At 49.1% G+C, this 58,968-nt stretch overlaps 2 protein-coding genes and 1 long non-coding RNA gene across 8 annotated transcripts; 1 reads left to right on the top strand and 2 right to left on the bottom strand.

Annotated features, from left to right (window-relative positions):
• On the top strand, positions 7,451–11,860 carry LOC110257859. Its single transcript, XR_002340887.1, has 2 exons — positions 7,451–7,626; positions 11,672–11,860. It is a non-coding gene; the product is annotated as an uncharacterized LOC110257859 (long non-coding RNA).
• Positions 11,618–14,966, bottom strand: LOC100519939 (small integral membrane protein 10-like protein 2A). 3 transcript variants are annotated; one of them, XR_002340883.1, is made up of 4 exons: positions 14,276–14,593; positions 13,375–13,502; positions 12,222–12,762; positions 11,618–11,813 (listed from the first exon to the last, which is right to left on the bottom strand). XR_002340883.1 is itself a non-coding variant. In XM_021080822.1 (3 exons), the coding sequence occupies exon 1, from the start codon at positions 14,834–14,836 to the stop codon at positions 14,600–14,602; it is 237 nt and encodes a 78-aa protein (XP_020936481.1). In that variant the 5' UTR covers positions 14,837–14,966; the 3' UTR covers positions 11,618–11,813; positions 12,222–13,502; positions 14,276–14,599. The 3 variants fall into 3 exon arrangements, 1 of the variants encoding a protein (XP_020936481.1); XR_002340884.1 differs by having other exon boundaries at positions 11,618–11,825; positions 12,222–13,502; XM_021080822.1 differs by having other exon boundaries at positions 12,222–13,502; positions 14,276–14,966.
• On the bottom strand, positions 26,090–46,529 carry ZNF449 (zinc finger protein 449). Of its 4 annotated transcripts, none has more exons than XM_021080814.1 (5): positions 46,434–46,529; positions 43,350–43,798; positions 41,031–41,238; positions 29,534–29,647; positions 26,090–29,338 (listed from the first exon to the last, which is right to left on the bottom strand). In XM_021080814.1, exons 2-5 carry the CDS (start codon positions 43,701–43,703, stop codon positions 28,452–28,454), a joined length of 1,563 nt encoding a protein of 520 aa, XP_020936473.1. In that variant the 5' UTR covers positions 43,704–43,798; positions 46,434–46,529; the 3' UTR covers positions 26,090–28,451. The 4 variants fall into 4 exon arrangements, with proteins under 4 accessions (XP_020936473.1, XP_020936471.1, XP_020936474.1 ...); XM_021080812.1 differs by having other exon boundaries at positions 45,946–46,511; XM_021080815.1 differs by lacking the exon at positions 46,434–46,529 and adding an exon at positions 45,946–46,004 and having other exon boundaries at positions 43,350–43,792.

Genomic DNA, 58,968 nt, shown 5'->3' with positions numbered 1-58,968 from the left:
TTTCATGGCAGATCTTTTTCCCAGGCTCCTTCACCTAGAGGGCCTCCTGAGGAATTGCGGGGATGTTGTCATGGCAGGCAGCTACCTAAAGGGTTCCTGCTAATGTGCTTCTTGGGTACAGGATGTATTATCCTGCACGGTCAAAACCACTTTCAGGCCACAGGTCGGACTTTAACTTGGGGACAAAAAGCTGCTTGTGATGGCTTTGGGTTAGCTTTCTAGATTATAGCTGAGTTAACTCATAGTTATTTTAACAAAGAGTAGTCAATAGTAAACTAAGCTTGCAAGATAAAGCCCTGGGCCATTGTTTCTCCCCATTGCTATGGTGACATCTTTAAAAAACCATCATGGTCAGAGAATTTACAGTTGATGAACTTAGAACCTTATGGGGAAAGTAGAAACAGGAACCAAAGGTCAAATGCAGGTCTATAAAAGCCCTTAGAAACATTCTTTGGCTTTCATGAAAATGAAATGTTAAAGATGGCACATCAGGAGTTCCCGTTGTGGCGCAGTGGTTAACAAATCCGACTAGAAACCATGAGGTTGCGGGTTTGATCCCTGCCCTTGCTTAGTGGGTTGACGATCCGGCGTTGCCCTGAGCTGTGGTGTAGGTCGCAGACGCGGCTCGGATCCCACGTTACTGTGGCTGTGGTGTAGGCCGGTGGCTACAGCTCCGGTTAGACCCCTAGCCTGGGAACCTCCTTATGCTGCAGGTGTGGCCCTAGAAAAGGCAAAAAGACAAAAAAAAAAAAAGATGGCACATCAGATAAAAAGAACATAAATGTTTTATATAGGTTTTAAATTAGACATAGCCAGAGTTCCTGTCGTGGCTCAGTGGTTAACGAATCCGACCAGGAACCATGAGGTCTTGTGTTTGATCCCTGGCCTTGCTCAGGGGGTTAAGGATCCAGCGTTGCCGTGAGCTGTGAGGTAGGTCGCAGACGCGGCTCGGATCCCACGTTACTGTGGCTGGGGTGTAGGCCGACAGCTATAGCTCTGATTGGACCCCTAGCCTGGGAACCTCCACATGCTGTGGGTGCAGCCCAGGAAATGGCAAAAAGACAAAAAAAAAAATCTAGATACTCATGTTGCAACAGAACAAAGGGTGGGGGAAAAAATGTAATTGTGATGTATACATGTAAAGATAACTTGATCCCCTTGCTGTACAGTGGGGAAAAAAAAAAGACATAGCAATGAATAGTTCTGTACGATTTCCAGCTATCGTCCCTCCATCATTAGAGCATTGTCAGGAACTCTTCCTCTGGTTTGTCTTTATTACTCTTATTTATTTTTCAAGTAACACTCTTGTAACAATGCAATCGTATAGAAGTGCTCTAAAGTAAAAAGCAAAAGTTTCTCAAATTTCACTCCGCACTCAGCTAATCGCCATTCATGGAAGGACATCTGGGCTGTTTCCATTGGGGCTCTTTTTCCTTTTGGGTCCATCTTTCAGGTTGGTGGTTTTCAGAGCTCTTGCCGTTTCGAGGCTGCTGGATTTTTTTTTTTTTTTTTTTTTTTTGTCTTTTGTCTTTTTTGTTGTTGTTGTTGCTATTTCTTGGGCCGCTCCCGCGGCATATGGAGGTTCCCAGGCTAGGGGTTGAATCTAGCTGTAGCCACCGGCCTACGCCAGAGCCACAGCAACGCGGGATCCGAGCCGCGTCTGCAACCTACACCACAGCTCACGGCAACGCCGGATCGTTAACCCACTGAGCAAGGGCAGGGACCGAACCCGCAACCTCATGGTTCCTAGTCGGATTCGTTAACCACTGCGCCACGACGGGAACTCCGAGGCTGCTGGATTTTAAGGCTCCCATGAAGCTGGAGAGAAGGGGATGGGAATAATCCAAGTTAAAAAACCATCAACCCTGCTGTTCTTACTGTTCTTCTGAGATTCAGCAGTTTTGCTAGAATAAAAGCATCTCAGAATGTTGCAATCCTTTGGTTACTTTCCAGACCTCTGAACAACTGGACTTTGACGATTTCTGCCAGCGATCCGTTGCTTTTATGGAGAAGCAGGTTTATGGAGGTCCTCGCCCTACCATTCTGGACTTCCCATCACCGTCCCAGCCTTGTGTATTTCTCTGTTTTTTAAAAAAATAGGCCACTTGGCAAGGAAACCGTGGACAGCCTCTAGGAGCTGAGAGTCACCCCCAGCTGACAGCCAGCAAGAAGGCCATAAAACCACAAGGAAAGGAATTCTCTTAACCACCCGAGATCTTGGAAGAGGATCCTGAGCCTCAGATGAAACCCGCAGCCTGGGATGGAACCAGAGCTCAGGACCCAGCTAACCTGTTCCCAGACTCCTGATTCTTGCTCTACTTCTCCTGGGCCTGCCCTTTTTCCTGCCAAGGCCCCGGTTCAGAACCAACACCCTTAATCCTGGACAATTAAGGGGCTTTGTGCTAATGGAGTTACTTTTCACAAATATCTTCTGGCATCCACAGAAACCAGAAGTCTTCCGTTCTTGGTAGTTGTTGGAGAGTGGCCAGCTGGTGAGGAAAGCGTTTCTTTTTCAGCCTAGTGCTTATTACCTTCCCCCCTCCCCGATTAAGTGACCCCACGTAATTGACCAAGTCCTGGAGAAATTACTCGAGTTAAGCAAGCATTGTTCCTCAGCTTCACCCAGGGACCGTGGAGATTCCAGCAGGCGCTTCCCTGTTATTCCAATAACCTGACAGACTTCAAGGGACACAAAGAATTCTGAACACTTCGTGTCCCCAGTCCCATGCTGCTGCGTGTGCGGAAATCCAGCAGGACGCCCTAAGATATCCTAGGCTTTAGCTTCAATACTTTTTCATTTGTTTGTCTTCTGTTTTTGGCTGCACCCACGGCATGTGAAAGTTCCCTGGGCCAGAGATCAAACTCGCATCACAGCAGTGACCCGAGCTGCTGCAGTGACAACACCGGATCCTTAATCTGCTGAGCCACCAGAGAAGTCCTCCATTTCTTAAAACCTCCCTGGACAGATGAAGGCTTCTTATGCTGATCAGCAGGCGTAGGTGGCTAGTAACAAACCACCCTGGCTAATCTCACAAGTATAAGGCCCGTTGCCTTCCTTCCCAGCAGAGTAACACATCTTTACATGCATGGATACTGTACATGAGACATCTTATTACGGCCAGGAAAGGTATAGGAAAAAAATCACGAACATTCCAATTTTGCCAGCCATCTTTCTTACTGCCACGACTGGACCCATGCATGGACTTGAACTTTGGAAATGTTCTCAGCAGTGCTTTAACATAAATCATTCCTCTTCAGCAAGTCTTGTCCAGAAAAGCTTTAAGCCATTTCAAAACATAGGGTGCTCCTCCCCTGATCCATACCCACGTCACGCTGAGAAAAAATATACATACCTTACACCAGGCAGAAGGCTCCCCCACCGGCCCTAGCCGCCCCTTCAGGACTCAAGATATTCAGATTTCATTGGCTAAAATCCCGGAAGAGGGCGTGGGATTTGTTTTCTTTGCTCCTCATCGCCATCTGCTGGTAGAGCGTTGCATTGCAAATGTGAATGGAGACTCCAGGTAAGTGTACAGGGCCAGCCCTCGCCGGGACTTTGCAGAGGAATCCATTCCTGCAGTCCTGGGTCAGGACACACCACAACCACCATGAAACCCTACTCCTTGTTTTACCCAGGCCGGCGCGGCCCAGGACAAGAGCTACTTCAAGCGCTCCCAGCCTCGGTGGGAGTGGTTCTGGGATCAGGAATCAAGAAACGAAGGCTTCCTATGTAAGAGCGTTTTTGTAGATTTTGAAACCAAACTTAGGATTACCAAAGGGGGAATGTCGGAAGGAGGGATAAATTAGGGGATTGACATATACACACGCCTATACATAAAATAAATGGGTAACAAGGACCTACTGTACACCACAGGGAAATCTGCTCAATACGGTGTAATAACCTGAGTGGGAAAAGAATCTGAAAAGGAACAGATATATGTATGTGTATAACATTTACTTTGCTATATGCCTGAAATTAGCATGCCTTTGAAAGTCAACTAGACTGCAATAAAATTTAAAAAAAAAAGAAATACGGAAGAAAAAAAGAGAATGTCCCTGTGTGTGCAGACATAGAGACCAAACTAGTGTTTCCCAGTGGGGAGGGGGAAGGCGGAAGGTGGGCGTAGAGATTGAGATCCAAACTATTATGCATAAGATAAACAAGCAGCAAGGATATATTGTATGGCACAAGGAATATAGCCAATATTTTATAATAACTCTAACTGGAGTATAATCTTTAAAAATATTGAAGCAGTAGATTGCACATCTAAAATGAATGTTGTAAATCAATAATACTTCAATTTAAAAATTAAAAATAAAATCGTTTTATTGGGCGTAATTTTAAAAAAGTATTTTGGTGTGTCCATTATATTTTAACATGGTCTTTAGAAGGAACAAAGCTGAAATGTTTATTGCATGCAGCAGTTGCCCTGCCTGACAGCTTTGGCAGAAGCAGAAGTAATTGGTGCTCACATGTCCAAAAACTTGGGTAGCAGTCCCCACACTGCTCACCTTAGTCTTTGCCAGAAACTGGTTTCCTAGCCTTGAACTCCCACCAGCTTAGGACATCACCATGCCAAATGCCTACCCTTCTAACTTTTCCCCATTAGGCTGCAAAGACGGTTTCTAGCAAGGATGGCAGTGAGGATGGAGTTCCTGTCATGGCTCAGTGGTTAACGAATGTGACTAGGAATCAAGAGGTTGCAGGTTCGATCCCTGGCCTCGCTCAGTGGGTTAAGAATCTGGTGTTGCCATGAGCTGTGGTGTAGGTCGCAGACACGGCTTGGATCCCGCGTTGCTGTGGCTTTGATATAGGCCAGCAGCTACAGGCTACAGCTCCGATTAGTCCCCTAGCCTGGGAACCTCTGTATGCCGCTCAGCCCTAAAAAGACAAAAAAAAAAAGACGGTGGTGAGGAATAGTGCAGAGGAGAGGGTAAGAATGGGGACCCGGAATGACCCCAGTTCTGGAGGACCTTGGTAAGGAAGCACGTCATGGGTTTAGAGGCAAGGACCTGAGACAGGGGCTTGGTCCCGGAGCCCTGCCTCTGGGGGTAGAGGGGGTGCAACTGACAAGAACGGTGCAGAAATGCCTGGCACCTTACTACCTCTCCGTGTCTTCCTTTGTTGTTGTTTGGTTAGAGCTTTTGTTTGTTTTTTAGGGCCGCACCCACGACATATGGAGGTTCCCAGGCTAGGGAGCTAATCGGAGCTGCAGCCGCCAGCCTACACAACAGCCACAGCCACAGCAACGTGGGATCTGAGCTGTATCTGCGACCTACAACACAGCTCATGGCAACACCGGATCCTTAACCCGCTGAGCAAGGCCAGGGATGGAACGCACATCCTCATGGTTCCTAGTCAGATCCGTTTTCCCTGTGCCATGACGGGAACTCTTGGTTGGAGATTTGAGTTTGGGGTTGTTGCTGGGTTTCATTTGCTTTTGTTGTCTTTATTTGTTTTTGTTCTTTTATCAGTGATGCAGTAACAGATGTCATTGTGGATAAATGCTGTGGCGCAGTCATGATCAATTGCATACCTTAGCCTCCTGCAAGTGGGCCAAAGTGTATGCATGCCCTAGGGGTTTGACCCCCTCCAGAAAGGTAGTGCCAAGTTACTCTGCTCACTCTGCTCAGGAATGAGAGTGTTTTGTGACAAAGGTGGCATAGCAGGGTCGCAACACGTTTTAAAATTTGTTACTGCCTTTCCTGTCTCAAGCTGGGTGAATTTCTCACTTCTCAAGATCAGTATAACCTTTCATTTAACCCATCACGTTCCTAAAACTCTTTCTTTCCCATCATCCCCCATTCACGGCTAGAGTTAAATCCAGCCTCCAGGAGTTCCCATTGTGTACAGCAGAAATGCAACAGACTAGTATCCATGATGATGTGGGTTTGATCCTTGGCCTCACTCACTGGGTTAAGGATCCAGCATTGCCACAAGCTGCAGCATAAGTTGCAGGTGTGGCTCAGATCCTCTGTGGCTGTGGTGTAGGCTGGCTGCACCCATTCAACCCTTAGCCCGGGAACCTCCATATGCCTTGGGTGTGGCCCTAAAAAGAAAATAGAACAAAGTTGCAGGACTTACTCTCATTTTAAGACTTAGTAGAGGAGTTCCCGTCGTGGCGCAGTGGTTAACGAATCCGACTAGGAACCATGAGGTTGCGGGTTCGGTCCCTGCCCTTGCTCAGTGGGTTAACGATCCGGCGTTGCCATGAGCTGTGGTGTAGGTTTCAGACGCGGCTCGGATCCCACGTTGCTGTGGCTCTGGCGTAGGCCAGTGGCTGTGGCTCCTATTCGACCCCTAGCCTGGGAACCTCCATATGCCGCGGGAGCGGCCCAAAGAAATAGCAAAAAGACCAAAAAAAAAAAAAAACAAAAAACAAAAAAAAAAGACTTAGTAGAGCATCATAATAATCCAGGCAGGGTGGTATTGGCATAAAGGTAGATTTAGAGAGCAATGGACCAGAACAGATTTGAGAATATACTCACAACTATATGGACGTGTTTTTTAACAAGCTGACATTTTACTTTAAAACATGGAGTGGGATGTGGCATGCAAGTCCTACATGCAATGTGATTCCAGAAATGAAAACATGTTTCTAATAAAGATTTGAAAGAAAGCCACAGAAATAATATCCTTAAAAAGCCACAGAGAGTAGTTCCCATCATGGCTCAGTGGCTAGCGAATCCAGCTAGGAACCATGAGGTTGCGGGTTCGATCCCTGGCCTTGATCAGTGGGTTAAGGATCCGGCGTTGCCATGAACTGTGGTGTAGGTTGCAGACACGGCTCGGACCCCGAGTCACTGTGGCTCTGGTATAGGCTGGAGGCTACAGCTCGGATTCGACCCCTAGCCTGGGAACCTCCATATGCCACAGGTGAGGCCCTAGAAAAGACAAAAAAAAAAAAAAAAAGACCACAGAGATAGTTTCAGATTGGACAAGTGACTTTTTACCAAGGTGTCAAAGCAATACAATGAAGAAAATATTTTCAACAAATAGTACTGGAAACAGTGGGAAAGCACACCTTTAAAAACAAAACTCACATCCTATGCAAAAATTAACTCAAACAATTATGACATCCATGCCAGAGACAAAACCGTAATACAAGCCCCCTGGGGATCCCTGCCGGTCAGCGTTGCACCGCTGGGGGCCCTCGCCCCAGGGCCAAATTTAATACAAGTCAAAGCCTATCAACCTGGGAATCACAGCGCAATGGCTAAAGCAGGGGCTCCCTCCGCCGTCTCACACGGACGCCCACTCCTCCCGCTCCCTCTGTGCCTCAAGACCGCCCTTCTCTTTCTTCTCTTCCCTTTGTCAAACGGGTGACCCTGTCTGTCCCCCAAGGCCTTAGCAACCCACCAGGCCCCAGGGCTGTCTGATGTAGTTCAAGGAAGCCGCCAGCAGATGGCGCCAGGAGCGCCGGCCAGCCTCGGGCTGGAGCGTTGGGGCAGTCGCCCAGCTTTGGCCCAATCCGCTTCCTGTCGAGGAATAAACCATGAGGATGCGCCATGGAGGTTTTCGAGTTCTGCGAGGTGCAAGATCTTGAGAATAAGAACCTATGAACTGATTGTGTGCTTCCGATTTCTATGCACGCTACAAGATGTGCAGATGCGTCCGGGGAGCAGGTAAGTCAGCAGGTACTTTCCAGAACCCCTGCAGTACTGGAGAGGGCCCCTCCTATCTCTAGACCAGGCGCAGGGCCGTTGCTGCAAGCTTGGGAGGGGTAACCAGCTGAGTTGGCCTCGGGCTCTTCAGCGTTCGAGGCCAGAGGCCAAGTCCCTGACGTTCTCTGCGCTTCACTTCCTTCATCTGCGCGATGATCAGTAATTCTGAGGCTCTGCGAGGAATCAGTGAGATAACGCACATCAGTCAGGGAACACTGGACTTCCAGCTGGTGGCTCAGAGGAAACGAATCTGACTAGTATCCATGAGGACGCCCGTTCGATCCCTGGCCTCGCTCAGTGGGTTCAGGATTGAGCATTGCCATGAGCTGTGGTGTAGGTCACAGACGCGGCTCGGATCCCAAGTTGCTGTGGCTGTGGTGTAGGCCAGCGTCTGTTAGCTCAGATTCAGCCCTTAGCCTGGGAACCTCCATATGCTGCAGGTGCAGCCCTAAAAATACACACACACACACACACACACAAATCAGTGAACACTGAGCACAGTGGCTGACATGTGGAAGCATTCAGGCCCCTGAGAACGGACCTTTATTACTCATGAGCCCGATAAGAAGCTGGTCAGATGAGCTGTTCAGTCTCAGGACCACAAAAGGCAGCACCGTGTCAGGGTCAAGGGCACAAGATCTGTTGTTAGACACAGCAGCTCTACCACGTAATGAGGAGGGCTGGACCTCTGGGCCTCTCTGAGCCACAGCTTTGTGACTGGTCAAGTTAGCGGGTGCAACATCTTCCTGGAGGGCTGTCGGGGGTCAAATGCAGCGAAGCCTAGGGAAGGGCCTGGCTCATGGGACGGGCTCCCTGGGTGGTGCCTGTTGTGGGAACCCAGCTGCAGGGCTGCTTCCACCGCACGCCACCCTGACTCAACACACTCCTTCCACCTTGTCTAGGCCTCCGACACCTATTTCTCATCTGCTCACCCTCAGCTGCACAAAGTGTAGCTGAGATCCAAAGGGAGGCAAAAACAAACCAACAGCAAGTGGAGAGGCCCCCGCATGACTCTGGCGGCTGTACTACAGCCGAAGTCGGGGTGAGCCTCCCAGGAGCTCATGGCCTTCCTCTGCTGGCTCCCAGTTTGCTGGAATGGTCCAGAGGCCTAGGCACCTGAACCTCTGGCCTCTCGCTGCCCCCTGGCACTGTTTCTGCTTGCCAGCGCCTCTGGGAGGACAACCGAAGGACAAGAGCCCGGCCACAGGCCTGTCTCTGCTCTGTCCTTCGGGTGGCTTTGCCTTGTCCCCTGCCAAGGAGAAGCAGGCCAGTTTCCTGCCCCCGATGCCTGGGAACGCTTGAATCCAGGCCCCCGTGTTCGTTCAGTCCAGCCGGTGAGACTCTGGAACGTGTTTGTAGTGGGAAGAATTTTGAAGTCCAGCATTTCAGAAACCCAAGATAATCTTCCCTGTGTTGTTGCTTTGGACAAAAAGAAACAAACAAACAAGCAACCAACAACTCAAAACAAACGCTAAGGTTGGGTTTGGCTTCATCATCATCACTGATGATACTTACTGGACCCTGAAGAGAAGCGAGGCTCTGGACTAGGATTAGTAGTAAGAGTACCAGATTCTAGAAAGCTCTTTGTACACAATATAGATGGAACACTTGCTTGGGTCAGAAAAACATAAGGCTTTCAAGAACAACCTAGCTTGTTGTTTTTAATCTTGAAAGCTCTCCCCCTCTCCCACCAAATCTTTTAAATCTGGCTTTGAGCAGAGCAATAGAAAAGATAGTTAAAATTATGCCCGAAAGATGGTACCACGGCAGAGTCGGAGGGGAGGACACAGGTTGGACAAGGAGAGGCGTTTTCTAGTGACCTCTTCAACCACTTCCTGGGTCCAAGTTGTCCCCGCATCTGGCCTGGATGGGGCAGACTGCTCCCCACCTGGAGCCTTCTTGACTCTCCTCTTGCTTCTCAGTTCCATACACAACAGCAAGGTTGAGGATTTTGTTTTTCGTTTTGATTTTGTCTTCTCAGGGCCACACCTGCGGCATGTGGAGGTTCCCAGGCTAGGGGCCGAATCCGAGCCGCAGCTGCCAGCCCACACCACAGCCACAGCAACACAGGATCCGAGCCACATCTGAGACCTACACCATAGCTCACACCAGATCCTTAACCCAATGAGTGAGGCCATGGATCGAACCCACGTCCTCATGGATCCTAGTTCGATTCGTTAACTGCTGGGCCACGGTGGGAACTCCTTTTGATTTTGATAGCTGCACCTGTGGCATATGGAAGTTTCCAGACTAGGGGGTTGAATCAGAGCTACAGCTGCCGGCCTACACCACAGTCACAGCAACATAGGATCCAAGCTGCATCTGCGACCTACACCAGAACACATGGAAACGCTGGAACCTTAACCCACTGAGCGAAGCCAGGGATCGAACCCTCATCCTTCATGGTTCCTAGTTGGATTCATTTCCTCTGCGCCACGATGGTAACGCCCCTGCCTGCCAGAATCTTAGCATTTTGTACAGTGGCTTAATGGGATTCAGTTACATATTCAGACCAGATGAGCTCAGAAACACCTTATGAGCTTAGGGCCACGTCCTCAAAAGGGCTCCAACTGTGGGAACCATGGGCTGAGCAGCATTCCAAGGACAGGGGAAGGATGGAAAGCCTCCTACTGCCCAGGTTAGCTCACAGGTCAACCTGAGGTGACATCCGCTTGGTGACCTCCTCCAAGAGGTGCCTGTGGGGACAGTGAGGTTGGGGAAGCAAAGCGCCCAGCACAGTGCCTAGAGCTTGGCAGCCTCTTGGCACCGATCAGCCTGTTTGCTTTCGTCAAGGTGACAGGGCTGCTTCTGCTGAGGCTTGAGGTCACCTGTCAAAGAGACACCATCACACGGAAGGTCCCCAGCACCCTATAGGCTCCTTCCTGAGAATGCACGAGTACGCTTGGCTGGCCTGGAGACATGCGGTGGCCAGCCGAGGAGCTGGATCAGAGCGCAGGTCTTTGGTCTCTCAGGCGCCGCTCTTCACCAGAGGGCAACGTGCCAGCCTGCCTTCCTCCCTGGCGGGCAGTGTGGCCCTTCCTCACCAGGGGGCCTCGGCCCCGATCGCTGGTTCATCCGCCCCCATCCTGGCAGGGCCAGGCCACCTGGTTGCTGCGGTGGGTGCGGGACCATCGGGGACAGAACACGACCATCTGGACAAAGGGGCGGGAAGCTCGGGGCTCTGGCAGGGACTGGGGTCCACCCCTCCCTCCTGTGGTGGCGGATGTTGGAAGGGGCACCCTGATCAAGGTACTTTGACCTCTGGGGTGCTCTTGGTGACAGGTGAGGCGTGCCCCCACCCCCGGCCCTTTACCCCAGGCGGTGACCACCCCCTGTCTCCTTGGGTCGCCTCTCTCCTGGGTCCTGCGGGCCTTCCTTCCTCTGAGGCGGTGCTGTGCTCCTCCACAGGCCTCGCTCCCCTGGCCCCCTGTCCAGGGCCCGCCTGCCCCCGCAGCAGCCTCAGAGCCCCCAGCCTGTCCTCTCTGAGGGCAGAGCCTGCATCTAAGGTGGGGAAGGGAAGCAGGCTTCCCGTGTGGAGGTTGAGCTTCTCCAAAAGTCAGCACCACGGGGCCGGCAGGGGGGTGATGGGGACATTGCCACCTGCTGCTGCAGGGACACAGCATGATCTGCACACAGTCCATTCCGCCTCATCTCCCCAGCCTGCCCTCCGACTTCTAATGAATTAAGTGCTTTCTCACATCAGGCCCTGAAATGAAGAAAAGACTTGGGTCATTCAAAGAAAGGTCGTGAAGGGGTCAAGTTGGCAGGTCCTGGGCCAGGCCTGTGCTGCTGCCTTCTCCTCATGGTCCAGGGCAGGTCGGTCCCAGAGCATCTTCTGACCAGGCCACAGTCCCCTGGCCCGGCCCCGCCCCCTTACGGCCCTCCCCCTGCTCCTGGCCACCAGTGGGGTGACCTCCCCACTGGCCCCCCGACCCCCCCGAGAAACAGGAGGCCTCCAGATTTCTTTTCATTTTATTGAACTCATGGGGCTTTTTTCGTATCTTAGACAGACGCCAAAATTTGACGACACCAGACACAAGAACGTTGCTCTGACCAGACTGTGCTGACCGGTGCAGAGTTCGGCACACACAGAAAAGTGAAAGTCGTCTTACTCAAGTCGATGCCCGACTTTCTAGACGCTCCGCTGCCTGAAAAACAGACTGCAAATAAATAAAGTGCATTGGGAGCCCTCGAAGCAGCAAGAGCCCCGTGCGGGTGACAAGGCAGAAGTGGGAGGGCAGAAGCGGCTAACGACGCAAGGCCAGGCTGGTAAGAAAAGCGGGGGCAGGAACACAAGCTAAGGACGTGCCCCCGGGCCCCATCCACGGCCAATCCCTTTGCGCCCAGAAGCCCCAGCCGGAGCCACCCTCCAACTCCCAGCCTCGTTCAGGGAAGAGCCTGCCCCAGGCCCTTCTCAGGCCCTCTGTCCGCCCCGCCTGGCTGGCCTGGGAAGAGGCTGGAGCTGGGGATCGAACCCCCAGAGGGTGAGACCTGGGCTTGAAAGGGCCACATCCGCGTCATCAGCCCCAAGGGGCCCCTCATCCTCGGCTCCTCACCTCCCATGCAGCCCTGTGGCACCGTCTCTCGGAGGCTGCCCCAGAGATCCACGCACGCAGTCCTCAGGCTCCCAGAAGTGGCCCCGGGTGGGCGAGCTTGGGGTGGAGGAGTGGCCACCAGGACCAGGGGCTCCCAGGCGACATGGAACAAGGCAGGAACCATCGGGCCCGCTCTGTGACAGTCTGCGGGAGGTGTGGGGGCTACAGGTGGCCTCAGGCCTCAGGCCAGCAGAGATCTTCACTTGGGACCCAGGCACCAGCTGGGTGGCTGAGGAGGGCAGATGGCGTGAGGCTCGGCCACCCCGTCCCTGGGGCAACCAGGCTGAGGTTTTCAGTCCCAGGAACTCTGAGGACGTGGGCCACGAGCAACCGTTGCGGGGACAGGTGTGGGACTGGGGGGTGGGGGGAGGACCAGGGGCTCTCCCGGCTCCCCCTCTGCGCCGCTCCCGGGGTGCCAGTCAACAGCACGGCCGGGCCTCCACGACCACGGGAGCCCCGCTAGTGGAGATTCTCCCAGGCGATCCTGGGCAGGTGGGCCAGCCTGGGGACAGGGAGGTGGGGTCTCGCGTGGCTCTCGGCCCATCCCACCCAGGCTCAGCCTTCCCCCCCTGGTCACATCATGTCTCCGGAGCCACCCAACACCCCCAGCCTCCCCACCCCATCCCCCAAATGGACAGGCTTGTCCTCATCACCTGAGCGGCCCTGGGTCAAGCCTGGGGAGGGGGGGGAGGCCCAGCTCTGTGGGAGAGGCCCTCGGCCCCCAGGGGCTTCTGGGACCCGTCTCTCCCGGGCCCCTCTCAGCTCAGTCCCCTGGTCTTCCCTGTGACCTCCCACACACCCCAAGGAGAGCTAGTTTCCCACCTTCCCATGCCCTCCCCCCGAGTCCCCAGGGAGCCTGGGCTCCCCTCCCCCATCCCACAGTGCCAGGTCTTCCGGAAGACTCGGGGGTGGGGTGGGGGTGCAGGCCAAAGGCAGATTCAGCTCCATTGCTTCTTATCTGTGTGACAAGGGCCAATCCCCCCCCTCCGGGAGCCCCAGTGTCCCCAGTCAGTGGCTGAGGAGGACAGAGCTCCCCCACAGCGTCCTAGGTCCGTCCTTCCTTCCTCTCGCCAGAACCAGACCACTGGGCCAGCCCGGCTCTCAGGGTCTCTACCTGGAAGGCCCTTCCTCTCCTCCTGGGTCGGGCCCTTCTCTTGGCTGCTCCCCAGGCAGCTCTGGGCCCACCTTGCCTCCCTGGAGGAGACCAGAGAAGGAGCGGGTCACCTCCTGTAACACCAGGGCCTGAAAGAAAGAAACGCTGACTTGAGAGCTGCCTCCCCATTCAGAGAGGTCCCTGTGTCCCCAAGTGTCGCCTCCTCTACAAGCCTCTTCCCCACCTGCTCTCCCACCCCAGCCCGAGAGCTGCCCTCCGCTCAAATCCTTCGGGACACGGGGGCTGCCAGAGGCCATGCAGGGAAGGAGGAAGCGTCTTTCCCACTCCTCCCTGTCCCCGGATGCCCGCTTTGCAGGACGCCCTCGGGGAGCAGGGAGGCGAGCGACAGGGACAGCAGGAGCAGGCAGAGGGCAGTCCTCTGGCCCCAGAGGCCAGGCAGGAGGCAGCTTTGTGAAAAGCTGAGAAGGAGACAGACTTGGGGTTTGGCCAAGAACACAGCCATCCTTCCAGGCGGCCTCCCAGGGGGTGGAGGAGACGGGTGGCAGCATCTTCCTTCTCTCCGCGGGGGGCCTTCTGCCTGCCTCCCCACCCCCTCCCTCCACTCCCCCATGTTCAGGGACACCACCCGGGCTGTGGGCGCGAGAGACGGCCAGCGCCTCCGTGGGTGATGAGCTGACCCTCCGAGATGCCCAGGCCGCCCTCATCCCCATCTTGGGGTCATGACAAGGGAGGCTGGAGAGCCTCCGTCCGTCCTGCCTGCACTTGCTTCGGCAGCTTTCCTAGCTGGCTTCCTGGGGACCCTTCCACGTGGCCGTCAAACTACCGAGGTGCCTGGACCTCTAGATGTCATGGCAACCGCCTCCCTCCCTCCAGCCCACAAGTCCAACCTCTGGCCTCCTACCTTTTGGGTCCGGGCCAGTCTTTCACTTTCCGGCTGAAGAATGTCTTCCTTCTGCTTTCCTCTTCGGCCAAGGGGAGGCAACAGGTCGAGGCCAATGCAAAGGGCCCGTTTCGCGGGTTTCTGTGCGCCGCGGCTCCAGCCGCGACGTGGGTGGGCGGGTCGCGGCCAGGTCCGAGCTCGGTGGCCGTGTCCTCCGCGGAGCTCTAAGGCCCGGGGGCCCGAGCGGTCTCGATTCCTTCCCGCCCGTCTAGGTGGCCCCTGGCCCCGCCGTCCCTCATGCCCGCGCCCCTGCTGTCGTGGCCCGGCGGCGGTGGCGGCGGGCGCTCACTCGATCCGCACCTGCAGGCGCACGTTGAGCATCACCGAGGCCAAGACGTAGACGTAGGGGAAGTTCATGCGCAGCCGCCAGGCCAGGTCGAAGAAGGTGAGCAGTGTGCGCGTGAGCCCCTTGCAGAAGGCGCTGTAGGAGCCGCGCGCCGCGGCCGAGCGCGACAGTCGCACGGCCAGGCCGGACAGGGCTGCCGCCGCCGCCGCCGCAGACAGGGCCGAGGACGCTGCCATGGGCCGAGGCGGGCGCGGGCCCAGCTAGTGGACCGCAGCGCGAGCAGGTGGACGCGAGGCCTGGAGCCGCCTGGCCCCCGTGCTCCCGCCCCTCCCTGCCGGGCCCTCGGTCGCCCCTTCCAGGCTGGGCTCAGGCAGCAGCCGCCCACAGAGAGCCCCGCCCCCTCGCTCGCTCCCCAATCGGGGCCCCCGGCGTAACCACGCCCCTCGCCCCCGAAGCTCTCGCCGCGGACTCGGCCCCACCCACGGGACCCGCCCCGCGGGCCAGCTCCGCCTTCCCCCGGACATCCTAGAAGAGACCTGAGGGTGCTGCTCCCCAGAGATCCTTTTGCAAAATGCCCTAGAGCAGGAGGAGTGGAGGCCGGAGGCCTTGGAGGGGGGGGTCTGGACCACTATGCTGATTCTGCACCGAAGACCCACCTGGAACCTTCTGCCCCTTTCCCCCCTGTCTCCACCGACAACCCAGCCAGTCTACCCACTGTACCTTTCTTGAATTCGAATTTCTTTGAAAACTCTGCACTATGGATTTCGACCAAATCCACATGCTCTTTTTTTTTTTTTTTTTCCTTTCTGGTATATTCGCTGGTCGAGCGTATTTCATTATTCTTGAATTGCTCCGTTGCCCCATTGTCCTTACCTCTCACCCCAGAGTGATTTCTTTTTTCTTTTTTTTTTTTTTTTTTTTGGTCTTTTTGCCTTTTCTAGGGCCGCTCCCGCGGCATACGGAGGTTCCCAGGCTAGGGGTCGAATTGGAGCTGTAGCCACCAGCCTATGCTAGAGCCACAGCAACGTGGGATCCAAGCCACGTCTGCAACCTACACCACAGCTCATGGCATCGCCGGATCCTTAACCCACTGAGCAAGGCCAGGGATCGAACCCGCAACTTCATGGTTCCTAGTCGGATTGGTTAACCACTGAGCCACGATGGGAACTCCCCCAGAGTGATTTCTAAGCCGTCTTCTGCCTATCTTTGCCCTGGGTACTGCGCCACGTCTTCTCGCGTATTCATTTGCCCTCATTCACAGCCCCCCCCCTTTTTTTTGCTGTTGTACTTAAATGCCCTTTTCGTGATCTCATCTAATTTTTTTCTCAACCAAATCCAACCCAAACTCCATCACATTTTCAAGACTATTGAAATGCACATGCTCATCTCAATCATGACCTTTTAAAAGCTGTCTGCAAAGGGAGTTCCTGTTGTGGTGCAGTGGAAACGAATCTGACTAGATCCGTGGGCTTGCTCAGTAGGTTGGGGATCTGGTGTTGCTATGAGCTGTGGTATGTGTCGCAGACACGGCTCAGATCTCGCGTTGCATAGGCTGGAGGCTACAGCTCCAATTCCACCCCAAGCCTGGGAACCTCCATATGCTGTGGGTGCACTTTAAAAGACACACACACAAAAAAGCTGTCTACAAGGAACTGATTCAGGATGACCTCATCCCAATTTTCACAAGGAGGGCTGGCCCAAGTTAATACCTTAATAGTCCCTCCCCAAATGCCTGCTCACTATCACACTGAACATCTCTGTGACCTCTGTGTAATTGTTTAAGGAACCCGGCATACTCATATACACTGATTGAGCAATTGTCCTACCTACATGATCAAGGAAGAAAAATAGGTTTGAGAGACATGAAGTTATTGTATCACATCATGACTGCATCAATAATAGAACCATGCAGGGAGTTCCCTGGTGGCTCAGGGAGTTAAGGATTGAGTGTTGTTACTGCTGTGGTGCAGGTTGGATCCCTGGCCCCGGAATTTCCGCTGTCACAGGTGCAGCCAAAAAAACCACACATAATATAACCATGCATGGATATAAAATTTTTTTTTAAAAGCCAGGCCAGATATATATCAAATTACTGAGCATTGTTTACTTTGGTTAAGGCAGTAGAAAGGAAGGCATGCTTTTTATACTCTACGGATATTTATGTATATCTATAATTATTAACTGTAGAATACAATGACAAAATTATTTGAAAAAGAACTGGCCACAGAAATATAGACATAAGCTACATAGAAACCTTTTTGTTCCAGACTGAATCCAGCCTCTTTCCTTTGCAGAGCCTGATCCCTCCAATCATTTTTCTGTTTGTTTTTTTAGGGCTGCACCTTTGGCATATGGAGGTTCCCAAGCTAGGGGCTGAATCAGAGCTGTAGCTGCCAGCCACTGCCACAGTCATAGCAACGCCAAATCTGAGCCGCATCTGTGACCTACACCACTGCTCATGACAACACTGGATCCTTAAGCCACTGAGCAAGTCCAGGGATTGAACCTTCGTCCTCATGGATGCTAGTCAGATTAGTTTCCACTGAGCCACGACGGGAACACCCACTCCAGCCATTTCTGAAACCTCTCTTTGGCCTCATCTCGTTTATTTTTAACATTTTATTTTGAAATAATTACAGACTCTCACAGGCAGTTGCAAAAATAGCACAAAGAAGACTTTGTGCCTTTCACCCAGCTTCCCCAGTGGTGACATTTTCTATAGCTACAGCATAATATCAAAACCAGGAAGTTAACATTGGTCTGCTACCCTTAACTAGACTACAGGCTTTCATCATTTTTCTAATCTGCATTAACGTGTGTGTGTGTGCGCTCTAGTCATTATTATCCCACGTCAGGATTCATGTAAACACCACTACAATCAAGATACAAAAATATCATCAAAAAAAGATAAAAAATATTTCATCAAGATAGTGGGTCTTGATTACTGTAGCTGTACAGTATGTATTAATATCAGGTAAAGTGATGCCTTCTTTTTCAACATTTCTTTAGCTATTATAGGGCTTGTGTTTGTATACATTTTAGAATAAGGAGTTCCCATTGTGGCCCAGTGGTAATGAACCCGACTAGTATCCATGAGGATGCAGGTTCGATCCCTGCTCAGTAGGTTAAGGATCCAGTGTCTACATGAGCTGCCTTGTAGTTCCCAGACACAGCTTGGATCCTGTGGTGCTGTGGCTGTGGCTGTGGCATAGGCTGGCAGCTGCAGCTCCGACTTGACCCCTAGCCTGGGAACCTCCATATGCCACAGGTGCGGCCCTAAAAAGACAAAAAAACAGTAATGAACTATTACTGTACTATCGAATGATTTAGAATCTAGACCAATAGGCTGAAACTGTCTTTGTTCAACATAAGGAATGAAGAGTCTCGACAAGGAATGAGGCTAGCAACATCTGGAAATTAATTATTGGTCTAGGATATTAAATATTGTTTTAAATATTGTTAAATATTGTTTCCATGATGAGGCCATTAAGCAAGATGGCCTGAAAGATCCTTCACAATTCCTGACTCACTAATGTTTATGGTCATTATAAAATTATTTTATTTTGTAATTTATTTGGAAAACTTTTTTGTATAAGAAGCATAAAATTATGCTTAAAAGTAATAAATCTTTTACATAGCATAAAAATTTGAAGTGAGGTTCTTGTAGACAGCATAGAGTTGGGTGATTTTTTAGAAAAAAATCTACTCTGCTAATTTCTGTCTTTTTTTTTTTTTTTTTTTTTGTCTTTTGTCTTTTGTCTCTTGTCTCTTTAGGGCCGCACCCACAGCATATGGAGGTTCCCCGGCTAGGGGTCGAATTGGAGCTGTAGCCCCTGGCCTACACCACAGCCACAGCAACGTAGGATCTGAGCCACGTCTTCGACCTACACCACAGCTCATGGCAATGCCAGATCCTTAGCCCACTGAACCAGGGCAGGGAGCAAACCCTCAACCTCATGGTTCCTCGTTGGATTCATTTCCACTGCACCATGATGGGAACTCCAATTTCTTTTTTTATTCTTACACATGTAATTGTTGTAATTGTTGACATATTAGAGCTTAAGTTTGCTGCTTTATAATTTGTTTTCTGTTTGTTCATTTTTTTCTTATTCCTGTTTCCCTTTTCTTGACTTCCTGTAGGACACGTGAGCATTTTTTTAGAAATTTCATTTTATTTGTAGTATTTTTGAATATAGCTGTTCACATAGCTTTTATGGTTTTATTTTATTTTCTAGTTTTATTATTTACTTTCTAGTTTTTAATGCAGTATCCATATGTGCATATCACAGTTTACTGGTATCAGCACTTCAACAGCTTCAAGTCAAGTTCACTTCCCTTTAGGTGCCTTTATTCCCCCACTTTTAAATGTAAATCGCTTAAGTATTTTCTCTATGTCCGTCAAACTCCCACTAAACGATGTTCTAGTTATGCTTCGATCATCAAACAGGATCTGAAAACTCAGGAGGAGGCATATTATCTTTTCCCCAACTTTTATTCACTCCGTCTGTCTTCGTCCCTTGAAGACCCATCCTCTCTTTCTGGCTAAAGAATTTCCCTCAGCCATTTTTAAGGGTAGGTCTGTTGGCCACCGCTTCTCTTAGGTGTCGGTCATCTGAGAATATCATTATTTCACCTGCACTCCTGAAGGTTGTAGTTGCTGGAACTGGGGGTTGATGGTGGGTGGAGGATCCTTAGTCCTGCCTGCCTATTTCCACAAGGGCATTGAAGGGGGGATTGGAGATCAGCGCCCCACTAAGCCCTGTTGAAAATGCAGAGAGGAGGTCCCGTCGCGGCGCAGCGGAAAGGAATCTGATTGGGAACCATGAGGTTGCGGGTTCGATCCCTGGGCTTGCTCAGTGGGTTAAGGATCCCGCATTGCCGTGAGCTGTCGTGTAGGTCACAGAAGCAGCTGGGATCCCGCATTGCTGTGGCTGTGGTGTGGGCCGGCGGCTGTAGCTCCGATTCAACCCCTAGTCTGGGAACCTCCTTATGCCACGGGCGCAGCCCTAAAAAGACAAAAAAAAAAAAAAAAAGAAAGAAAGAAAGAAAGAAAGAAAGAAAGAAAGAAAGAAAGAAAGAAAGAAAGAAAGAAAGAAAGAAAGAAAGAAGGAAAGAAAGAAAGAAAAGAAAAAATCGAGAGAAAGTGCAGAGAAAAGTAACTGGAGGAAGGTGGCAGTTGTCAAAAGAGTGCCCTGTTCTCTTGGCCACCCCCGCCCCAGCCCTCTGGCTCGGGGAACAGCTTTTCTTAGAGCTTTTCTTCATTGGTGACTCTGGGCTGCGGGCTCCTCCAGCGCGCTGCCGGAGATGCGTGGGAGGCAAAAAGAACACCCGGGAACTCCCTGCCAGATCTCCTGAAGCCCCAAGGTCCCCAGGGAGTCCTTCCTTCCACCTTTCAGAGTTTTCCTGTGTGGGAGGCATAATTAACATACAATGAGACACGACACTCTTAAACATTTTGATGAGTTCCGTTAAACGTAGACATCGGAGGCATAGCCATCACCACAATCGGATAGAGAATATTTCCATCACAACAAAAAGTTCCTTTGCGCCCCTTCCAGCTGATGCCTTCCCTCCACGCCCACATCCAGGCCGCCCCTGACCTGTTTTCTCTCACTTGTTTTTGTCATTATAGATTTGTTTTGGTAACTGTCTCACATAAATGGAATCCTACACTATGAAATCATTCAAGTCTGGTCTCTTCCCCCAAGCATAGCATTTTTGAGATTAGTCCATGTTGTTGCAAGTGACTATTTAATTCCTTTTTTTTTTTTTTGCTAAGTAGTTTCCGGTTGTGTGATTATACCACAAATCATTATGTGTTAAGCCGCCTTTAAGGGCACCCAGCGATCCCCACTCCCTGGTATTGTCTCCCTTAGGCAATTTCTGTCTTGAATGTGGGCTGGACTTACTGACTTACATTTAAGAGGAACACTTGGTAGGGATAATCTCTCTCTCTCTCTCTTTTTTTTTTTTTTTTTTTTTTTTTCTGGCCATGCTGCCTGCAGCACGTGGAAGTTCCTGGGTCAGGGATCGAACTTGAGCCACAGTAGCAACCCAGCACTGACAATGCCCTTAACCTGCCACACCACAAGGGAACTCCCAAGAGTCTTTTTAGTTTTAGCCTTCCTAATGGGTGTGGACTGATAGTTCATTGTGGTACCTTTTGCATTTCCCTTTCGTTTAATGATCCTGAGTAGCTTTTCATATGCTTGTTTGCTGCTCAATATATATTTTCTTGTAGAGTGTCTGTTCAAATCTTTTTTTCCCTTGTAAAAATGAGGTTGACAGTTACAAGAGACCTTTATATATTTTTGATACCAAGCCTTTTGGGGATATGTTTTTCAAGTATTTTCTCCCAGTCTGTGGCTTGCATTTTAATTTTCACCAAGTATTTCAAAGACTAGAATTTAAAATTTTTTTGTTTTTGTCATTTTGCCATTTCTAGGGCCGCACCTGCGGCATATGGAGGTTTCCAGGCTAGGGGTCAAATCGGAGCTGTAGCCATCGGCCTACACCAGAGCCACAGCAACGCGGGATCCGAGCCATGTCTGAGACCTACACCACAGCTCACTGCAACGCCGGATCCTTAACCCACTCAGCAAGGCCAGGGACTGAACCCACAACCTCATGGTTCCTAGTCGGATTCGCTAACCACTGCGCCACGACAGGAACTCCAAGGTTCATGATTTTTGAACCTGCGTCAGTAAACTGTGTCTATCACAAAGTTGCCATGACCTCTTAAACTTTATTTTAGAGGTCTTAGAGTTTTAATTTTGCATTTTGATCTGTCATCCATTTCACAACAATGTTTGGTGTTCCTCTGCTTCTTGTCGGAACTTGGTCTCTGCTCGCTGGGACTGAATAGAAACGTGGAGACAGTACTGGGCGAAGGAAAAAAAAATAGCTTTATGGCTAATGCCTCAAAGACTGTGTCCCCCTCAGGAGAGGTTGGGAGGTGGTTTTATAGTTTGGGGAGTGAAAAATAGAGCCACAGATAAGGATCCGGGCAGAGTCAAGCTTGCATTGTTTTCAAAGCTGGTGTTCAGTGGTCTGGTGGTCTTCTTTCCAGAATAAAGAATGCTTCATTAGGAGTTCCCGTCGTGGCTCAGTGGTTAATGAATCTGACTAGGAACCATGAGGTTGCTGGTTCGATCCCTGGCCTTGCTCAGTGGGTTAAGGATCTGGCGTTGCCGTGAACCGTGGTGTAGGTTGCAGACACGGCATCAGATACCCTGTTGCTAGGTCTGTGGTGTAGACGGCAGCTACAGCTCAGATGAGACCCCCTAGCCAGGGAACCTCCTTATGCCACGGGTTAGGCCCTAGAAAAGACAAAAAAAAAGAATCTTCATTAACATCTTCCATTTGTTGGGGGTTTTAGTTCTGCAAAAGAACTCAAAGATATTGTTATCTACATTCCTTGAGGAGGCACCAGGACTCTGCCCTGAGTCTGCACTATTGTTTCTTGACGGCTCCTCCCTGGTCTCTGCATTCCCTCCCTTCCCTGATTAGCAACTGTTTGAACTTGCCCTTTGGAACTCAGGGAAGGTCCTGGAGGCTGAAATTTATTCCCTAAAAACAAAAAATGGGGGACACAGAACGCCTTTTGTGCCCAGGGGCCCACACGGTCCTGCTTGGTTTCACGCCTGGCTGGAGTGGTGGCTGGGCACTTCTGGCTCACAGCGCGAAGGACTTTCGAGGGAGTAGGAGAGCAGGGCTTGCTCTCACCAAAACACTTTCTATGTGTCCATGGCATGAGATAAGAGGCAACGTTCATTTTATTTTCTAGACATCTTCACTGAAGTCTAATTGACTCACATTATATGGAGCTAAGCTATATAATTAAATAAGTTTTGGCATTCCCTGGTGGCCTCGCGGTTAAGGATTCGGTATTGTCACTGCTGTGGCTCAGGTTCGATCGCTGCCCCGGAACTTCTGCATGCTGCGGCCACGCCCAGAAAATTAAGAATACATAACACAATACAATGTTGGCCTATGAATACCCACTTGAAACCATCAGTGCAATCAAATGAATACATCTCTCGCCCCTCAGGTCTCCTCTTGCCCCTTTGTAACTTCTTCCTTTCCCGCCTCCCACTCCTGAGCAACTGATCGACCTTGTCATTAAAGATTCATAGCGGGAGGGCCGCTCTCCAGAAGCGACGATTGTGGAGGGACATTGCCACCGCCAGAGACACAAGGACAAGTCAGAGTTGTGGTAGGGAGTACATACCTTTCTGCCTCCACCCTTGGATTTCAAGAAGTTGCTAACCATTGGCCAAACCCAACTACCAGCCAGAGGGCAAGGGAGCCCAGGTCATACAGCACGTGCGTTGCAGCCTTTTGGGACACACGGCACGGAGAGATAGTCATAGAGACAGGGCATGCACGGTTGTCATTTTCTCAGGACCCGCTGGTGGAATAGGTTCAGCCCCGGTCAGCCTATGGACTTGTGAGGAAAGTGGACCCAGAACTACTGGTCCAGACCACCCAGACAGGTGGTGCCTGTCTATGCAGTGGCAGGTGAGAGGTACCGGGCAAAGGCCCACCCCTCGCTCTGGTTCCCTGTGCCATCATTAAGATGCTGGTGAAACCCTTTCTCTGGGTCTCTAGAGACAGGAACAACCAGCGGTGGTGGGGTCACTCCTGGGTGCGGCTGACCTGCTCTGCGGTAGAGACTCTGTTTCTACGACCTGTTCTTTTCACTGGTCAGGGACCCCTTTTCTAGTCCCTATTTGTGTCCCTCTATCCACTGTGGGTGCCACTGTAACACACTGGCTTTACAAGATGCTTTTCTTTCATTTATTTATTTATTTTTGTCTCTTGTCCTTTTAGGGCCACATCCACGGCCTATGGAGGTTCCCAGGCTAGGGGTTCAATGGGAGCTACAACTGCCAGCCTACACCACAGCCACACACAGGATCCGAGCTGCGTCTTTGACCTACACCACAGCTCATGGCAACGCTGGATCCTCAACCTACTGAGGGAGTCCAGGGATCGAACCCGAAACCTCATGGTTCCTAGTTGGATTCACTTCCACTGTGCCACAGTGGGAACTCCTTTTTATCCATTTTTAAAGCACGCCTTGCCATAGCAGGGAACAGCAGGAAGATGGACTAGTTGGGATTGTAGGAAAGCTGCTCAGGTTGCTCACCCTTTGTTTCAGGGGTGAAAGGTGGATCTAAATGGTATTTAAAGCCAGCTGGGAGTTCCTGTCGTGGCTCGGTGGTAATGAATCCAACTAGTGTCCATGAGGATGTGGGTTCCATCCGTGGCCTCGCTTGGTGGGTTAAGGATCTGACTTTGCCGTGAGCTGTGGTGTAGGCTGACAGCTACAGCTCTGATTCCACCCCTAGCCTGGAAACTTCCATATGCTGTGCCTGCAGCCCTAAAAAAAATAAAATTAATTAGAGCCAAGTCTATCCAGGCAAAAGGGGCAAGATGGGACCCAGGGACCTAGTGGGGAGTAGGGACTGGTAGTTGGCCAGTCACTCCATCCAATGGAGCAGTAGGAACATGGCAGGGTCCTGAAGTAATACATATCCATAGCAGTATTACTCTGCATCTTTACTTTTTTCCTTTTTTTCTTTTTTTTTTTGGTCTTTTTGCCTTTTCTAGGGCTGCTCCCATGGCATATGGAGGTTCCCAGGCTAGGGGTCTAATCGGAGCTGTAGCTGCCAGCCTACACCACAGCCACAGCCACGCCAGATCCGAGCCGCATCTGCGACCTACACCACAGCCCACGGCAATGCTGGATCTTCAACCCACTGAGCAAGGCCAGGGATCGAACCTGCAACCTCATGGTTCCCAGTCGGATTCATTAACCACTGCGCCACGACGGGAACCCCACACAGCTTTACTTTTGATACAACGTTATCCATTCTTGCTTTGCAGACGCTGCGGAGACCACAACCTACGTCACTCACAAGCCCCCATTCTCTGAGTCGGGAAGACATTTGGCTTGTCCTCCCTAAATCTCATCCTGAAGCCTGAGTTTCCTCAGCCATCGGATGGGGATCATACTTCGCTATCAGTGATGTCGTGAGAGAATGTGGTTATCTTTGGAAAGTGCCCAGCACACAGAGGATGCTCAGGAAATTAGTATGCCATGTCCTCATTCCATTTTGGGGGCAGTAGAACCTGATGGCTGGTTTAGCATTTCTTCTGACCCGACTGCCCTCCCGCCCCTCTTCCCCCTCCCTCCTTCCTTCCAAGCCTCCTAGACTCTGTCATCATTTCCTTTCATTGTTTGTTTCCTTTCCCAGGGCAGCAAGTTTCCTCACAGATAATATGGGCTTCTCTTTGGAAACCAGACTTCCACAATCTTGCTCGGAAGCAAGAGGCAGCCCAGGACCCCAGGCTTCTCCTTGCTCTGAACTACGTTCTGCCTGTTAGCTGCCAGTGCCAGAAAGGTCTCCACTCATTTTTTATATAAATAACTTCTTTTCTGGGCAGTGATTAATTCACTGAAGATCAAGTAAAGACTTTGGACAATCTGGGGCAAGGCCATGGACCTAAACTCCATGGATTAGCTACATAGGAGCCAATCTTGCTAGTAGTTGATGAAAAAAAACACAACGTGGAGCTCCTGTTGTGACTCAGTGGATTAAAAACCTGGCTGGTATCCATGAGGATGCAGGATCAATCCCTGGCCTCGCTCAGTGGGTTAAGGATCTGGTGTTGCTGTGAGCTGTGGTGTGGGTCACATACACAGCTCAGATCCTGTGTTGCTGTGGCTGTGGCACAGGCTGGCAGCTATAGCTCTGATTTGACCCCTAGCCTGGGAAAGTCCATGTGCCGTGGGCGTGGCTCTAAAAAGAAAAAAAAAGCATATGGAATGAGACTAAAGCCAAATTTAGAGGAAAATTCACAGCCTTTAACGCTTTCACCACTAAATGACAAGTACTCGAGATGCACTATGCTGGATATTGATTGAAAGGTTACACTGTGTAGGGCCTGAACAAAATATATTTCCTTTACTCTTCCTAATACTTATGCTGTGGGTACCATGTTTTACCTTCCATAACACTTGGGAGGTAGGTACTGTATCTTGCCCTTATCTTTTTGAAATGGTCAGAAGTATAATTAGGCACAGCCACACAATGTTCTAAGTATGATATGATTCCAAGAACTATTTCACATAATTCTTGATTCAATGCCACAAATACTTATTAGTGCTTATTATAAAGAGGACAGTATGACAAAGAAATGAGTAACAGATGTTCTCTCCCCTGTAAAATCCAGTCCTGTGCGTTGATGATATAGATGCGGGGAGGATACAGTTCAGATGATGATTGCAACTAACCCTACTAGCTAAAATTGACTGTATTCAGTGCTAAAAGTGATGCATAAACCCAGCACCACGGCTGCTGAGAGTAAAGTGATTCCCCCTTAGGCTGGGGGCAGGGGAGCGTTGTGGGCGTGTTGGCACTGCTAGATGAAGCATCTCTAGGTGGTTCAAACAACTCGTTAATATGACTGAAGCAGGAAGAGCACATTCATTTCCACTTTATTAAAACATTGCATAGATACAGAGCAGTTGGGCACATCCAGACTAAGGCACTGTCCTGGTTTGAATGCGATTCCACAAGAGAGAAAAGAGAAGCCGTTACATTCGGTATCAGTCACCTCTACATTCAGACTCCTCCCACGTTCCATGTTTATTGCTCCTGGGATCCCAATTTTAACCCCACCCTTACAGCAGCATCATACTGGGGCCTGGATGACAAAAACGAAAGACACATCCTGGCTCTAGCACTTGATAGGATTTGGCACTTAATGACAAACTCTCTTGCATTGCTCTCCATTTGTTTCCCAACTCTTGTTTGACTAAAGATATTATAAACTCTTTATGAATTAATTTCTTTACTAGTTTCCATTAAGCCTAGAAGAGGACTAAATTAGGCACATAGTAGATACCCCGAAAATACTTACATTAAATATCACTTCCAAGAACTTGAATGGAATAGAAAATAATATATACTTTCCCTAATTCTAGTTTAAGGAAAGGATGACTGGTAGCTTCAGAATGGGAAAAATACTTGAATGTCCTATTTCATGTATTTTATAACAAGGAACTAGGCTGAATGAATTTTTCATGTATTAACAGCTTTAACTGAGAACGAGAGTTCTCTTGCTACAGGAACTTGAGTCATTACCACTATTATATGAGAACATATATATAAGTAGCAACGTGTGTGTGTGTGTGTGTGTGTGTGTGTGTGTGTGAGTGATTACAAGTAAAATTCAAAGAGGCTGAGAATCACTGAGCAACTTATAAATATCTGAATTAGTGACCTTCACCTCCTTAAATGGCATGTGTACGTTACATAAAAAACATATACGTGTAAAAAGTTTTTTAAACACCTTTGAAACAACTGGAGATAATTAGGCTTGGGAACAACCAGACTGTACAGACAGCTATAGGGATATGTGTTAAAGGCGGCGTATTCCTAAGACCATTTGTAGAATACTAAGCTCTGTGGGTTATTACTGGTTATACAAGAAACAGGGTTCTGGGGTCAAAGAGGCTTGTAAGACACGGAGCCAAAAGGAATGCTTTTCCGCCTTGACCAGAGGCCCGCTCAGAATTCTCCCGTGCGGATGTGCGCGGGGAATCTAGGAGGCGGCGGCAGCGGGAAGGGATTCCCCAACGTCTTTGCAGACGAGCTTGGGGAACTAGATGTTCTGTGACACATGCTTAGGGAGACATCGAGTCAAATTTGGGAGTTCCCGTCGTGGCTCAGCAGAAGCGAGTCTGACTAGCATCCATGAGGACGCAGGTTCAACCCCTGGCCTCGCTCGGTGGGTTAAGGATCCGGCGTTGCCGTGAGCTGGGGTGTAGGTTGCAAATGCAGCTTGGATCCCGCGTGGCTGTGGCGGAGGCGGAGGCCGGCGGCTACAGTTCCGATTGGACCCCTGGCATGGGAACCTCCATATGCCGCGGGGGCGGCCCTAAAAAACAAATAAACAAATGAAAAAGGAATGGGTAAAATTTTAAAGCACCGAGAGACACATAGTTGAACAGCAAAGGAAAGGGAAAAGCAATGGACACTGGTTCCTCCACCTCAATGAAATCAGATTCTACTTGTATGACTTCACCTGTCAAATGGGGTCCCCACAAAAGGCTGAATTATTCTGGGAACAAAATAAATCATTAAATCAATACTCAGCTGTAAGTGGCGTCACCTCAGACTGCCGACTAAGCAGAGTAGCAAACTGCGAAATTCCAAAGGTTAAAATTCGAGTTCCCTCAAAAACGAAATTTTCAATGGAAAGAAGCCAGTTCATAGCAGGTAAATGAAATGCTCCTCGTCCATGTGTTCCTAACGCATTTTTATTGTTTGACAAAATACACTGTCTCCTTTCTTGCCACTCGGGACGCATGTAAGGCTTTAAACTAATATAAATCACCTTTAATAACGACAGCAGAATGCTCTGGCGCTGCTAGAATAGACATGTCAGGTAGATACGAGTTTCTGTTATGTCACCCCACCCTGCCACTTGGGATGCATATAAGGCTTTAAACTAATATAAATCACCTTTTATGCTTACATCTATGATACGGTTGGCTTGGTTCACCAAAAAAAAAAAAAAAAAATTTCAACGTAATAAAAAATAAAGAGGTGTCGAGACATAATAAGTCAAATCTAGGAAAATTCTAAGAGTAGATGGATACTCTAGAATGCATATGCCTTGGAAGATGGGTTTTTAAAGCAGAAAAAACACTGTTCTTATAAGCACAAACCAAAAAAAAAATCTTCCAAGACACACAGGCTGTGGCAGGGTTAAGTTTGTTGTTTTTGTTTTTGAGTTAGTGTCAATTTCTGTCGGATCTGCTTCCTTTAGGAATTCTTAGAGAAGTCCTCTAAAGTGAGTGACTTGGTGCATAATGAGGCCTGCTCTCTGTCTGAAGCTTTTAGAGCAATGACTACACTTGTATGGCTTCTCCCCGGTGTGAATTCTTAAATGAATGACAAGGCTTGGTCTCTGTCTAAAGCTTTTCCCACAATAGTTACATTTGAAGGGTCTCTCTTCAGTGTGAGTTCTCTGGTGCAAAGTAAGAGCTGTCAGCCTGCTGAAGCTCTTGCCGCAGTTATGACACCTGTGAGGCTTCTCGCCCGAATGCGTTTTCAGGTGTCTTTTAAGACTTGATCCATGGCAGAAGCTTTTCCCACACTCGAGGCATTTGTATGTCTCTTCTTCGGAATGGGTCCTCTGGTGCCCTATCAGGTGTGACCGCCGAGTGAACCGCTTTTTGCACACGGTGCATTCGTAGGGTCTCTCCCCCGTGTGAAGTCGCTGGTGTCTGTAAAGGTCGGAACTACGCAGGAATCTCTTCCCACACTCAGGGCACTTGTGAGGTTCTTCTCCTGAATGAATCCTCTGGTGCCCCGTCAGTTGAGACTTCCGTGCAAAACACTTCCCGCACTGAGAACATCGGTGAGGTTTGTCTCCTGGACTCTTCTTCTTGTGGGGTCTGGGGTTGAGCGGTTCTTCCGCGTTGGAGCCCTCAGCCTTCTCTCCTGCAGGGGGGTTCTGCCGATCGACAAGTTTTGTCAGGTCGGCCTGTAAGTCCTCCGAAGGGCCTTCCCAGTGGTTCTCTAACTGTACGTAGTCTTTTTGCAAAATGGGGCCGTGAAGAGCATTCCCCTCTAAAGGAACTAGAAACGGATACAGGTTGTCCAGTTTTTTCTGTTTTTCCGAAGTATCTTCTTCATTTTCTATCCCGATCTCGAAACCTGAGAGAAGACACAGAGGGCAGAGGTCACTGGGCTCCACGTTGAAAAGAACGCAAGGGAAAAAGAAGAGTTAGGTCAAACCCCTGGTAGGAATAGAGACATTCCTAAGGAGAATCCCAAACTCTTTACTCTGATCAAGGTTGATTTTTTTTCCCCTTTTTCTTTCTTCTGTGATAGCAGTGAACAATTACTTACCTAACTTGGAATCGAGTAATTGTTTAATTTCTTTGGAATCTTGGAGTTCCTTCACCCATGCCTCTTCTCTATGCTCCAAAGGAAAGCTCACGTCCAGTTTGGGTATTGGATATCCTGGCCATAAGAAAGATGAGACGCATAATAGTTTGGGTCATCAAAGGTGTTTTCCAGATTTCATGCTGAAATTTGGGGCACATGATCGCTTAATATCTACTTCCTCCTCCATTACTCTTATGTCAGCTGGAATCTCTTACAAGAGTCTTTTCTTTTTAAAGATAAGATCAAAACAAAAATGAGAAGGCATCCTTTTGGGCTCAATTCAAGGCTATTCTCCTCTTCCATAGAATAGAGGAATCAAATTTTTCTGTGCTGAAAGCAATACCCTAAATTGCTACTGTATCTTTTCTTTTTTTTCTTTTTAGGGCCACACCTGCGGCATATGGAAGTTCCCCGGCTAGGGTCGAATCAGAGCTGCTGGCCTACACCACAGCCACAGCAACTTGAACTGCGTCTGCGACCTACATCACAGCTCACAGCAACACCAGATCCTTAACCCACTAAGCGAGGCCAGGGATCGAACCTCTGTCCTCATGGATACTAGTCAGGTTCATTGCCACTGAGCCACAACAGGAACTTCTACTGTATCTATTTTTGTGTGTGTGTTTCTTTTCAGGGCTGCACCTGCGGCATATGGAGGTTCCCAGGCTAGGGGTCGAATCCGAGCTACAGCCCCGGCCTACACCAGAGCCACAGCAATGCAGGATCCGAGATGCATCTGCGACCTACACCACAGCTCACAACAATGCAGGACCCTTAACACCCTGAGCGAGGCCAGGGATCAAACCCACGACCTCAGGGCTCCTAGTTGGATTCATTTCTGCTGCGCCTCAATGGGAACTCCTACTACTGCATTTATTTTGATAACTGGTTTTTTTAGTTAGAGCCAAAATATGAAGTAAATCTCCACAAAGTGTTGGCATGTTAAGAGGGGGAAAGGCTGATGTCGAGCACCACGTGAAGAGGGAGAGGTAAAGCTGGAAGTTATGAAACTGCCTTCTGGAATAATTCCAGTTGAGATTTTCAAATTATACTGGAAACTGACCAGCTTGGCCAAGAGCAGAAGGGGTCTTTCTGTTTGTTTCAGCTGAAGACTAGAAGTGGATTCTCTTGAAATTAACCCAAAGAGCCATCAAAGAGCGTTCCTCACTGTCAAGCTAAGGACGACCAGGGAAGTTTTCTACACTCAGGGCCCGCCTGTGTCCTACCGTGTGTCCTACCGCCCTCGCCTCGCTGACAGCTGCTCTGGCTCCCATCCTCCCTCCCTCTCCGCCTGAGCCTCGCCTTCCTCCGCTCTGGCCAAGTGAACTGGGCTGCAATAAAGTATGGGTTGCAAAGTGGCTCATTGGAGATGGAAATGCAGCACGCTGTTTAAATATTAGCATCGTTACAATAATATTAGCATGTTCGTTTGATGAACATTTAAATCTTAAGGCATTACATCAAAATACAGGAAGTGGAGGGAAACACCTTCTTTTATATTTTCATGGGGAAAAGACCTTTAAAGATGTAGCAACAAAAATGCATTTCAAAGGAAATTCTGTTTAAATTCACTACATTGTCTTTGGGTTTCAAAGCTAAGAACAGGACGAGAGGGTAAGGAGACGGAGGTCAAAGAAAACTGGGAGTCGGGGATGAAAGGAAACCTGTCATTAATAAAAGTGGGAGCAAAATGAAACTTGAAATGAGCCAAGAGAGTAGCAAAGGCCTAGGTGTGAAATACTGATTTATCATTTAAAGGCAGGAGGGAGACACTTCTAGCATGATACTATGTGGAGCTCTGCAGACCTGCTTCCCAGAGAAGTGGGTGAAAATTATTTAAAATAATAAAAGAAATATTTAAAGTCTCTCAAAACGGTCATAAAGGCACACAGAAAATTAGGAAACATCCATTTTTTAAAAATATGCTAAAATTCACAGAGAGCAAGAGTCTTGAGCATTAAAACCCAGACTGTGCTCTTTCGCCCCCTCCCAGCTGCACCCCAGACTGGTTTAGCCAAGGGCCTGGAGCCCCCTTTGCCCCAGCTCCCATCTGAAACCGAGCAGGGCCCTGTGGGGCTCCTGGCACAAAAGCCTTTCTGTGTCCCCCGTTTCTTGTCAGGAAATGGGCCTCATTCAGCCTCCATGACCTTCCCTGAGATCCTAGGGACACGCTGAGACAGCCGCTAATCAGGGAAGGGAGGGGATGCAGAGACCAGGAGGACCAGCCAAGACACAATAGCGCAGCCGTGGGCAGGGCCCTGGTCCCTCTCAATGGATACACATAATATTACTGGCATCTTACACACCTGAGAAAAAAGTTCTATTCCTTATGCTCCTCTTAGAAACAAATACTTTAAAACTGAGCAGCTCAGAGTCCTTCCTTGTCCTTCTCCCTGCCTTAACTGCACTCTAAGCACAATCACCCTTAAGCTAAAGACTGAGCTAAAGACAGCACAATTGCCTGTGGGTTAAACATTATTAGCACATGATGTTTTTCAGGAACTTCCCTAGTTTGTTCTAATCTCTGATCAATACGCCCTTTTCACAAGTACTGTTATTCTCGGCAACAACCCAGAAGACCACCATCATCATCAGGCTGAGATCGTCTAACTCCAGCTTTTTTTTAAATAATTATCATTATTATTTTTGGGGGGGATCTTTTTGTCTTTTTAGGGCTGCACCCTCGGCATATGTAGGTTCCCGGGCTAGGGGTCGAATCAGAGCTGTAGCCGCGGCCTACACCACAGCCACAGCAGTGCCAGATCTGAGCCGTGTCTGCGACCAAGGCCGGATCCTTAACCCACTGAGCGAGGCCAGGGATCGAACCTGCAACCTCATGGTTCCTAGTTGGATTCCTTTTCACTGAGCCACGACGGGAACTCCAGCTTTGATGACTAAGATTCCCCCCAAAGAAAGAATGCATGTTTGTTCCAAGCCTGATTCCTATCTGAAAATCTGCTTTTCTCCTTTTTTACTATAAAACTTGCAATTCTTTCCAATAGGGGGTGCAATCTTTAAGGCATTAACCTGCTGTGGCCGCCCTTTGCCTGGCAAAGCAATAAAGCTATCTTTTTCTCCTTTACCCAAAACTCTGTCTCTGTGTTTCAATTCGGCACCAGCAGACAGAGGCCGAATTTCAGCAACACATTCAGAGAGGTGCCTTCCTGGGAGGGGCAGGACCTCAGCATTTGTCATCCTGCCCTTGGTTATCTGCTACTGAACTGAAATCCCGGGCAATTGTGGCTGAGAGGTGGGTGCTCCCGGTATCTACCCAGTCTTTGCTGGTGGGATGGAGGCTCTTCCTTGGGTGTAATATTGACGAATATGATTATGAATATGTTATAAGGACTAAAGGAAACCATGATTAAAGAAGTAAATTATGATGACGTCACATCATATCAAAATACAGAGTATCGGAGTTCCCATCGTGGCGCAGTGGTTAACAAGTCCGACTAGGAACCATGAGGTTGCAGGTTCGATCCCTGACCTCGCTCAGTGGGTTAAGGGTCCAACGTTGCCCTGAGTTGTGGTGTAGGTTGCAGACGAGGCTCGGATCTGGCATTGCTGTGGCTCTGGCATAGGCCGGCGACGGTAGCTCTGATTCGACCTCTAGCCTGGGAACCTCCACATGCCACGGGTGTGGCCCTGAAAAGACAAAAGACAAAAAATACAGAATATCAATAAATAGACAGAAATTATAAAAAGAATTAAAATCAAGTTCCTCAAAAACCGAGTTCCTCTGCTGAGTTGATGATTAACTTCTCTATCCAAAACTTTATTCCCCTTTTTGTCCTGCACCTGTTTCCCTCAGGATTGCAGAGCATCAAAGAAAAGAAGAAACTGAAACCAAGCAGGACCCTCCATGTCCTCCGTTTCTTGTTTGTAGAAAAGGGCTTTAGTCTCCAAGGCCTTCCCAGAGTTTCAAGGAGGAGATTTGAGCAGTTACTGATTAGAAAATGAGGGAATGCAGAAACAAAGGAAAAGCAGTCAGCTAATAATTGTTAACAGTCCTAGTTCCTCCTCAACAGATATACATAACAATCCGACACTTATCTCTGAGGGGTTCTGCAGGAACTAAGGCCCCTACCATGGTGGGGGATGGTAGCTACATGCTGAGACTAGAAAGCTGATGATTGAGATTCCTGAAACTCTACCTCATTACACTATTACCAAGCAATCAGAAGTGAGTCACATAGCCTCCAGTCCTCACCCCAAATGTTGCCTTTAAAAACTCTTCCCTAGGAGTTCCCATTGTGACGCAATGGAAACGAATCCGACTAGGAACCATGAAGGTGCCAGTTTGATCCCTGGCCTCGCTCAGTGGATTAAGGATCTGGCATTGCCATGAGCTGTGGTGTAGGTCGAAGATGTGGCTCGGATCTGGCGGATCTGGCATTGCTGTGGCTGTGGTGTAGGCTGGCAGCTGTAGCTCCGATTAGACCCCTAGCCTGGGAACTTCCCTATGCTGCATCTTCCTTTAGGTGCAGCCCTAAAAGGCAAAATAACCCCCCCCCCCAAAAAAAACCTCTTCCCTAAAAGCCATCAGGGAGTTCAGGGGTTTTTGAGCATGAGCCACCCGTTCTCCTTGCCCTGCAACAAACCCTCCTCTGCTCCAAACTTCAGCATTTCAGTTAGTCTGGCCTCACTGTGTGTTGAACACAAGAACTTGGGTTCAACAAGAGAATCCAGTGGAAATTATGGAGTTGAAAAGTACAATGACCGGAATGAAAAAATTCTCTAGAATGGCTCAAGAGTAGATTTGAACTGTCTGAAGAATTAGTGAACTTAAAGACAGATCAATAAGAGGTTATGCTATCAAAAGAACAGGAAAAAAAAAAGAATGACGAAACATGAATGGAGTCTCAGAGAAAAGTGGAGCACCATTAAGTGCACCAACAGGTATACAATGAGAGAACCAGAAAGAAAAGAGTGAGAGAAAGCAGAGAAAATATTTGAAGAAATAACAGCCCCAACTCCCCACATGTACTTAAATATATCCATATACACATCCAGGAAGCTCAATGAATTCTATGTACGGTAAATACAAAGAGATCTACAAAGAGACACATCAGAGTAAAAATCCTAAAAGCCAAATAAAAAGGAAAAACCTTTAAGGACAACAAGTGAAAAATGACTTGCCGCTTACCAGGGAACCCCAGCAAGATTAAAAGATGAGTTTTCATTAGAAACAACAGAGGCCAGAAGACGGTAAGATGACATATTCAAAGTGTTCGAAGAAAAATAAAAATTTATATCCAGAAATGCTATCTTTCAAAAATGAATATGAAATAGCATTTCTGATAAACAAAAACTGATGAGAATTCACTGGTAGCAGAAACACTGCCTCACAAGAAATACTAAAGGAAGCTCCTCGGTCTGAAAGCAAGTGACCCCAAATAACACTCTGAATCTACATGGGAAAATGAAGGGCACAAATAAGGGTAATTATTTAATTTTGAAAGACAGTACAGGAGTTCCCATCATGGCTCAGTGGTTAACGAATCCGACTAGGAACCATGAGGTTGCAGGTTCGATCCCTGGCCTCGCTCAGTGGGTTAAGGATCCGGTGTGGCCGTGAGCTGTGGTGTAGGCTGCAGATGCTGCTCAGATCCTGTGTTGCTGTGGCTGTGGCATAGGCTGGCGGCTACAGCTCCAATTAGACCCCTAGCCTGGGAACCTTCATATGCCGTGAGAGCGGCCCAAGAAATGGCAAAAAGACAAAAAAAAAAAAAAAAAAGAAGAAGAAGAAGAAGAAAGACAGTACAGATACAAAGTTTTGTTTCTTCTCAAAAGATTTTAAAAGCAATTACACAAAACAGTATGTATATAGTACACCCCTGGGCATATAACATAGGGAAATGGAATATATTTGTCAATAGCAGCACAAATGAAGTGGGTAGAGCAAAGCTGTATGGGGCTAAAGAAATGACTCCGGTTAGTAACTAAAACCCACAGAACAATGAAGGAAATAGGAAATGATAAATAATGCGAATGTAACAAAAGCTATAACAATACTTCTTTTCCTTTCTTCTCTCAGGGAGTTTAAAAGTCTTAAAATTAAATAATGTAATAGCTATAATATGGTATTGTTGAGTTTGTAGCATTACTTTTTCTTTCTGCAGCTGCACCTGTGGTATGTGGAAGTTTCTGGGCTAGGGGTTGAATCAGAGCTGCAGCTGTTGCAGCCACGGCAACACCAGACCCAAGCCACATGTGCAACCTATGCTGCAGTTTATGGCAACACTGAATCCTTAACCCACTGAGTGAGGCCAGGGATCAAACCCACGTCCTCACAGAGATAATATCAGGTCCTTAACCCACTGAGCCACAATGGGACCTCCCTGAGTTTGTAACCTTTTTTATAGACTATGTATGATAGAAGTACCCCTATGAAGTTACATAGGGTACTTCTATATCTTGCTGACATTGAGTTAGTATAAATCTGAAGTTGATTGTGATAAATTAAAATGTACATGCTAAACAGTAGAGGAACTACTAAGGAAATAACTTTAAAAATAGCGAAAACTGGAGTTCCCATTGTAGTGATGGTGTGTGACTGGTTCATCAAAATCAGTGCGGCAGCCCCTTGCTTTCTTATGATTCATTGGCTCCGGGAAATCTGCTGCCCTGTTTTGAGGACACCCTGGGCAGCTTATGGAGAAGACAGCTTAGCAAGGAAATGGGGCCTCCAGCCAGCCCCCTGCTGACAGTGACTCCATGCGAGGCTCTGAGCCAGAAACACCCTGTCAACCACTCCCAAATTCCTCACCTATGAAGTGATAAATGCTTTTTCCTTTAAGCTGCTAAGGTTTTTTTTTGGGGGGGGGAGGTAATTTGTTATTCAGCAATAGCAATCCAAAATAAAGAGGGAAAAAGCAATTTGAAGCTAACAAAGAATGTGCCTGCCTGATGCATGTTTCCCCCAGCCCAGGCTCAGGGAGTGGCTTCATTAAGTCCCGCTATCAAAGGCTGTGTCATAAAGCCTCCACTCGACCAAGAAATATCATTATTATGGTTAGGGCTGGATATTAGCTAATGATATATTATTTAGTATAATAGAATCATCTGAAGGAATTTAAGTTACAAGACTCTTTTGTTGCTTTGCAGACAGCATTTTGCCTTTCACATTACTTTAAATTCTCATCTCTCATATCCTGCATCACCCAAAAGATGTGATCTTTGACATTTTGCATACAATGTCCTAGTGTAAGCGCATGCATTTAAATAAAAAACCTAAAGCTTTGGCAAATGAAAATTGCTCCAGATTCGGTGTACTAATTTTGAACCCCACATTTTCAAAGCGAAGCGTGGTACACTATAAATTTTTAGGACCAGCACATCTCTGCTTTCTGATGGCAGGCATCCTAATAACTTTGCCTACCTCTAGCATTGGTGCGTCTGGCTTGATTTCAAATAAGGGATTTTTTTTCAAGCTTGCGTGTTTCTTTGATCACTTTATATTTTCTACTTAAGTTCTTTTCTCTCTTTCTCTCTTATTCTCTCTTCCTACCCCTCTCCATTCACTTACATTAAATGAATACCATTAGATGAAGATATATGTGTGTTTATAGACATATATTTTTTCCATTTCATACATACCCAACAACTTAGTGTTCTGCTGACAGGGACTACATTCCAAATTTTAATACAACATCAACTGACCTTCCTTTGCTTTTATTTATTTATTTTTGTCTTTTGTCTTTTTAGGGCCGCACCCACGGCATATGGAGGTTCCCAGGCTAGGGGTATAATCGGAGCTGTAGCCGCCGGTCTATACCACAGCCACAGCAACTCAGGATCCGAGCCTCATTTGCAGCCTACACCACAGCTCACGGCAACGCCGAATCCTTAACCCACTGAGGGAGGCCAGGGATTGAACCCATGTCCTCATGGATACTAGTTTGGTTTGTTAACCACTGAGTCACGAGGGAAAAGCCCCTTCCTTTACTTTTAAATGTCTTCTACTCTGCCAGCATCCTATGCTTTCCACTCAGCCTACCTACAACAGGCTTTTAAAACAGTAAAAGATGCTCAACATCACTGATTATTAGAGAAACGCAAATCAAAACTACTATGAGGTACCACCTCACACCAGTCAGCATGGCCATCTTGAACAAGTCCACAAATAACAAATGCTGGAGGGGGTGTGGAGAAAAGGGAACCCTCCTGCACTGGTTGGTGGGAATGTAAACTGGCACAACCACTACGGAAACCAGTATGGAGGTACCTCAGAAAACTATACATAGAACTACCATATGACCCAGCAATCCCACTCTTGGGCATCTATCCAGACAAAACTTTCCTTGAAAAAGACACATGCACCCACATGTTCATTGCGGCACCATTCACAATAGCCAACAACCTAAATGTCCCTCCACAGATGAATGGATTAAGAAGATGTGGTATATGTACACAATGGAATACTACTCAGCCATAACAAAGAGCAAAATAATGCTATTTGAATCAACATGGATGGAACTAGAGACTCTCATCCTGAGTGAAGTGAGTCAGAAAGAGAAAGACAAATACCAGATGATATCACTTATATCTGGAATCTAATACATGGTACAAATAAACCTTTCCACAGAAAAGAAAATCATGGACTTGGAGGACAGACTTGTGGTTGCCAAGAGGAAGGGGGAGGGAGTGGGAGGGACTGGGAATTTGGGGTTCATAGATGCAAACTATTGCCTTTGGAATGGATAAGCAATGAGATCCTGCTATATAGCACTGGGAGCTATATCTAGTCACTTATGATGGAGCAGGACAATATGAGAAAAAAGAATGTATACATGTATGTGTGCCTGGGTCACCTTGCTGTATAGTAGAAAACTGACAGAACACTGTAAACCAGCTATAGTGGAAAAAAACAAAAATCATTAAATATATAAATAGCAAAAAAAATAGAAATAAAACAGTAAAAGTAAAATTATATAACACATATAAAAAAGTATAAAATTACTGAACAATATGTCTTGCATCATTTTGCAAAGCATGATATATCAATTTAAGAGAGATAGGAAAGGGGGAGTTTCCTCTCCTCCAAATTGGTGTATTTTATGTGTTTAAATCATTCTTTCTCTTCCGTGGTAAATATACTGGACACGTCTGCACTTCAGAGAGTAAAATGCCACAATGAAGAGCAACGCTCAGCATCATCTATGATCTTTGTACCTGGGACTGTTGCTGAGGGGAGCAAGTTAACACAGGTGCTGGGAGTGCATGGCGAGAACTTTCACAATGAAATGTTACGAGCTAAGTCTTACTACTTGCTGCTGGCACACATATAAAATTACAGATTTTTAAGAACTTTTTAACAGAGCATAAACTATAGGTAATGCAAAGATTGGAACATAAATGACGATATTAAACAGTTCTGCTTTGACCATAATATGCTCACATATGTACTTGCAGGTTTTTCTTTTTTGTCACTTTTATTTTAAAATATTCTAGAGACCCATGAACACCTCGACCTCCACATGATCAAATCTAAACTCACGTGGACCCGCCACGTGTGCCGTCTTCTTGGGTCCTCTGTGTCAGTGAACCTGGACGCCATCCCTCACCTCTTCCTCTTCCTCATCCAACACCCAGTCAGCCACCAAGTCCCATAATTGCTATTTCCTACATATCTTCTGAATTGTTCCTTTTCTCTCCACCATCCCCGACACAATCTTAGTCCAGAAAATTAGCCTCTGTAAGGTGGATAAGTGTGGGATAACCATTACCAGTCTTCCCTTTCTTATGGTAGCCAGGGCGATGTTTTTTTTTTTTTTTTTTTTTTGTCTTTTTTTTTGTCTTTGTTGTTGTTGCTATTTCTTGGGCCGCTCCCGCCGCATATGGAGGTTCCCAGGCTAGGGGTCGAATCGGAGCTGTAGCCACCGGCCTATGCCAGAGCCACAGCAACGCGGGATCCGAGCCACATCTGCAACCTACACCACAGCTCACGGCAACGCCAGATCCTTAACCCACTGAGCAAGGTCAGGGACCGAACCCGCAACCTCATGGTTCCTAGTCAGATTCGTTAACCACTGCGCCACAACAGGAACTCCAGGGCGATGTTTTAAAGGCAATTCTGGGAGTTCCTGTCGTGGCACAGTGGAAACGAATCCGACTAGGAACCATGAGGATGCGGGTTCGATCCCTCCTGGCCTCACTCAGCGGGTTAAGGATCTGGTGTTGCCATGAGCGGTGGTGTAGGTTGAAGACACAGCTCAGATCTGGTGTGGCTGTGGCTGTGGCTATGGCTATGGCTGTAGCTGTGGCATAGGCTGGCAGCAACAGCTCTGATTCGACCCCTAGCCTGGGAACCCCCATAAGCCTCGGGTGCTGCCCTAAAAAAAAGACAAAAGATAAATAAATTAAAAAAATAAGAGCAACTCTGTGTCTATCACTCCCTTGAGAACATCTAGTGGCTTCCCAGGCCTGGTAATAAAGCCTAATGTCTGAGCAAGGCTGACAAAGCTCTTCAGATCCAGGGCCCTGCTTCTCTCTCCAGCCCCTCTGGCTCCTCCGCTCCTCCCCTGCATCCGCACCCACACCTGCACCCCAAGTCAGGAGGGCTTCAAATACACCATGCTGGCTAGTCCTGGAGCCTCTGGGCAGGCTGTCCGTCGTGCCTAAAGCCCCCTCCCCACCTCCGCCGCACAGCAGGGTTGAGTTACTCCAATTCACCTTCTAGGATTCTATCCAGATCCCCCTTCCTCGAGGCCCCCGCGCTCTGCTAAAAGCTGGCCCTTCTGTGGGGCTCCCAGAGCATCCTACTCTCTCCAGCGTGGCACTCCACAGTCCTGCTCACACAGCTGAGTCGTCCACAGGGGTTGAAGCCCCAGGGTACCTGAGACTGACTTTCTGCCTTGTGTACTAGAGACCCCCGGGTGGCAACCCACGGAATGGGGAAAGTATCTGCAAATCGCATCCAGAATATAGAAAGGACTCTAAAATTCAACAACAAACCCCCCACAAACCCCATTCAAAAATGTGCAAAGGAGTTCCCGTCGTGGCTCAGCGGAGACAAATCTGACTAGCAACCATGAGATCCCTGGCCTCACTTAAGGATCCACCAATACCTTGAGCTGTGGTGTAGGTCGCAGATGCGGCTCGGATCCCGCGTTGCTGTGGCTGTGGTGTAGGCCGGCGGCTACAGCTCTGATTTGACCCCTAGCCTGGGAACCTCCATATGCCATGAGTACGGCCCTAAAGAGACAAAAAAAAAAAAAAAGCTGAAAAGAGAAAAATAGGGTTCTTGAACAGGGCCATTAGCTTAAGGGGTTTTCAATCCCATTTGATGGCAGGTGCTTTGTGCCCAGCTGTTCCCAGAGAGCTGTTTTCTCCTTCTCCTCTTCATCAGAGCGGCCCATTTCCATCAGGTCATCTGTATTCTAAGGCAACCCCAGCCCTGAAGCTCTTGAGCTCTCAAAGCAGACATCAAAGAAAGGAAAGAAAACCCTCGCCTTACCAGGGTCCAGAAAGGGCTGGCCTTCCCCAGCAGCACCGAAGCTCAGCTCCTGCGGCCCTGCCTGTGGGATCCACGCCTCTGCCACTGCGACCTCCGGGGCAGGTCCCATTACTTGGAGTGGGGGTGACTCCAGGTGGATGTTTGGTGGTGGTATGTGTGCCATTCCCACTGGTGCCAGTTCTTCCAAGAGCATTTCCTGCCTATCGATCTGGGAGAAATGCCAGAACCATCACTAAAAGTCCAGACCAGCTCTGCCTACTAGCAATAGAATGCAAGCCACCCACGTCCTTTTAAATTTTCCAGTGGCCATATAAAACAAAAAACGAAAGAGGTAAAGCCAATCTTCATAACATGCCATATGTAACCCAATACATCTAAAATATCATCATTTCAGAACATAATCAACATCAACAATTGTTAGTGAGATATTGCACCTACTTTTTTTTCATACTACGTTTTCAGAATGTGCTGTGCGTGTTATCCTCACAGATATCTCAGTTTGGACTAGCCACATTTCAAGTACTCAGAGCCACACTTGGAGTTCCCGTTGTGGCTCGGCAGTAATGAATCCGACTAGTATCCATGAAGACGAAGCTTGGATCCCTGGCCTCACTCAGTGGGTTAAAGATCTGGCGTGGCTGTGGCTGTGGTGCAGGCTGGCAGCTGAGGCTCTGATTCGACCCCTAGCCTGGGAATTTCCATTATGTCACAAGCATGGCCCTAAAGAGACAAAAAAAAAAAAAAAAAAAAAGCCACACTTGGCTAGTGGCTACAGTACTAGGCAGTGCACAAGAAGCAGACTACGCAAAGGTAAAATCTCATGTGGGAGAATGAACCAAAGAGAGAAAGGAAGAGAAAGCATAAACTCCTTTCATCCTAGAGGGGCCGGGAAGCTGGATGACGGCTGTTCAGGCTGGCTGACTGCTGAGCCCCGTTAACACACCAGGCTGGAGCCCCCCTAATGCTCAACCAGAAGCGCTTCATGCCTCCTCCCAAAGGTTGTGAACAGAAACCAGTGCCCACGGGGCATGTCGGCTATGACGGCAGGTGGCGGCTATGGGAATTTGGTGAGCCAGCGATGGGAGTCCATGCAATTCACGGGGCAGAACTGCTCCGCCTCCCCTGCCAAACAACTTAGGCGCATTCCCTCAAATGTTCAGGTAGGTAAAAAGAACCGGTCAAGAACCTCACCCTGTTGGTCATATAAACACAAAATATTTTTGCATATTTTTGCATGACTTGAATTTCCTAGGGAAACACTGCTTTGGAAATCAAAGACTATACTACTTATTATTCAGCTTGACCAAGGGTGGTTGGCCACGTTGAGAAATCATGTGACCAGCAGCGACACTGCACATGGTGTTTGCACTGTATCATATCAGAGAGAAGTTCTGGCTGTCACCTTCCCAGTGGATCTACGCATAGATTCTAGCAAATGACAACTTCCTGAAGTTTTGGTGCCGTCAAGCCCAAAATGTGTGTACTGAAATGCTCATCATTTCCTAAGAATCCATGTTCCTTTTTCTTTATATTCCTTCTAGAGTTGACTGGACTCAGAGTTGGCAACATTTTCTTGTAAAGAGACAGCACATGTTTTAGGCTTTGCAGATTGGACAGGTCTGTGGCCTCTTTTTCTTGTTTTAACCATCCTTCAAAAAGGTAATAACCAAAGTTCCCATTGTGGCTCAGCGGAATCAAATCCGACTAGGAACCATGAGGTTGCGGGTTCGATCCCTGGCCTCGCTCAGTGAGTTCAGTGAGTTAGGGATCTGGCGTTGCCACGAGCTGTGGTGTAGGTTTCAGATGCGGCTTGGATCAGGTGTTGCTGTGAGCTGTGGTGTAGGTCGCAGACACGGCTCAGATGCTGGGTTTCTGTGGCTGTGGTGTAGGCCGGCAGCTGTAGCTCCGATTGGACCCCTAGCCTGGGAACCTCCATATGCCATGGGTGCAGCTCTAAAAAGCAAAAAAAAAAAAAAAAGCTAATAACCATTAGCTCAGGGGTTGTGTAAGAAGAGGCTTTGCGCCTATTTGGATCACAGAGCACATATGATATTGATGTTTTCTCAACAGTTATATAAGTGAAAGAGTTATCTATAAATTTCATCTTGGGATAGGAAAGGGGACATTCCTAAATATTTGTTATAGACATGGAGTTTAACAGTTAAGCATCACTGAAACTTTAGCTGACTCCAGCAGAAGGAAAAAAGGAAAAGCACTGCAGGCAAATCCTGGGGCACCGGACAGAAGGTGTGACCTGGTCCCAGCCACCTGCGCTACGTCTCTCGGTCTCATGACCAAAATCCCAAACTCTTTTCTCACCTGCTGCTCTGGTATTTCCAGTTCCCTCTGTAGGTCTTCTATCAGTGACACAACTCTTTCTCTGTTCTCTGGGCAATGTTCCCTCACCCAGGTCTCTATCTCAGTGGGCAGAATCGTTAGGAATTGCTCCAACACCAGCAGCTCCAAGATCTGTTCCTTAGAACGCATCTTTGGCTTCAGCCATTGACAGCAAAGCTCCCAGAGTTTGTTGAAAGCTTCATGAGGTCCAGCTGCTTCTTTGTACTGGAACTGCCGGAAGCGCTGGCGGAAGACCTCACAGTCAGTATCGTACTCTTGAAACACTGAGCCCTGATTCAAGGAGGCCTGGATTGCACAACCCAGGGCCACAGCCATCGCCCCCTTCCAGCAGTGGACAATGTCACGGGGTCCTGAAAAGGCAGATTGCAAGTTCTTTCTTTGTGTTATCGTCTGGGCGGAGCCACCTGCAGCTGAGGACAGGACAAGAGGGGAAACAGCAGTGGTTACCTGAGGGCACACTCCCCTCCCTCAACTCGCTCACTTTTCTCCAAAGCCCCAAAACAGCAGTTTATAATCTTTTTGGCGGCTTTCAGAATCTGGTGGAAGCCATGGCTTCACTTCAGGAGAATACGGTAGACATCCACTTCTGCACCCAACTTCCCAAACGTTTACAAAACGTCCAAGCCCATCCGTGGACCCTCCAGAACTGTGCTGTCCACCATGGGAGCCGCTAGGCTCTCGAGGACACAAGTCAAAATTTATTAAAACTAAAACCTCAGCGCCCGGCCACATTTCAAGTACTCAGCGGCCATCAGAACAGAGGCTTCTACTGGACAGCTCTGTTCCAGAATTTCGCCCCCCCCCCCCCCCCGACCAAGGCTAAACCCCCTTGCCTTAGATAAGCCCCTGCAGATGTGCTGGCTTTGAAACCCACTCTCAGCCTAATTCCAACGGTCCTGTGTTTCTGCATAGAGCTAGGCCACAAAAGAAATGGGGGCGCAATACTCACGATGGCAAAGAACCCTGAAAGTCCATCTACCTTTGAGTCGCCCCAGCCCCCTCCACCTTCAGCCAAGGGCATCCTAGCCGGAGCCACCCACGCCTTGCAAAGACAGCAAACCACCAACCCCTCTCAGTCCGCTCCCCTGGAGGTCACCGCCAGCTCAGCCAACACCACCGGGCCCCTCGCCCCGCAACAGCATTCTAAGTGACTTGCTCACGAGAAAACGACACGGCAACAGGGCAGGTCAGCGGGCGTTGGGTCTGCCCTAACACCCATGGACATTTATCACACGCGTCACGCTTTGTGCCAGGTACTGTCTGAGCCTCCCGCACGGGAGTTCCTTTCGCCCTCATCCATCGTCAGGAGGTGGGCTCTCAGACTGCGCCCGGAACACAGAGGAGGGCACCGAGCTGGGGCTTAGGAGGACTTGAATCACTTGTCCCAAGCCACAGAGCAAACGCCAGAGGGAGGTGGTCGGGAAGTTAGAATCGAGAGACTCCTGCACAGCTCAGGTCTCAAAACACCCACATGCCCTTAGCGCCATCTCCGAGGTCACACAGGCCATCCCATGCCTGTCCCCGCAGGTCTCAACGCTGGGCCCCGCCCAGTGCCAGGGCTCCTCTCTGTCCGCAGGGGCCCAGATGCCCTGTACCCGTCCTCTTCCTTGTAGTGGGACAACGGAAACATACCCAGCATCCCACCCGCCTCGCCCCAGTGGACACTGTCCCCATGGCACCCTTTATCCGGAGGGTAGCCTGGGCTTTGGCGGCAGACCACCTAGCGATCACCTGCTAGCTCTGGGCCCCTGGCACCCAGGGCTTCTGTCTGTAACCTGCCAACAATCCCAGCATCTCCTTCACAGAAGGACCTGCGGGCGAATCCCACTGCCTGGACAGGAACAGCAGGGTGCCTGGCACCGAGGAGGTGCTCAGGAAAGGTCGTTCCCTAGGGAGCTTCGATCCACCCCGCCCCGCCCCGCCCCACCAGCCCCCCACAGGCACCTAACCGTCGCTGGGGGGCGTGCAGGGACCACGCCGCTCGGGGCTCTGGACCCGCCTTTCCTGCGCTCCAGCCTCCCCGCGGGGCAGCCCTCCCTGGACGGTCCCCAGCCTGCCACCGCGTCGGCCAGGGAACTGACCCTCCGGGTTGCCCCCCTCCACGCCCCGCGGCCCTTCCGGAGGAAAGCTTCCCTCCACCCAGGGGCTCCTGGCTTCTCCGCAAACCCTCCCGAAATGACCCCGGGCCCACAGGGCCCGTGCAGGAAGAGCTGTGTCCGGAGAGGGCGAGGGGAAAGGCACGGGGGGCAAGTCCACAAGCCGGTGGGAAACCCGATGCCCGCGGCGCGGCCCCAGCGCGCTCCCCGGGGAGGAGGTCCCGCCGCCCAGGGGGGCGCTCCCGGCCCCGGAGCAGCCCGGGAAGGCCCGGCCGGGTGGCCGGGAGCGGCGGCGGGGACCCGGGCTGGCCAGGGGCCCGCCGCCCGGCGCTCCTCCCCGCGCCCTCGGCCGGATCGGGGCTGCAGGCGGCGGGTTCGCGCAGCCGGAGCGGGATGGGAGCCCCGCTCCCCGCGCCCGCGCCCCAGGGACGGCCACGCCCTCTGGCCGCTCCGGGACTCACCGCCTCAGCGCCCACGGCTCTCCCAGGCTCACCGGGGGCAGCTGCCCAGGGCGCAGGCGCGCGGCCGCGCTGAGGACTACAACTCCCGGCAAGCTCCACGTCACTCGCCCAGGGATCTCGGCCCCAAAGGCGCTGACGCGGGAGGGGCTGGGATTTTCCTTGGCCTCTGCCAGGCCGGAGGCCTCTTTGGAAGCGATCCCACTTCCGGTCTTAAGCGCCTTTAAATTCCAGGGGATTGGGTGGGTTGCGCCCCGGTTCTCGATCCTAGCGAGGGCTTCTCTCCCATCATCCCTGGAGTAACTGGAGCAGCGGGGAAACTCCTTAAATCTGTTACCACTGCATCAGTGATTGTCAAACTCCTCTCCGTAAGAAGAATTTCTTGCGAAAACCTTTTAAAAATTCAGATTTCTGGACATCCGTACGCATTGACTCTCGCATGAGCTCCAGGATTCGCACTTAATAAGCCTTCTTGGAATATTGACGCTCACCTTCAGCTCGCGGGTCACAGTGGCCTTGAATAGCTCATGCTTTTTTGAGTACCTCGTGTTTTCTTAAAGAGCCTACCTTCAATGAAGCGATCTCGTGCATTCCTCGCTCCTTTCGGCCGCCACCAGAGGGCGCTCGCGGCTTTGACGGTGCCCAAATGGCCCCGCCTCTTATAGTGGATTCCCCTCTGGTCTCGTCCCCGCAAATTTCGCTTCTGCGTGGTCCCTTTCCAACTCAGCCGTGAATTGTGACCAGGAGAGAGGCGATGGTGTCATTCGGGAGATGTAGTCCTCACATTGGTCCTGAGATAGTTTTGTTTTTCTGTTTTAGTCTTTGGACGCCAAACTTTAGTGTTGGTCCAAGAAAGAGCGGGAAGAGCTGCAGGCGATTGTGCCTCCCAGAGGCCCTAGTGGAAGCGAGATCAGGGGCAGGGGCCCCATAGTCCTGAATCCACAGAGGCCAAAGTCCTTGAAATAGCTCCGCTTGGGCTGGAGCTGGGCTCATGGACTGCGACATGGACCCACGGGCACCCTGACTCCTGCGGATTCTGTGTATTGTCTCATGGGGCGCCAGGCGCCTTTCACAGCTGTCATGGCTGGTTTCTGGGCCAAGGTGGTCGGCATTTGACCCTGGCTTCCAGGAGCAAAATGTAGTCCTCATTTTGAAACCAGAGTGGCTTCTGCGCCTGGAGCCAGCAGCTCCAAGCAAGGCCCAGCGTGGGGGCCTCTCATCTGCACTTCTGTGGCTTCTGCCGCTGGTCTCTGAGAAACCAAGGCAGGCAGCTTCTGGAGCTTTGCTGTGGGTGGGTGGGTGGCTTTGGCTTGTGAGATGCGCACCATGGAGCAGATCCTGGGGCTGCGGGTGTCGGGGTGCCTCCTGACCATTCTGTCCCAGGAGATCCACGGCAGGGTGCAGAAGCTGTACACACACATCTCACCAAGAGGCTGGGAGTCTTTTCAAGTACACGCAGAGAGAACTTGCCAGACTGAGGGAGACTGGGGGGCGGGGATCCGAGTAGACCTACATGGGCAAGTGACTTTGTAATTTAGTCTGGAATCTTCATCCTCCCGATTTCCCCCCAGGCGCACACAGAAGGTGAAGACTGCGGGTTTCCACAGGGAGGCAGCGCCACTGCTGCAAGAGTCAGTGTCAGCTCGGATCAAAGGGGCTGGAATCCTGGCTCTGTCCACTACCCCGTGACCTGGGGCAGGTCACTTTCCCCTTTGGGCTTCAACTTCCCCTTTGGTAAAATGGCTTCTGGGATTGTTTTGAGGATTAAAAGGAGGGCAGCGTGTACATTTTTTTAAAAAGACATGGGCACTAAGCATTGTATTATATTTTATTGTATTTTATTTTTGGCCACGTTCAAGGCACGCAGAAGTTCCCGGGTCAGGGATCAAACCTGCACCGCAGCAGTGATGCCAGAACCTTACCCACTAGGCCACCAAGGAACTCCCAGCATGTACCTTTTGATCACACTGCTGGCGTGTAGTGCCTACAACTCTGAGCTGGCCGCCCTGGGGCACAGGCTGGTGGTCCCAGCTCCTCCTCCACTGAGGTCGGAGGAGCGCTTGAGCCCAGGACGTCTGGGCTGTGGTGTGCTCTGCGGATCAGGCCCTGAGTTCAGCATCGACAGGGTACTTCCCAGAGGCCGGGGACCCCAGGTTGCCCTGCAAGGATGAGCCCGCCCAGGTCATTAGCCCTGCTAATCCGCGGCCATCCCGCCCCTGTGAAGGGCCACTGCCTTCCGGCCTGGGCGGCAGAGCACGACCTCCTCTCTGACAAACTAACAAAACTGTTCGCTGTTAATTAGGGTCAGCGGTCTGGTGCCCCCTGCAGAGCTGGGTCTCAGTTCCTGGTGAACTTAGAAACACTGCTTGGCCCTGAAGCTTGGCAGCCCCTGCCCTCAGCCCCCCCCACCCCCAAGGTCACTGTCTGGCAAGGAGGGAAGGGGGTCAGGAGACCTGCTGGGAAAAGGGGGGCTCTGGAGGAGGAGCCTTTGCCTCAGGAAACAGCATGAAGTCACTGAGTTTTAAGCTGGAGCCAAGGGACACTCAGGGAGGCCCTGGCCCTGGGCTGCATGAGCCACCGGGCCTCCGCCCCAGAGGAGCCCCCAGCTATAAGGGGACAGGGGAGGAAGTTGTCTGGGCAGCTGGGGGAGAAGGCTTTGCAGTGGCCTCAGTGACACCAGCAGGATGGAGCTGCTAACAAGAGAGAAATTCTTTCCTTTTTTTTTAGCCAAGCCAGTGGCATGTGGAAGTTACCAGGCCAGGGATCCAACCTGCCCTATAGCCGTAACCAGAGCCACTGCAGTGGCAAGGCCAGATCCTTAACCCGCTGAGTCCTGAAGGCAGTCCTGCATGCATTCCTTTATGCTTTAATACTCCTGTGAAAGAAACCAAAGTAAGGCTCAACTGGTTTTATATAAAAGTGAGATTAACGCTGGGGCAGTAAGGATGCTCAGTCCCTCGGACCAAGGTGGACGAAAGGAGACCTGTGAGATGAGGGAGGAGCAAGAGCCACACCTCCTCGTAGCAAAGGTGTGAAAGCGGCAGAGGCTACTGGGGGGGACATCAGCACTACATTTACATAACAATAAAAACAAAGCAGGATGCACCAGAGACAGGGCGGGGATGGTGGAAGGTCTTTTAAAAGGAAAAACAACAATAAAGCTGGGTTGGCGTTCCCGCTGTGGCACAGTGGGTTAAGAACCCAACTGCAGTAGCTCTGGTCCTTTCAGAAGTGCTGGTTCTATCCCTGGCCAGGGAACTTCCATATGCGGGTGTGCGGCCATTCAAACAAACAAATAATAATCACTGGATTGTTTGATTTTTTTTTCAGGAAATCCCTTTAGAGATCACGTTACTGAAAACTTTTACTGCAGTAATAATGGGACGTATGAGCCTGAGCCTCATAGTTAGAAACGTGAGGTTTTAGATTGAGCAGCCTTATTTTTTTTATTTTTTACTTTTTTTTTTTTTTGGCTGCCCCTGCAGCCTGCAGTTCATGGGCCAGGGATCAAACCCACACCACAGCAGTGACATTGCAGAATCCTCTGCGCCACCAGAGAACTCCTGAGCAACTTTTTAAAGAGTTTAGAAAGATTACTGTTGAGGAGTTCCCGTCGTGGCGCAGTGGTTAACGAATCCGACTAGGAACCATGAGGTTGCGGGTTCGGTCCCTGCCCTTGCTCAGTGGGTTAACGATCCGGCGTTGCCGTGAGCTGTGGTGTAGGTTGCAGATGAGGCTCGGATCCCAAGTTGCCGTGGCTCTGGCGTAGGCCAGTGGCTACAGCTCCGATTGGACCCCTAGCCTGGGAACCTCCATATGCCACAGAAGCGGCCCAGGAAATAGCTAAAAAGACAAAAAAAAAAAAAAGAAAGATTACTGTTGAATCACTTCATCAGTCTATACACCTTTAGAATATGCAAAATCACCACTGCTGCTTTAAGAGTTGTAGCTCAGTACTTCACAAAGAGTTGAAACAACTAAGTCTTTTTTTTTTCTTTTTTCTTTTTTTTTCTTTTCACAGCCCCACCTGTAGTATACAAAAGTTCCCAAGCTAGGGGATTGGCCTACACCACAGCCACCGATACTCAGGATCTGAGCCACATCTTCGACCTGTGAAACAGCCTGTGGCAACACCAGATCCTCAACCCACTGAGTGAGGCCAGGAATCAAACTGGGATCCTCATGAATATTAGTTGGGTTCTTAACCCACTGAGCCACAACAGGAACTCCTGAAATAACTAAGTCTGAATATGTGTTATAGGAAAACCTACTGGCAAAGTTATTAGCAGTAGAAGAATTCCTAACTTTTCTTTGGATAGCAGGAGCTCAAGAATAGCAAGAATGGTTGAAGCAGAAAATACATTTATTTTGAAATATTTTGTAGACTTCAGTCTAGCTTGCAGCACTCTTTTTTTTTTTTTTTTTTTTTTTTTTGTCTTTTTACGGCCGCACCCTTGGCATATGGAGGTTCCCAGACTAGGGGTCCAATCGGAGCTGTAGCTGCCGGCCTACACCACAGCCACAGCAACGCCAGATCTGAGCCTCGTCTGCAACCTACACCACAGCTCACAGCGATGCCGGATCCTCAACCCACTGAGCAGAGCCGGGGATCGAACCCAAAACCTCATGGTTCCTAGTTGGATTCGTTTCCGCTGTGCCACGACAGGAACTCTTCATTTCCATTTTTAAAAGGGAGCCTTATTCCCTCTGATAATATTTCTTACTAAGAGTGGATTATGTGAATTTCCTCCACTAGAGAAAAGGCTTAAATTTACCTCTTGCCTGAGAGTGATACACAGTAAGGAGGCAGAGAGAATGGCCTAGATAAATTCAACAGTGTCATACATGGTTGTTGATGAAAAATTGCTCAGACTACAACAAAAAGAAACCTAATAAATCTTCTAGTTAACATCAGTATTTTCATTCCTCAACCTGGCAACGAGCATCAGTGAAAAACCCACAGCTAACATCATACTTAATGGTGAAAGACCGAATGCTTTGCCTTTGAGATCAAGGATAAGGGAGGGCCCCTCAGGGTTCAGTTGTAACGAGCCCGACTAGTATCCATGAGGACGTGAGTTCAATCCCTGGCCTCACTCAGTGAGTTAAGGATACGGCATTGCGGCAAGCTGCGGTGTAGGTCGCAGGCGAGTCTCGATGTGGCATTGCTGTGGCTGTGGGGTAGGCTGGCAGCTACAGCTCCGATTCCATCTCTAGCCTGGAAACTTCTATATGCTGTGGGCGGGGCCCTAAAAAGACTTAAAAAAAAGATTACGAATAAGGATCTCATAGATTTCCCTATCCTGGACTTTTCTATGAATGGAATAATATAAAATGTGGTCTTTTGTGACTGGCTTCTTTCACTGAGCATCATGTTTTCAAGGTTCATCTATGTTGTAGCCTGTGTCGGTACTTCATTCCTTTTCATAGCTAAATAATATTCCACGTTACTATATACTATACATATCTATTAGCAATGTGTACACCACGTTTACTTATCCAATAATCATTTGATGAACATATGGGTTGTTCCTCTCTTTGACTATTATGAAGACAAGTGAAATTCATATTTATCTACAAGTGCTTGTGTGGATATACGTTTTCATTTCTCTTGGGTATTTGCCTAGACGTGGCATGAATGGGTCATTGGTAATTCTATGCTAAATTGTCTAAGGAACCGCTGGACTGTTTTCCACAGTGTCTGCAGCATTTTACATTCTTGTAATGAATGACAATTTGTTCCCACTTCTTCATATTTACGCCAACGCTTGTTCATTTCCTTTGTTTTTGTTTTTTTTTTTCTTTTGGCTTTTTGCTATTTCTTGGGCCGCCCCTGCGGCATGTGGAGGTTTCCCAGGCTAGGGGTCGAATCGGAGCCATAGCCACCGGCCTATGCCAGAGCCACAGCAACGAGGGATCCGAGCCGCGTCTGCAACCTACACCACAGCTCACGGCAACGCCGGATCCTTAACCCACTGAGCAAGGCCAGGGACTGAACCCGCAGCCTCATGGTTCCTAGTCGGATTCGTTAACCACTGCGCCACGATGGGAACTCCTCATTTCTGTTTTGTTTTAGTATTCGGCTAGCCCTGTGCGTGGAAGAGGTACCTTATTGTGGGTCTGAGTTACATTTCCTTAATAACCAATGATGTAGAGCGTCTCTGCATGTGCTCGTTGGCCATCCGTATATCTTCTTTGGAGAAGTGTCTATACAAATCCTTTGCCAATTTTTTTATTGGCGTTCTGACTTTTTGTTGTTCAGTTGTTAGAGTTCTTTCTATATTCCAGATATTAGAATGATCAATTGATTTTTGCTAAAGATACAAAGACAATTAAGTATCGAAAGGATAAACTTTTTAACAAATGGTCCTGGAACAGCAACATGCAAAAGGATGAAATCGCATCTTAGGGAAAAGTTAACTCAAATGGATCAAACGCCTAAATGGAAGTGCTAAAACGATAAAACTCAGAGGAAAACATAAGGGTATATTCTCACCACCTTGAACTTGGCCATGGTTTCTTAGATGTGATGCCAAAAGCACAACTAACAAAAATTTAAAAAATAGACAAATTGTGCTTTATCCAAAATTTTAGGTTTTGCATCAAGAATGAAAACTCACAGAATAAGAGAAAATATCTGCAAATTATACCTATAATAAGGTCTAACAAAATCTAGTATCCAACATATCAAGAACTCTCACATCTTAACAAAAAGATAAACAATCTCTTGACCTAAAATGAGTAGACTGCTAGACATTTCTCCAGCAAAGATGGATTTATTTGGGATCAGCAGAGAATTGCAATTTAGGAGTCTGAAACCATGGGAAGCCACAGGCAAGTCCCAGCCCAAAAAGGGAAGGACACCGATTTTTATAGAGGGAAAAAAAGGAATTTTTGGGGAAGGTTGGGGGACAGTAGCTAGAGTTAACAGAGTCCAGGGCTTTTCATGGGCTGAGCCCTTGGGAGGAAAAGAGAAGGATCCGGCTTCCTGTCCGGCTCTGCTATTGTCACAGAGTGTGAGAGCTCCCCCTTCTGGTCTCACAGCTCTATATGGTTGAGGTTTTGGTTTATTTATTCTTCTTCTTTTTTTTTTTTTTTTTTTGATGGAGGGAGGGCCACCCCCCCCCCCACAGCACCTGTGGCATATGGCATATGGAAGTTACCAGACTATGGGTCGAATCAGAGCTATAGCTGCCAACCTACACCACAGCTAACTCAGGATCCGAGCCCAGGTCTGCGACCTACACCACAGCTCAAGGCAATGCCGGATCTGAGTGAGGCCAGGGATCAAACCCCCATCTTCACTGATACTAGTTGCATTCATTTCCACTGCACAACAACCGGAACTCCATATGCATTCTCTCTCTCTCTCTCTCTCTTTTTTTTTTTTTTAACAAATCCAATTTTTAAAAACAGTCAAGGACTTAAAATAGACATTTCTTCAAAGAGGATATATTAGTGGCCAAAAAGCACATGAAAAGATGTTCATTGTCATTAGTCATTAGGGAAATGCAAATAAAAATCACAATGAGATAACTTGGGCTCTGGAGTTTACTAAGGATCCAGGTGTACAGACTTGGGAGGTACCTACTGCTACTTACTACCTCTATCCCCGAGCTACTGTATTGAAATATTCTTCTTTTTTTTGTCTTTTTAGGGCTGTACCTGCAGCATATGGAGGTTCCCAGGCTAGGAGTCAAATCGGCGCTGCAGCTGCTGGCCTACACCGCAGCCACAGCCACAGCAATGCAGGATCTGAGCTGCATGGGCAACCTGCACCACAGCTCATGGCAACGCCAGATCCTTAACCCACTGAGCGAGGCCAGGGATCGAACCTGTCTCCTCTTGGATGCTAGTCAGATTCGCTTCCACTGAGCCACGATGGGAACTCCTGAAATATTCTTAACTATGTTTCAACTAAAAAAAATAAAGCACTTTTTGCCAACTTACTGTTGTACAATAGCTCAGAGAACCGACATGATGACAAATACCAGATATTTTACAGAATAATGGAGCCAGATACAGCGGGGTTAACCTGTCTTTGTACACAAAGTTCACATTTTCCCTATTGTTTAATCTGCTGTCATCTCAGATACATGGTGCTCTTCGCTGCCTTTATAAATAGGTGACAACAAAGCTTCCTGGGATAAAAGAAAGGGGGGTCTTTAAAGAGACAACCAAGTTAAAATGAAGATAAAAGAAAATAAAATTAAAAATGAAATGTTTCTCAACTTCTCTGCAACAGCTGTCATTATGGTTGACGCTCATGACACAGTCAATGCACTGGGTTTTGTACTACTTCCCATTTTCAAATAAAAGAGTTCTCTTTATTTCCTACCGTTGCTCAGAATAATGAGAGTGTCAGTTTCCACTCTCTAAACATCTTCTCTCTAGTAGTTTTCCCATTAGGAAAAGAATTTTTAATTAACGTGACTTTCCCCACATGCTTCTTTTGTCTTTTTTTTTTTTGTCATTTTAGGGCCACACACATGCACATGGAAGTTCCCAGGCTAGGGGTCGAATCAGAGCTACAGCTGCCGGTCTATACCACAGCTCAAGGTAACGCCAGATCCTTAATCCACTGAGCAAGGCCAGGGATCGAACCTGCGTCCTCATCGATACTAGTCAAATTCGTTTCCACTGAGCCATGATGGGAAACTCCTGGCCACATGCTTCTGAAGGATGAATCCTCTCTGCTCTGGCACGCAACGTGGCAGAACACTTACCTGTTTCCTGCAGATCTGCACAGTCCTCCTTATCACGGTCCTCCACTGAGATGCACACACCACGGTGTTCACGGCAGCACTATTTACAGTAGCCAAGGCATGGAAGCAACCTAAATGTCCATCAACAGAAGAATGGCCAAAGAAGATGTGCTACATACATGTACTGGAATGCTACTCGGCCATAAAAAAGAATGGAATAATGCCATTTGCAGCAACATGGGTAGACCTAGAGATTCTCATACTAAGTCAGAGAAAGACAAATATCATATGATATCGCTTATATGTGGAATCCAAACTATGACACAGATGAACTTATATATGAAACAGAAACAGACTCACACACATAGAAAACAAACTTAAGGTTACCAAAGAGGAAAGCGGTGGGGAGGAGGAGCTAAATTAGGAGTTTGGGATTAATAGATACACACTGCTATACATAAAATAGATAACCAGGAGTTCCCTATGTGGCTCAGTGGTTAACGAATCCGACCAGGAACCACGAGGTTGCAGGTTCGATCCCTGGCCTCGCTCAGTGGGTTAAGGATCCGCCATTGCTGTGAGCTGTGGTGTAGATCGCAGACGCGGCTCGGATCTGGCGTTGCTGTGGCTCTGGTGTAGGCCGGCGGCTACAGCTCTGATTCGACCCCTAGCCTGGGAACCTCCATATGCGTTTGCGGCCCTAAAAAGACAAAAAAAAAAAATGACGTTAGGGTGAAGCCATTTCAGGTTGAGTAGGGGAAGATGCCACCAGCACCCGGAGGGCCATCGGCAGCAGGGTAGAGGGGAGGGGAGGCGCCCGGTCCTCTCCCTCATAACCGATGTCCTGGGGTCGATGTGAGATTAAAGAGAATTTCGGGCACTGGGCTCCCCAGCGCCCAGAAGTCCTGGTTCGAGCACGTGCGTGTGTAAGTCACGTGATGTACAGCTCCGGGCGTCCGCTGGAGGGTCTCTGATCAGCACCCAGAGCACAGGCCCCTCCACACCCGTCAAGAAGCCCTTTCCTCCTCCTTTCCCCTTGAAGTGGAGCCAAGGGATCCAGAGAAGACGGAGGGGGAGCTCACCCCTTCCTGGTTTCCTGCGCGCTTCTTGTTCCCGTTCAGGCCGCTGCCCCAGGTCGCGCATGGAGGGATGGCCACTGCGTCTCCTCTAGAGCCTCTGGGAATATTTGGTACTGCTTCTCCAGGCACCCCACAGGAAGAAGGACTCAAATCAGAGGAGGGCTGGGAGCCCCTTTCCAAAGCGAAGGGCGGAAGGTTCCTAAGGAGGCTGAGGGCGGCCACTGGTCCCGGGCAGCAGGCCCAGAACTGACTGCCTCGAAGGCTCTCTCCCCGCCTCGCCGCTCTCGGTCTCGGTCTCTCTCAGCAACCTACTCCCCTTTTGAATCTCGTCTCGGTGATTGTGACTCGTGGAGGGGCACATCGGCCCGCCAGGTGGACGCCTCGAGCCCTCCGGCTCCCAGTAAGTGCGGGACATTTCCCGCCCCGACACGCCGCACACCACCCGACCTCCCTCCGCGAGCAGGGCCTCCCCGGTCCTGAGCCCCGCCCCCACTCCCACGTGAGTCCACGCCCTCCCGCGGGGGCGTGGTCAGCGTTCACGCGAGAGTGTGCGATGCCTGCGTCCCCAGTCGGTTCTCCGCGCAAGGTCAGGCCACCCCTGGGAGATGGGGAGCACGGGGACCCGGTGTCCTGGGGAGTCCCCCGAGCTGAGACCGGCGGGAGGGCCACCTGCAGAAAGCCCTGAAGGGGAGTTCCCGTCGTGGCGCAGTGGTTAACGAATCCGACTAGGAACCATGAGGTGGCGGGTTCCATCCCTGGCCTTGCTCAGTGGGTTAAGGATCCGTCGTTGCCCTGAGCTGTGGTGCAGGTTGCAGACGCGGTCGGATCCCGCGTTGCTGTGGTTCTGGTGTAGGCTGGTGGCTACAGCTCCGATTCGACCCCTAGCTTGGGAACTTGCATATATGCCACAGGAGCGGCCCAAGAAATGGCAAAAAAAAAAAAGCCCTGAAGGTATGATGTTCCCACATTAAAATGCCTTGTGTTTCTTAATATCAAGTGGAACCAACAAAGACTGTTGGATGCTGTAGACTGTCTACATGATGGTCTCATGAGCATCAGAATAAAAAAACAAAAAAGAATCTCGTAAATGGCCCTGCGCCTCATGGCCTGTTCTGAATGTCTTCTTCCAGGATGAGCAAGTAGGCTTTAGAGCAGAGCAGAGGGGATGTGTCTCCAAAATGCCTAGGGGACAGGAGCCTTGGGTCCTTGAGTGACCTAGTGCCACATAACCGTTCCCTTGGGTTTTTCTTTCTCCGTTTTTCACATGAAAGGTGGAGGAAATCTGAGGTGCAGCGTGATGGCACCATCTGTGCCATGTCTGAGAGCTGCTGCATAGACTCTAGAATGAATAGAATTCCCTCTCCAGTGTAACCCAGGAAAACTGTACTGGCGTAAAAACGTATCAAGACAAAAGGGGTGACAGTCACCTTTTATTTTAACAGGTGAAACAAGGGAGGAGTTTGTTATTTTTCATTTTTCTTGCATTTTCCAAAACTATGGACAGGCATAAGCAAGTAGGTTATATGATTTTTAGGCAATGGCCAGCTCCACCCTGGGACGGCTCGAGTCAGCATCCACAGCCACTTTGACAGGTCCACGTCACTCCTGTGCCTCCCTAGCTGCCTCCCAAGTAAAAAGCTCATGATGTTTTTGGAGGCCAGGGTGGGTTTTAGGTATTCATCTGCTATCCTTCTGCTGCTGGGCATGGACTTCCTGGGACTGACTTCAGGGGCTCCTTTATCCATGACTGGCTGATGCCACAGACGGCTTCAGGAAGAGTACAGCCGAGAAGCCCTGAAAAAGATGGTGAAACCCACTTAATCCAGTGGATCCAGGGGCCTCTTCCCCCCACCCCCAGCCCTCCCCACCACACACACTTGTTTCCAGTGGTGCTCATCAAAGGCTGCTTGGAGGAGTTCCCTTTGTGGCTCAGTGATTAACGAACCCGACTAGGATCCATGAGGATGAGGGTTCGATTCCTGGCCTCGATCAGTGGGTTAAGGATTGGGCATTTTCATGAGCTGTGGTGTAGGCCGCAGACGCGCCTCAGATCCCATGTTGCTGTGGCTGTGGTGTAGGCTGGCACCTGCAGCTCGGATTCAAGCCCTAGCCTGGGAACCTCCATATGCCGTGGGTGTGGCCCTAAAAAAAAAAAAAAAATACTGCTTGGAGCCTCATCTGATTTGAAATGTCAATGTTATCATTTCTTTCATTCTGTCATATACATGGGTCTGTGCCAAGAATCTCTGTCTGTTCCATTGACATGTTTTTTTGTTTCCTGCTTTAATGGCTAAATCTATAGTGTAGATTCTCACGTCTTGAAACAGCTCAGTGTTGTGGCTGTTCCCACATAGTTTCTCTTCATTTAATTGAATAATCAGCTCATGCCCTGACATAATTCCAAGGAAGTTCATGACTGTGGGTGCACTGAATTTATAGATGTATTTTGGGGAGAATTGAGAGGATGACAGTAATTAATTTTTCTAGAAATGGTATTTCTAGTGTCAAAACAGGAACCTCATAAAAAAATTTTCAAGCATATTTTCTTCTTGTTTTAACAATGATATTCACATGTGTTTTGTGGGCAGTGTGAAAGGGATATATCATTTGTTATTTCACACTTTATTCTTAGAGTATAAATATCTTCTTTTATATGTTTACCTTGTGTCTCATCATACTTTTTTGTCAAATCCCTGGGTAGAGGATTTGTTATTCTAAAGAAACATGCACCTAAGAAGACAAAGATTTGGAGTTCCCGTTTTGGTGCAGCAGAAACAAATCTGACTAGGAACCATGAGGTTGCGAGTTCGATCCCTGGCCTCGCTCAGTGGGTAAGGATCTGGCGTTGCCATGAGCTGTGGTGTAGGTCGCTGCTTGGATCTGGCGTTGCCGTGAGCTGTGGTGTAGGTCGCTGCTTGGATCTGGCGTGGCTGTGGCTGTGGCATAGGCTGGCAGCTGCAGCTCCAATTAGACACCTAGCCTGGGAACCTCCATATGCTGCAGGTTCGGCCCTAAAAAAATAGCAAAAAAAAAAAAAAAAAAAAAAAAAAAAGACAACAAAGACTATTTTTCCAATTTCCTTGTGGAAATAAATTACAATCTTTCAGTACCATGATATAAAATGCAAGTATTCACAGGAAACTATAGCTAGCCACTTATGATGGAACATGATGGAGGACAATGTGAGAAAAATGTGTATATATAATATGTAAGTATGACTGGGTCTGTTTGCTGTATAGTAG

The sequence above is a fragment of the Sus scrofa genome, chromosome X, assembly GCF_000003025.6.
Source record: "Sus scrofa isolate TJ Tabasco breed Duroc chromosome X, Sscrofa11.1, whole genome shotgun sequence".
NCBI classification, from domain to species: Eukaryota; Metazoa; Chordata; class Mammalia; order Artiodactyla; family Suidae; genus Sus; species Sus scrofa.
Note: the sequence above shows the minus strand (reverse complement) of the source record. Positions and strands in the feature narration are given on the sequence as shown.

Excerpts from the sequence above, each read along its gene's own strand:
- LOC100519939 (XM_021080822.1), bottom strand. The coding sequence starts at position 14,836 with ATGGCAGCGTCCTCGGCCCTGTCTGCGGCGGCGGCGGCGGCAGCCCTG.
- ZNF449 (XM_021080814.1), bottom strand. The coding sequence starts at position 43,703 with ATGGCTGTGGCCCTGGGTTGTGCAATCCAGGCCTCCTTGAATCAGGGC. Across the intron at positions 41,239-43,349 it reads TGGAAATACCAGAGCAGCAG|ATCGATAGGCAGGAAATGCT; the intron begins GTGAGAAAAGAG and ends CATTTCTCCCAG. Across the intron at positions 29,648-41,030 it reads CCAGCCCTTTCTGGACCCTG|GATATCCAATACCCAAACTG; the intron begins GTAAGGCGAGGG and ends TCTTATGGCCAG.